Consider the following 72,089-nt stretch of genomic DNA (forward strand, 5'->3'; position numbering starts at 1 on the left):
CTAACATTTTGTATATAAGGGGAGAAATAAGATAAGAGTGATGAAAATGGAAAAGAGCTAAAATCGCATTTCACATAAAATTTGGAGGGCAATTTGCAGGATTGTCGGGGTGGTCTTTAAATTTTGTCCTTAAGACAAAATTTGCATGGGCTTGTAATTTTTTTTTTTTTGCTGGGGTTCGAACCCACAACCTGGGGTGTTAGGCGAAAGACAAAATTTAAGATCACCAATTTGAAGGGTAAAAATTAAAGACCACCCCAAATGAAGGACAATCCGCTTAAAAAAATAAAAAAACAAGAAATTTGAACACCTAAGAAAAGAAAACGTAAGCAAAGATATAAGTTTGAGAAATGAATAAAACAAGATGGGACTTCTAAAAGGACCAAGAGAGAGGGGAAACAAAAATAAAGAAAATAAAAGAAATTAAGGGAAGACGAAGAAGGAAAAAAAAGAAAAGCAAATAAGTAGTACCTTTTGGATTGTGATGTGTCAAGTAGGGGTGGGCATGATACGGTATAAGTATGGTATTTAAAATTACGGTATAGTAATTTTGGTTTTTTATTTCTAAAAATACTATATTATTACCGTACCAAATTAATTCGGTATGAGTCAGTATTTTAAACTTCAGTTTCGGTATTTTATGGTACGATAAATCGGTACTATAATTTGTCCGACTTCGACTTACATATACTCATATCGTGGAGAATTATGACCGCCACTACTTAAGAAACGTCTCAAATATTATGTACTAAACATCTTACACATGTAAAAATATTTAAAAGATTACACAAAAAAGACATTTAAATCAAGATAGAGTAGTCAAAATTTCAATGTTTAAACAAGTAGTTTTCTAATAATACTAGTTTATATATTTGTTAGTATTATAATATAGATATGTGAATTTTATATGTAAAATTATATACTTCGGTATGGTATTCGATATTTCGGTATTTTCTTTATGAATGCCGAATACCTTATAGAATACCAATTTTTAAAAAATGCATACCAAATATCGTATCAAATACTATAATGTCAAAACCTCGATATAAATTTTTTTAATTTCGGTATGATAATTGTTATCTACCGTACCATGCTCACTCCCAACGTGAAGGACAAAAAAAATTGTTGAAAAAAAAAGGACAAAAAAAATTTGATAAAAAAACAAAAAGAGAGAAGGACAAAAGAACTTTATGAGCTTTGGGATCAAGACAAACTCGAACCTGTCCTTCACGTGGAATCCTCGTGCTCAAACAATGAACCCGGAGTTACTTTGTCCCTTCTGATGCAACTATATTTATTTATCAACTTTATTCACAGATGCCTCACACAATTAATATCTTTTACGTGAGACACTAAAAAAATTAGTTTCAGCCGTGTGTTTGGGTCTTAATGCACCCTCTTGTATGCGGTAAAAATCGGATATGAGTCAAATCGGAAGAAAGAGGAACCGGAGGTAGAAGAAGGCGAGAGCATACACGAGGATTTTAGTTCCGTACCGAAGGTACGCTCGGACCGGGGCTAAGCAGAGGTGTTATTTGGTCCGGTTTCTTCGTTACCAGACCAGTCGAGGCCGTTAGTCCGATTATCCGTGGCAGTTGGTCCGGTAAAGCCGTTGCGCGTGAACCGTGCTTCGGTAACGTCCTGCTATGGTCAACCACCAACCATGCGTGTGTCAGATCGTACGGCCAACCTAATCCCACCAAATCTGCTCAGAGCTGTCCTTATTATTATTATTATTATTATTCTAATCATAAGTATGGGAAGAGGCCCATAGAGGCATCACTATAAATAGAGTTCATTCCCTTCCTTTACGGGGGTTGGCTCTTCTATTTTTCCAAGAACATTTGTAATAGAAAGACTCATATATATAATCCCTCTCTCTAAATATCTGATTCGGCCGAGATCATATGTTTCCATTGTTATCGTGTATCTTCTATCAAGTGTCCCACATTGCTTATAAACGTTTATATTCATAGATCATTGTCATTATTAGCCATTTTATCGAAGAACGCTCATACACATATTTTCTCTTCCAAAGACACGTCAAGATCCAAACACATATCCTATACCCACTCACAAATTAAATTGATTATCCGAATCCGGGGTAAACAGTTTGGCGCCCGCCGTGGGGCTAGGATAATAGTGGTCTTTGATCTTGATTTCTGTCATATTCATCAAAATCAAAAACATCCCCTGTCCGTCCCCACAAAAACGGACCAAATGGATGGCATCGAACAATCTGATCACGTCAACAACGCCGAGATTGTGGCGGAAAATGAAGGCAGTGAACCACGGGCATTGCCGAACCCCGCTGATTTGAACCCCGTTGATTCGAGGGAGGGCCTCAATCGGCAAAACACCGTGGATCAGGAGAATGCCGCCCTACCGGCCACTGACCCTCTAAATACTCACAATTCTGTTACTTTTTCCCGGAACCAGGGCCGGAAAGAACCGGATGCACCAGGTGACAATGTTAACTTACGTCTAATTTTTGAAATGCTGCAGGAACAAAGAGCGGCAATAGCCGAGCAAGGACTCGCGATCGTCCGGTTGCAAAGCGGAAAAGATAGAACAGAGCCGGAGAGGACAAAGGGTGCTGCCGAAACCAGAAGGGATGAGGCACTAGTGGTCGAGAGCAACGGCTCCGGAGCTGGTTCTTCCACTGAGGTTCTGAAGATGCTCGAGACTTTGGTAAAACGGGTAGACTCGACCGAAAAAAGGGTCGAGACATACAATTCCCGAGTGGACCAGATCCCGGGTGCTCCGCCATTGCTGAAGGGGCCGAACTCGAAAAGATACATCCAAAGGCCTTTTCCTCCGAGTGCGGTCCGAAACTTATCCCAAAGAGATTCAGAATGCCGGATATACAGAAATATGACGGCACAACGGACCCACACGAGCACGTGACCTCATATACTTGTGCCGTAAAAGGCAATGATATGGAGGAAGATGAAATTGAGTCAGTGTTGTTGAAGAAATTTGGGGAGACTCTGTCAAAGGGAGCATTGACATGGTACGATCATCTGCCCGAGCATTCGATCACTTCCTTCGAAATGCTCGCCGATGCCTTCGTAAAAGCTCATGCCGGTGCCAAAAAGGTGCAGACCCGCAAGGCCGATATCTTCCGAATAACCCAAAGGGACGATGAGTTACTGCGTGAGTTCGTCAACCGGTTCCAGAGGGAACGGATGGAACTCCCCCCGGTTCCAGAAGAATGGGTCGCGCAAGCTTTCACAAAGGGGCTCAATGTGCTAAGTTCAACTGCTTCGTTCAAATTGAAAGAAAATTTGTTGGAATACGAGGCTGTGACATGGGTCGATGTCCATAATCGGTATGAATCGAAGATTCGGGTGGAGAATGATCAGTTCGAGCTCCCCCCGGTCCCGGTAAAAATGGATAGAAATTTTGAAAAACCAAGGAAGGGTTATGAAGCAAAGGCTGAATCATCGAGGGAAAGGTTTCGGCCATACTCTCATTCGGAGAAACAAAATTTTAGGTCGGAAAAGTCAAGGGAGAGCCCGAGCCATTTCTCAGGTCGGGGCAGTAAGCGGGTCGAACGCCCGTCAAACAGCCGGGGGCTCTCGTTCAGGAGTGATGCCGGAAGTTCTGCCGGTAATAAGGGTCCACTAAAGATTTCGGAGTACAACTTCAACGTTAGTACTTCAGGCCTCGTCTCGGCCATCGGCCGAGTCCCGGATATAAGATGGCCGAAACCGCTAAGGTCAGATCCGGGCCAACGGGACCCGAACATGGTGTATGAGTATCACGGAACCCATGGTCATAGAACCGAGGATTGTCGCCAGTTGAGAGAAGAGGTAGCCCGGTTATTGAAAAACGGTCCTCTCCGAGATCTGTTGAGCGACCGAGCCAAAAATCATTACAAGGAGAGAGAAGCTCATCGAAGAGCCGAGCCGGTCGAACCCCAGCATACAATCAACATGATAGTTGGGGGTATTGACGCCCCTCGGGGGCCGATAATGAAACAGACAAAGGTTTCTATTGTTCGTGAAAAACGCATCCGAGATCACTCAACCGGGGGCTCTATTTTCTTCAATGACAAAGACGCAGAGGGCATCATTCAATCGCACAATGATGCATTGGTAATTTCTGTACTTATCTTTAAAACTAAGGTTAAACGTATTTTGGTTGACCCAGGTAGCTCGGCCAACATCATCCGATGGAGAGTGGTCGAACAGCTAGGACTGCTTGACCGGATCGTACCGGTGGCCCGGGTACTCAGCGGGTTCAATATGGCGAGTGAAACCACGAAGGGGGAGATCTCATTGCCCGTGAACGTGGATGGCACCATTCAACAAACGGTGTTCTATGTGATCGAAGGGGACATGAAATATAATGCACTATTTGGCAGACCCTGGATACATAGCATGAGGGCGGTACCCTCAACACTGCACCAGTTGCTGAAATTCCCCACCCCGGAGGGGTTAAAAACCATCCGAGGTGAACAGCCCGCTGCAAGGGAAATGTTCGCAGTAGAGGAAGTGGCACCTCGGCCCATAGAATCGGTTCAGAAGGAAAAGGATGTAACCGGAGGAAAGCGCGCCCAATAGCAATCAAAGTACACTGGGTCGGATCCAGTGCATGAGGAAGATGATTTTGAGCTACCCAGATCGTTCGTCATGCCGGATGACTCGGATGCAAGCAAGTCGACTGTAGAGGAGCTGGAGCAGATCATCACGTTCGAGTACCTACCGGACAGAAACGTATACCTAGGCACGGGGCTCACCCCGGAGCTCAGGAGAAAATTAATTGAATTTCTTCGAACTAACGCCGATTGCTTCGCATGGTCGCATATAGATATGACAGGTATATCACCAGAAGTGGCAACTTACAAGCTCAGCTTGGACGGGAGGTTCTCCTCGGTGAAGCAAAAGAGAAGGCCCACGGCAGAGGCAAAACACGCCTTCGTAAAAGACGAGGTAACAAAGCTTTTAAAAATAGGTTCTATCCGGGAGGTGAAATACCCGGATTGGCTTGCCAATGTGGTAGTGGTGCCCAAAAAAGGTAATAAATTTCGAATGTGTGTCGATTACAAGGATTTAAACAAAGCATGCCCGAAGGACTCGTTTTCGTTGCCTCACATCGATAGAATGATCGATGCGACGGCTGGACATGAAATGTTAAGTTTTCTCGATGCTTACTCCGGGTATAACCAAATTCGGATGCACCCGGGGGATCAAGAGAAAACGTCCTTCATCACCCGGTACGGGACCTACTGCTATAATGTGATGCCTTTTGGCCTAAAAAATGCCGGTGCAACTTACCAACGCCTAGTTAATAAGATGTTCGAAGAACAAATAGGAAAAACAATAGAAGTTTAAATTGACGACATGGTTGTCAAGTCCCTGGAAACAGAGGACCATTTTAAGCATTTGCAGGAAACTTTCGACGTGCTCCGTAAGTATAACATGAAGCTTAACCCGGAAAAGTGCGCTTTCGGTGTCCGGTCCGGTAAATTTTTGGGTTTCATGGGGAATTGAGATCAACCCGGACAAAATCAAGGCCATCGAAGATATCGAGGTAGTGAATAACGTCAAAGGAGTATAGAGGCTCACCGGAAGGATAGCGGCGTTGAGTCACTTCATATCGAGATCCTCGGACAAGAGCCATCGTTTCTTCTCCTTACTGAGGAAAAAGAACGACTTCGTTTGGACACCGGAGTGCCAAGGAGATCTACAGGAATTGAAGAGATACTTGTCTAGCCCCCCGTTGCTGCATACACCGAAGGCGGACGAGCCACTCTTTCTCTACCTTGCTGTCTCCGAAATAGCGGTAAGCGGCGTCTTGGTCCGGGAAGAATCAGGTACGCAATTCCCCATCTATTACGTCAGTAGAACTTTGGGGGATGCGGAGACCCGTTATCCCCATTTGGAAAAATTGGCATTAGCACTGGTAAGCGCTTCCAGAAAGCTCAAGCCTTATTTTCAGTGCCACCCAATATGTGTAGTAACTACTTACCCTCTTAAAAACATCATGCATAAGCCGGAATTATCGGGCAGACTAACAAAATGGGCCGTAGAAATTAGCGGCTATGATATCGAGTACAAACCTCGAATGGCCATCAAGTCCCAGATCTTGGCCGACTTCGTGGCGGATTTTGCCCCAGCCATGGTCCCCGAGGTCGAGAAAGAGCTTCTGCTGACCTCGGGAAAGGTCCCGGGCATTTGGTCTCTACACACGGATGGAGCCTCGAACCTTAAAGGTTCCGGGCTGGGGATCGTCCTTAGGACTCCAGCCGGGGATGTCATTCACAGTCCATTAGAATTGCTAAATTGACTAACAATGAAGCCGAGTATGAGGCTATGATTGCAGGTTTGGAGTTAGCTCGAAGTATGGGAGCCAAAATCATCGAAGCACAATGCGATTCGCTCTTGGTCGCAAACCAGGTGAAAGGCGTCTTCGAGGTCAAGGATGAACGGATGCAGAGGTACCTCGAGAAAACCCAAGTGGTACTTCATCAATTTAGAGAATGGACCATGCAGCACATACCAAGGGAGCAGAACAGCGAGGCCGATGCATTGGCAAATTTGGGATCCTCGGTCAACGGGAAGGAAATCAACCCCGGGGCAACGGTGCACCTGTCAAACACGGCCATAGAAAACGGACACGCCGAGATAAACACAATGGGTCTAACTTGGGATTGGCACAACAGGTACATTAACCACTTGCGTGATGGTAAGCTCCCAAACGACCCAAAGGAATCACGGTCACTAAGGACAAAGGCAGCCCGTTTTTGCTTGGTAGACAGTCAATTGTATCCACGATCTTTCCTCGGCCCCCTGGCTAAATGTTTGGGCCCCGGTGAAACGGAATATGTGATGAGAGAGGTACACGAAGGAGCTTGTGGCAACCACTCCGGTGCCGAGGCTCTGGTTCGAAAGATTATCAGGGCCGATTATTACTGGAACCGGATTGACGAGGATTCGAAAAATTTCGTCCAAAAATGTGACGGGTGTCAGAAACATGCCCCGATGATTCACTGGCCCGGAGAGCTACTGCATTTGGTGGTCTCACCCTGGCCTTTTATGAAATGGGGAATGTACATCGTGGGTCCATTACCATGGGCACCAGGTAAGGCCCGTTTCATTTTGTTTATGACTGATTATTTCTCTAAGTGGGTTGAAGCGCAGGCCTTTGAGAAAATCAGGGAAAAGGAAGTCATCGACTTCATATGGGATCACATCATCTGCCGTTTCGGCATCCCCGCTGAGATAACTTGTGATAATGGTCCTCAGTTCGTAGGTGGTAAGGTCAACGATTTTCTCGAGGGATTGAAGATCAAGAAAATTGTATCGACCCCGTATCACCCGTGTGCAAACGGACAGGTGGAATCTACGAACAAAACCATAATTCAAAATTTGAGGAAAAAACTTGAAGCATCGAAGCACCATTGGAGACAAATATTACCGGAGGTCCTGTGGGCTTACAGAACCACGGCCAAATCAAGCACGGGGGAGACCCCTTTCTCGTTGGTTTACGGGGCCGAAGCCCTTATCCCTGTGGAAGTTGGCGAACCAACTCTCCGGTTCAGATATACCACCGAGGAATCAAACGAGTAGGCCATGGCCGTAAAGCTCGACCTAACGGATGAACTACGCGAAAGCGCGTTAGTCCGTATCGCAGCCCAGAAACAAAGAATGGAAAGATACTACAACCGAAGAGCCAATTTTCGACACTTCCAAATCGGGGACTTGGTACTTCGAAAAGTTACCCTGCACACCAAGAATCCCAACGAGGGAAAGTTGGGTCCGAATTGGGAAGGCCCATATAGGGTAACCGGGATAATGGGCAAAGGGTCGTACCAGTTGGAGTCCATGGACGGGCAGCGGTTGCGCAATACCTGGAATGTGGCTCATCTGAAAAGATATTACTGCTAAGGTATGGACCCCCCATGTTCTCCTATTAACCTTTCTCTTTTGCAGGAAACCGAGAACGGGATAAAGTTAGAGTTTAGGCCTGAAAACACGTGTTGCACTCTTTTCCTTAGTACGGTTTTGTCCCAAAATGGGTTTTCCGACAAGGTTTTTAATGAGGCAACAAGTACAACGTGTTACTCGACAAAGATAAGGGACCAGCGCCCGGAAATTCGAGGCCACACTCTCCGATTGGGGACTTAATAGCACCCACCCGACCCCGCGGCTCGGATAAGTGCTAGGGGAATACATTACGGTACCCACAATCGAAGACCCCGGTCAGGGAAAATGGAGAAACTCAAAACTTGTTACGGCATAACAAAGGCCCGGCCACCGGCCATAGTCTTCAATGTAAGGGCTAAACGATCGTAATGAATCATGCCCCATTTAGCATTTGCTACGGCAAAACTAAGGCCCGGCCATCAGCCATAGCCTTCGATGTAAGGACCAAACGATCATAACGAATCGTGTCTCATTTTATATTTGCTACGGCAAAGGAAGAAGGAGTTGAAATTCTCATATGTACAAACATTTTGCAAACACAAAGTTATCAAAAGTTGGGATAACAGCTTTCTGTTAAATATACTTTGCCCCGGTGATAACCACCGTATTTCGACACTGCCTCATTCACATACCCTACGCCGGGTACCGTGGTCGAAATTCGACAAAGGAAACAAGGTCGTAACGAGCCGAGCAAAAATCATTAAAAGATTCGACTAAGGCAACGAGGTCACGATGATCCGAGCCAAAATTTGATAAGCTTCCCCAAACAGGGACTGCTATGCCAAAAAAATTTTAGCCAAGGCTGAAAGAGAACCGGCCCCAAAATATCGGATAAGACCTATGGGCACGATGAATTAACGACTACGAGTCGACTTGTCCTAGAACGGACCAACGATTATAGCAAAAATAGTAAACAAACATTCAAACGAAGAAGAAAGAAAGATGCACTTTTCATTTATACAACGGATGTTTTTTACATAAAAAGAAAAACAAAGTCCTACAAAGGCAAAAAATAAAGAGATAAAAGCCAAATACAGGCCCTAAACTACCCGGAATGGCTGGAGCCGGAATGTTCGGACACCGTCCGCTCAGAATCATCGGAGTCGGAACCGAGGGCATCCTTAGCCTCTCCCTCGATCCTCTTGGCCTCGGTAATAAGGGCCGGAAGATCAGAAAAGCCATGCTCGGCTTGCTCAAGAGTGATCCTCCGAGACATCCATTTCTCGTACTGAGCAACCATAGTAATCTGAGCCTCGGCGGCCCCCACACTCCTCAAAGCTTCATCCAATTCGGCCTCGGCCTGGGCTAGCCTCGCCTCAAGAGCATCCCGAGCCTCTCTAAAAACATTTTGCATTTGGACAGCCGACTCCAGCTCGGTCTTGAGAGCGTCGTTGGCATCGGCCGTCTCCTTAGGCTCATTTTTGAGGTCATCGTACATCCGGGCCCTCATCTCCGCTTTCTCTTCAAAGACCCTCGCAAGCTCCTTGTATCGGGCACTCTCCGATTTGAACACCCGATTCCTCTCGGCCAAGCTCGCAGCATCGGACTTCACCAGATCCAGCTCTCCTCGGAGTTGGGAAAATGTGGTTTCGAGCTCACCAAGCCTCGAGGATATTTGAGCATTGTCCCGGGTCAGGCTGAGCTTGTCAGCTTCGAGACTCCGATTATATTCAGTCATTGAGGCCAGCTCGCTTTTCAACTGGCTGTTTTCGGCCCTTGCCGCATCAAGCTCGGGTCGGAGGTTGGAAAGGGCGACCGCCCGGCTCAACTCCTCCTCCTTCTCCCGGAGAAGGTGCTGGTACTTCTCCGTTTCATGGCCTTGGGCATCCATTTGGCCCCTTAGATAACCCATCTCTTGCTGGCCATGGACGAAGGCCTCGTTTGCAAGCACTACACTCTCCAATTGAAACAAAGTTAAAAACTTGGATAAAACAAAGTGGAAACTCTCGATGAAGAGATGCAAAGACGGCTAAAGATCTTACCCGGTTGCCAGCATGCATACTCTCGTTCATAAGGCACTGGCAGGAGACCCCGGTCATTTTGCGCTTGTCCGAATCCGAGACAAGAGGCCTCAGATAGCTCGCCACGCCCACCGGGCGGGAAAGGAAGCTACAGTCTTCAGGAACGGTGACCGTAACCGATCTTGTTCTCCTCGGCTCCACACTCGGTGCTGGGAAAATACGCACCAAGCCGTCCCTAGTCCCAGAGTTGGAGGTCCGGCTGGCCGACCTCGTGGACCGAGGGATCATGAGATGCCCGAAGCCTGCAGCTTCACCGGTTGCAGGAGGAGTGCGCGCAAACATATCTTCAAAGTCATCCACCCTCGGAGCCGGAGTAGAGGAACTTGGAGCGGCCTCAGCATCTTCGGCAAAGGCCGAGGGCTCCGCAGTAGTAGCAGGCTCATGCTCGGGAGTCAGATGAACGCCTATGGAGGCTTCGTTCTCCGGTTCCTTCCCAGTCCTTCACTCTCCTTCAGCAGGGGTCGTCTCCCGGGGCCTCCTTGTCCTTTGCAGGGGAGTATCTTCCGAAGAAGTTTCACCTGAAATGTCGACAAAGTCAATCGACCGAAGAGGAGCCGGGGAAAGGATTTCTTCCGCACCTGTGTGAAGAGCCGGAACTAAAAGTCCTTCACCGGTGGAACGAAGAGGTGCAACAGCGACAGACCCCTCTGGGATCGGGGCCACGGAAGGTTCGGCATCGACTCTCCGAACTATAATGTCGGGCTCTGTTTCGTCCCGTAAGGTTCGAGTGACGCTTCTCGCCCTTCTCTTCTTCGATTGTTGCCCCTGATCCGAGGGCCTCTTTCTTTTAGCGGCAGTAGCAGCAGCAAGGGCACGAGATGCACCCGCTGTATCGAACTCGGATGCTGACGCTGTAGGTTCAGTGGTCGACTCCGATCTTGGGGCTACCAAGCCCTTAGGAAAACCTGAAAAGATAAGATGTTAGCAAAGGTCGAAGGATGGAACGAATAGAGAAGGATGCAGTAAACACGAATAGAAGTAGAAGGCTACCGTGATTCTGGGCGACCTATCGACCACGTGACAGGTGGGCCCATGTCCGGTTGTCATAAGGATGCTGGTCGAGGAGTACAGTGACCCAGTCACTCAGATTCCGAATGACCGGAGGAACGTACCCATTGGCTGATAAAAGTAAGGAAGAAACAGTGAGAAAGCGGAATCAAAATTTGACGAAGCATGCAAAAGCAATTATTCGAGGTTTCGGACTTACGCTTGTTATTCCACTTCTCCGGGAAAGGCATGTAATCGACTGGAATAATGTCCTCGGTCTTCATCCGGACATATCGCTCCAACCATCCCCGGTATCTGTCTTCATCCATTTTTTAGAAAAATGGATTCCGGCTGCGCTTGGCCAGTTTCATTACGCCACCCCGGAACAGCCTCGGGGAGTATAGGCGTATCAGGTGGGCCAGTGTGAACTCCTTCTCGGCATCGTTGGCCAACAACCGGAGACACGCTACGACCCTCCAAACAATTGGGCCGATCTGAGCCAACGTAACGCCGTAAGTCCGGCACATGTCGAGAATGACCGGATCCACCGGAGGGTCGAGTTTGAGAGTGAAAGGATATGTGTACACGTACAGAAACCCTTCACGATGGTCAGTAACAGATTCATCTGGTCCGGGGGCGAAAACCCAAACTGGATGGGTGTCCCACCCGCAGTCGGCCCGGACTATGTCAAGCCTCTCCTCGGTAATAGATGAGGGGTAGCGCCTCACATCATATCCCCTGTCGGACACCGAAGAGGGTTTATCAGCCTTGAGGTCCTTGTTGAAGTTGGGCTTGGCAGGTATAATATCCGAGGCAGTGGGCTCAAAGGCACTTTTTGTTTTTACCGGAGATGCAGGCTCGGTCCCCGAAGATGAAACCGATGGGACATCGTGGGAAGTGGTTTCAGACATTTTGGGAAAATAAGAAAGGAAGAGGATTCAGCAGAAAAGCTCAAGAAGATTTAGAGAACTGGCGGTTCAAGAAGTGACAAAGTGCAAAACAAACACTCAAGCAGGGACGATTAGCAAGAATGGTGAAAAAGTTGCCTCTTTTCACATAAGTATATGCAACAATTCAGCGGCGAATTGGCTGTAAAAGACAACTGAAAATGAAGATGAAGAGGAAATGTAGTGAAGAGTGAAAAATGAGGAAGAAATGGATCATGAAAGTGTTGAAGTGAAGGGGAAAAGAGCCTTATATAGGCGTTGGGCTAGAACGGTTACGATTCCCCAACCAACCGGGGGATGCCACGTGTCCCCCGTAATTAATGAGAAACGACTCGAAGCGACGTGCGTGCGGCGGTTGTCAGAACCGGCCATTCGGGATAAGACACGTGGCCGATAAAGGGGGAACGTGACGCAACCGTTCCCGCTAAAACGAGAAGATAACGACGAAGCCAATTGAGTCACCGGTTTCATGATTCATCCACTTCCCGTTACTCCGATAGATCGTTGGTCCGGAAAGTGTGGGGACTATCTGTATGCGGTAAAAATCGGATATGAGTCAAACCGGAGGAACGAGGAACCGGAGGTAGAAGAGGGCGAGAGCATACACGAGGATTTTAGTTCCGTACCGGAGGTACGCTCGGACCGGGGCTAAGCAGAGGTGTTATTTGGTCCGGTTTCTTCGTTAACAGACCAGTCGAGGCCGTTAGTCCGATTATCCGTGGCAGTTGGTCCGGTAAAGCCGTTGCGCGTGAACCGTGCTTCGGTAGCGTCCTGCCATGGTCAACCACCAACCATGCGTGTGTCAGATCGTACGGCCAAACTAATCCCACCAAATCTGCTTAGAGTTGTCATTATTATTATTCTAATCATAAGTATGGGAAGAGGCCCATAGAGACATCACTATAAATAGAGCTCATTCCCTTCCTTTACCGGGGTTGGCTCTTCTATTTTTCCAAGAACATTTGTAATAGAAAGACTCATATATATAATCCCTCTCTCTAAATATCTGATTCGGTCGAGATCATATGTTTCCATTGTTATCGTGTATCTTCTATCAAGTGTCCCACATTGCTTATAAACGTTTATATTCATAGATCATTGTCATTATTAGCCATTTTATCGAAGAACGCTCATACACATATTTTCTCTTCCAAATACACGTCAAGATCCAAGCACATATCCTATACCCACTCACAAATTTAATTGATTATCCGGATTCGGGGTAAACACCTCTCCGCTTTTATATGGATCCGCCCTAGAGTGGTATGTACGTACGAGCTCCTACTGTAAACTATTCATTACTCATTGGGTTTAATGTTTGCATATAAGATGAAGCCAAAACACAAGCTATTGAGAATTTAGAGTTTACAAAGAGAGTGTATTAATAACCTCTTAAGAAGAAGGAGAATACTTTATTTCACGGGAATAGGTAATTACTTGATAAGGAGTATTTAGTTTTCCTCAGCATGTTGAGTTGAGAATTTTGAATATCAGATGCTTAAAGTAAAAAAAAACGAATGATAAGATAAAAAGAAATATGACACGATTAGGTAGAATGACAGCTTAGCGTCTTCCGGGAAATTTGCACGATTGTCCTTATTCAAGGGTGGTCTTTAATTTTTGTCCCTCAAATTGTTAGTTCTTTAATTTTTGTTCTTCGCTTAAAATTTATGAGTTTCGGTTTCGAACTCCAGCCCAGTTAAAAAATTTTAAAAAAAATTCGCAAGGCAGAGCTTTAGATTCACAAAGCAGAGTTTGCTTACAACTATCCCTTAAGGCAGAGTTTGCTACTTTATAACTCAGAGTTTGCTACCTTAAGGCAGAGTCTGTCTTAAGGTAAAGTTTGGATCTAAAAGTCTCCCTTGAGATTTTTTTTTTAAAATTTTTGACTGAGCGAGAGTTTGAATCCGAAATTCATTAATTTTTAGGCGAAAGATAAAAATTAAAGATCACCAATTTAAGAAGAAAAAATTAAATACAAGTGCCTTTGAAGCCTTGAAGGGAATCGCGCAAAAAAAAAAAAAAAAGGTGTTTTCCTCCCCATTTAACTAGCAAACCTTGGTGCCATAGAGTAGACCTTTCTTCCTTAATTAACGCAGTTACTTCTTCCGTTCATTTTTATTTATCCACTATACTATAAAGGATAAAGGTATAAATATACCCTTCAATTTTGCGATTTAAAGTAGATATACCTCTCGTTAAAACAGTGGTGTATATATACCCCTACAGTTACAAAAATCGTGTAAATATACCCCTGTCGTTCCACAAATAGTGCAAATATAGACGACATTTTTTTAAAAATCATTAGCTTCTTTTTTTAATTAAAAAAATGCCACGTGCCTTTTAAAAAAAAAAAGTCTACCCATTTTTTTAGTAAAAATATTTTTTTAAAGCTACATGGTACTCCCTCTGACCCAAAAAAATTGTCCTCTTTTCCTTTTTAGTCTGTCCCAAAAAGATTGTCTCATTTCTATATTTAGAAACAATTTAACTTTATGAGATGATTTACAGCCACACAAATATCTAAGGCTTGTTTTGGATCACATATTTCAAAAAATTTCCTTTATTTCTTAAACTTTATGCCAAGTCAAAAAGAGGACAATCTTTTTGAGACGGAGGGAGTAATTTTTTTTTACAGGTGCGTGGAGCCTGGTTTGTTTAAAAAAATATTCTTGTGGCTTTAAAAAAATAAGTCTACCCATTCTTTTAAACGAATTAGACACTTCCCACCAGGAAAACAAATTACCATGTGACTTTAGAAAAATACGTGTACTATAAAAATAGTAGACTTTTTTTAAAGCCACGGGATATTTTTTTTAATTAAAAAAAAGCTAAATGATTTTTACAAAACATTCCGTCAGCAAAAAGGATATATTTGCAGCATTTTGTAACGACATAGGTATATATACACTACTTTTTTACTAGGGGTATATCTGCTCTAAATCACAAAGTTTAGGGGTATATTTGCACCTTTTCCCTACTGTAAATATATTTTCATTTTAACTTGTCCAGTTTGATAAACCAAGATAGAATTTATCACTTTGTTACTAATTTACCTTGATTTTTAACTATATTCATTTCCCAAAATATTGAATCTATTATAATTGAAGAGTGATATAGTAAACTTATCGTTGTATTAATTACTTCCTCCGGTTTAAAAAGAGTGTTCACTAAGTCATTTGCATGCTTCTTAAGAAAATAATAACTCATAGGGAAAAAAGATAATTTGACTAAACTATTCCTAATTAAATAGGTATTGAGATTTGGTCACTAACACTTAATAAGGACAAATTTTTAAAAATAAAATTAATTCTTTTTTTATTTAAAAGTGAACACTCTTTTTTAATTAAAAAAATAAAGGTTAAGTGGATAATTTTTTTTAACAGGTGGAAGTACTTATGGGGTATTAAGTAAGATATTTGTACCCAATAATTATGGTTGAAATGAAGTTTATGTACTTCAGATTTTTATGAGTCAGCTATGTATGAGCTATCCTTCTCAGAAGACGAGACAGGAACCAGGCATCTTAATTACCAATAAAAGAAATTAATGCTTGGATAATGATGTGAATCCCCACATTGATTAGTAAGTGACATGAAATTAATGGTTGAAGGGTGATGTGAACCCTCAAGTTGATTGGTGAGTGACATAAACAATGTGGAACCTCCCTTCCCTTTTTGATGGTTTTGACCCAGTTTTGCTCCTAAGATGTGCGCCCTTTTCCTTTCTTGAAAGAGACTTGTGCATAATTGATTACTCCCCCGAGGATAAAATTTACACTCTATAATGCTCTATCCTTTATTCATTTTCTATTTAATATTCTTTCCGTTTCAATTTATGTAAATCTATTTTTTTTAATTCGTATCAAAATGAATGATTTCTTTCCTAATTTGAAAATAAATTCACTTTATGAAATGATTTATAGCCACACAAATATTTAAGATTTATTTTGAACCACAAGTTTCAAAAGTCTTCACTCTTTTTTAAATATCGTGTTCAATCAAATATATTCATATAAATTGAAACGGAGGAAGTATTAATTAGGTGAGAAGTAAAGATAAGGAAACAAAAAAGTATGATGGAAGATGTCCATGCTGATGGCAACTGGCAACTTGAAACTTGAAGGGTCATTTGGGTGGAGAAATTTAATGGGTTATCTCAATAAAATTTGAGATTAATAGTTTGTTGAGTTAAACTTTTGGAAAATTAAAAATATTTAGTTTAAAGAGTTGAGGTGTTATTATTTTATTTTTTTGGTAAATTTATACCAGTAGACAGAGTGTCTAGCAATTTTTATTAAAAAATAAACAAATCATCTACAAGAATAAGTACAAGTAAGAGGTACTAGGCTTTATCTTATTAATTCAAATGAGGTAATGAAGATCTACTAACTAACAAGCATGAACAACATAAAAGCCTGAGGAAACTAGTTATTCTATGATCATCATAAAGTTTGTAATATACTCTATATGATATTACAAATGAGTATACTTAAGTAATGCAAAATATAAAAACTGAGAAGAAAGTTGAGTTATCGACCTCAAACTTCCTTTTACAAACGTAAGAATTAAAAAAGATAGATTGCCCGTCTAAAGTAACCTGAAATAGTTTCCTCGTCTTCTGCTTCAAATCTATCCAACATTACTTGATAGTTCATCACTTCTTCTTGAATTTAATGAATCTTGTTGAAGCTATTAATACTATCATATAATTCTGTTTTGTCAGTCACATCAGTAGGTGCCTTGAAAAAAAGTCTCAATCGTCTTACTATCCCAACTATTTTTTCTTCCATGATTTTTTTTGTTATTGCGTTGTTGCTTAGGCGGAATGTCTGCATACCTAACTACAATTGCAAAACAATAATTCAAAATATCATCTTCCTCACCTTTCTCAATGATGTCCTCATCTTGTGAGTTAGCAAACTTGTTCAGAGAGAGAGTAATATTACCATCAACTAGTATACGTACCCGCGCGATGTGCGGATTATCTCAAACGAAAAAAAAAAAAAAAGAGTGGAGGGCGATAGTTGTAACAATCTTATATTTGAGTTCTGGTCATTTTGAATAGTGCTAACAAAACATAATTGTACTCTTCTTAAACAATATATATTTACAACATAATTAATTGTAATATAAATGTGACTAAAGAACTTTATACAACAACAACGATATACCAGTGTAATCCCACAAATGGGTGGGGCCTAGGGAAACAAAAGAACTCTATTTTGAAGTATAATAGTTTTAACATGGGTGAATTACTTTTTAGCATCAAAATTTGATGTCAAAATAAATCATTTGATTAAGGAGAATGCACACAGACATGAGCATCATGGACTTACAACTGTAAACATTGTACTATTCAATCAAATTAATTTGTGATCCGACATCTTGCAGTGAAATCTTCTTTATAGCATTGTGCAAAGCGCTTCTCTCAACTATATCATTGTCCAAAGAAATTCAAATTCAGAAGTTCACACATCAGAGACATGAAAAATTTATGAATGTAAAAATAATTATATTCACAAAACAACTATACGAAGAAGATATTGGGAGTATACAACTTTCACCTTATTTCTTCTATGTTTGTATGTAACTACTATGTGAAATCGTTACAACAATCATCTTAGACTGAAATTTTAAATTTTAGAGAAACTTAAACTTCACAGACTTCTATTTCGCCCTGAAAATATCCTTGAGCTTCCAATGCATCCTTTATTGAAGTATTAAAACAGGTAGTCAAAGATCTTTGCATAAAAGAAGATGATGATTTGCTTGATGAATTGTTCCAGTGATCATTATCTTCATTCTAATAATTGTAAGCGTAACAATCCCCATGTAAGACAACGCCAAAACCAAATATTATTGAAAAGGCTATATAGAAGCCAACATTTAGCACCAATAATGCCTAAGAAATAATGTCTAACAGCTCTTATTACCCGTTTGCTGGTACTGTATGAAAAACATCAGCAAGAGGAACATCTCCATTTACTTCTCCATATTGTGATGTTAGAAAATCATAAAAATCTCAGGCTATTGGATTAGACTAGTAGTGCTAAAAATTACGCATGACTTCATATACATTCTTATCACTAAACATTAATTAATTACATATTTTTTTTAATTTATAATATAATCATGGTAAATTATCACTACCAAAAAAAGGGTAATTTGCGGGGGTTGAAAGTTGCAATTCGCGAGGGTTTTAGCCTCCACTAATTACTTAAGGAGGCTAAAACCCCACGAATTGCAACTTTCAACCTCCACAAATTACCAATTTTTTTTTGTAGTGTATGATTTAGGTTTTCTCAGTAAGTGCTTTACGTATGGTCCAAACAATGTTATGTATTATCGTGATTCCAAATTTGTTCAATGTATAAATAGAGAAGTTTTTATTATTATTTTATCATAAAATCTATTAATATTTTTAATAATTGTTAGTTTTGTATTATATGCAATAAGCATTTATTTATATTTTCTATTTGAGAAATTTAATTATATTTTATAATTTTATTTTGTAGCTTGGCATTTGTTTTGTTTTTCCATCTTTTATTTTAGTTACATGATCTTATTCATAGTATAACTTTTCTCGTGCCAGGTCAAAATACTTCCTCAATTCAAATTCAATTAAGTATTATCTACTAAAACATATTTTTGTATCTTTTTCTCTTTACCTAATTAAACATGTGAACATGATATATTCAGAGCTGCGGTAAATTGAAAAGGATGAATATTTCTTTACCTAATTAGAGAGGGAAAGACATGTTTGGGTTATCATGTTATGGAACATGTGATAATCGCACCACAAAACCTATTACATTCCATTACATATAGGTTTAAATTATCTCATTAAAGAAATAAATCTTTGAGTGACAAAAGCTCCCATTCATTGGAAGGCAATACACAACTTAAATCATTTTATTACATGTATCCATTACAATATACGAAACTTTGGAAGGTGAAATTGCTACTTCAATTGGGCACCCAATCACATGATACATATTCGTCGAGCACAGAATTATCTACTTTTAACTTTGCACCGCATATGATGATAAGGCATAACATGTGAACATGATATATTCAGAGCTGCAATAAGTTGAAAAGGATGAATATTCCTTTTTTCCTCTTGTTCTAAAAAAAGAATTATTAGAGTTCATAGAAGTAAAAATAAATGAGCTAAAGTCTATATAAACAGAGAAATAATGGATTTCTCCTCCGTAAATAGTCTGAACAAAGTAAAAAATCTATTAGGAATAATTGCAAGGCAACATCAATTTAAGCTAAATTAGAGAAAAATCAAATAACTTTATCTTTCATTTCAAATTCATCTTTTTTTTAATCTCAATTACAAAGAACTCCTATTAGGTTTATCTAACATCTTCAAATTTCAAATTAAAAATTAACCACATCTAGTTCAAAGAGTTTATATTTTCATTCAAAATTTAAAATTAATCATATTAAATTCAAAAGATTCACACAAAAATTTGGCTATGTGTTGTGTGTTCATTGCTGCATAAAGAAAGTTTTTTACTAATCTCGATTTTTATGAGTTAACGTCCATTTTTATTTGCTTAATGGCTCAAAAGTTACATGTTATGATAATATGACTTAATTTCATTAAAACTCTTCTGAACAATTCTCTTAGAAGAAGACAAAAGAGAATACGGATAAATACAATTTAAATTTGTCTTCAGCTTTTTAAACTTTTGGCAGTTCTTCATACAAAAATTTTGCCTGCCAAATTTAAAACAAAATTTAATAGAATTTCCAAACCTCTATTTGATTTTTTAGTCATAAGTTTCCAAATCTATTACTATTAATTAACTTCAGCATATAAAAAGGGAGAAAAAAACTACTAATGTCCAATAGAAGAGGAAATCGAGTGATTAGAGGTGCTGAAAATGCTTACTCCCATGCATGCCAAGGCACAAGTATAAAAGACATTTACGTACTCTTAAGTGGGCAGTAGCAAAAAATGGAAGTCATGTGAATATGAAAGAAAATAAATTCAAAAAGAAGAATGAACAAAGGATAACACTATATGAATTACCCAGAAACCATATGCTGGAGGAGCCTTTAGTGCAGACTTCTCAGCCATTGCAACGCTGATCTTATAATTAACCTCTGAAGTCGTAATCCGGTGAACATATTCATGGTTAGCAGTTAAGACATATAGTGCATAAAGGAAATCATTCTACTATAGGTTCTTACTATTTAAAAAGCCCCTAGCAGAGTGCTGCAGAAGGATCTTCATATGACAAAACAGCATTCCCTATGTTATATCCTTTTTCATCTGTATAACTTTATGCTTCATGGCCACGGGTCCTTATATCCTCACCACCTACATATTAATGGAAAAGGAGCTAAGCATCATTCAAAGGCATGGACTAACAGCTAGTCACAAAAGTCAACAACTTCATTGTGATGATAAAAAGTCAAGGCAATATTTCTATGATAAACATCAAAATACCAAGTATGCAGACATGTTATCTTCTTGCTCCGAGTACTAATACCACAGAACAACATGGAATTGTGAAGTAAAAAAAAAAAGTTAATTTACTACTATCGGAAAAAAAAAATCTGAAACGTATAGCTAAAAGTACTTTCATATTATTTGTCCGATGCTTCCAAAAAGTTCTTAAAAGAAAATGAATTACAAATTTTTAAAACTTAAACTTGATCTGGCAGAAACGTGGTCTTCAGTTTTTTTCCTCATGGTAAAGAAATGGGTAGCACTATAACCAATACTTATAAAAAATATAGCTATTTAATTATTTTTAAATTCAAACAATAACTAATAATTAATTAACTACTTTTTGTCCTAAAACTACCCTCTTTTTAATAATATATAGATTTGTGGTTGTTTTTTAGTGTTAATAGGTGTAAGAGATATTAACTATTCAACATTAGGACTCATCAATGCATCAAGAAGCACCCTGTCTGTACTATTAATTGTCTGAACATTAGAACTCCCAATTGTAGAGTTGAGGTATTTGATCAAGATTTTAGAGGGAAAATAAGTTTTTGTGAGTTGCATGCGAAGCTGTTTTTTCAAAAGCTAAAAGAATAGATTTTCCGAATAAGCATTTTTGGAATCTAGTTAAGCACAAATTACTGAGCTAATATTGACAAAAAAAGTTATAGAAGGAAGTCAAAATCAAACTATTATTCTACAAAAGTATTTTATTTTGAAAAGTACTTCTTACAATAAAATGTATTTTTCTAAATAAGGAGATTTGGTAACTGCAGTCATTTTTGCATTTAAGACTCACATGACTAAAGTGCATGAAATGTTTTGCATGCACTTAAGACGTCCCTTAAGTGTTTCTCTTTTTTACCTAAAAATAAAAGTTTATTTTTCGAATTTCAATAATTCAACGCCTAAATCTACTCTAAATGAGTTCAAATTTGAAACATAAGTTTCAATTATCATAATGAACAAACCTCAGTCATTAATTAATTTATCAACACAACAACAAATCTAATAAATTCATTTTGTAATAATGGTGTGCTGCACTTAAGAAAAACATAACTAAAGTGCACCCAATTTTTCGATACGCTTTAGACGTGTGAGTCTGATGTGTAGATGTTCAGTTGAATATTTTTTAGCCCAAAAATAAAAGTATGTATTTTTTAATTTTAACAATTCAACACACGATTTGACGTCTAAATTTACTTAGAATGAGTTCAAACTTGAAACATTAATTTCAAATATCATAATGAACAAACTTCAATCCTCAATTTCTTAAAACTACGTCAAATGTAACAAACTCATTTTGCAACAATAGTGATTTGCCAATATTTTCAAAATTCTCCCACAGCAGCTATTTGAATTAAAACTCACTTTTCATATTCAAAATTCATTATTTCAAAGCATTATATTTTAATTGTTGTAAACATAAAAATACTACTAATGTACAATTACTAAGAAGAGAAGGAGGAGGAAAAGCAGAAAAAAGGAAAGAAGTTTGTCTAAAATTATATGTACTTTAGGAACCAATTAAACTACGGGAAAAAAAGGTACCAATTAAACTTTCTTTAGGCCATCTCCAACCTTGCACCATTTTTTACATCAAATTCTATTTTGGTGTAATATTTGGTATTTTGAAGCTCCAACCTTGCACCATTTCTTACACTATTTTGGTGTGTGAATAGTATTGCACCAAATTTGGTGATACACTATTCATCAACACCATTACTATTCATCAATATTTTTTAATTATTTTTTTATTATGTAACACTTTTAAATTAACATATTATAAATTTTAATTTTTTCATTTAGGTCCCTAATATACCTAATTATTTTGTATGTAATATCTTTATGATATTAATTTTACATCTTACCATTAGAGTGTAATTTTTATAAATTAATTTTCGTATATATTATTTTTATATAAAATAGTAAGTTAATTTTACTATAAGTTATAATTGCATAAAAAAATACAGCAAATATAAAATATAATATGTTGTTAATAAATAACACAATGTTCAATAACATAATAATTTAGAATTGAAAATACATTAAAATTATAACACAATATTCAATAATATAATACATTAAAATTATAACACTTGCTCAATAACACAATGTCCAATAACATAGTAATGTTCAATACATTAAAATTGAAAATACATTAAATAACATAATAATTTAGAAAATTATAACAATAATTTAGTACTTTGGTAGGTCGTTTCCAGATCCACCGATATCATTAAAATATTGAGTATATGGGGTAGAGGATTGTTCTGGTTGTGGCTGTTGAAACTGTTGACATCTTTTATCCATTATTCGTTTTTGTTCTTGTCGAATAAATTCACGAATATTTGGATCATCAATAAAATCTAAATTCGACAATAAAATTTTATTTTCTTCTTTAAATTCTTTTAGTTTCAAAGCTCTATCTTGTCGAATATTTTATTTTCTTTTTTAAGAACAAAGATGCTTATTTTTGCACTTCGTAATGCGTTAATAGAGCATTTATGGGAGCAACATACTAATCATGGATGTTGAATATTTATGTAGAAATTAAAATAAATTTCACCATAATGTAATATTTATTTAATTATATTTTATCAATGATTTCGTTTTTATTTGAATTATTCATCAATATGTATAACGTATAATATTTGCTTACAATTTATATTATTTAAAAATTTATAGTATAAAATAATTTTATATTAAATGGTTATATAACAAAGGAATATGAATTACATGGAATGAATATGTAAAAAAAACAAAAAAAGAAAGGATTTGTTTTATGAAATAAAAAATAAAATTTAAATAAAAGAAAATAAAATAATATAGAAGAGAGAGAAGAATATAAAAGGAATATATATATTTTTTTTGGTGTAAAAATAGTATAATGGATTCGCATTAATTTTCACAATTTTGATGTTTACACCATTTTGATGTAAAAAGTGGTGTGCAAGATTGGAGATGCTCTTAGAAAATGAATAATGGTCACGTAAAATTGTTACCTAAAAAACTGAAAGAGTTGAACTGGCCACTTTTTCTTGTGAGAACAGATAAACTCATCATCATGTGGCCCAAAAATGATGCATGCAGTGGGCTCTACACCTTCACAAAATTAGAAATTTCATTGTAAGTCCTTTTTGTGGTGGGTCGGCCTTTAAATTTTATTCTTAATTTTTAAAAGAAAATATGCATGGTGAGCTACTCTAAGAGATATTCATGGATAATAACTATTCTTTATTTTATTTACTTTTTGTAGCTATAGTCTTTTTTTAATTTATACCTCGTAACTAGTTATACCTATCGAAACATTCGCTATGTATGTCAATAGTCTTCGTTTTCAATCGATTTTTCCTCACCTCCCAGATCTCTCTTCTCCCTCGCCTCTCTCTCTGTTGCCTCTCTCTTCTCCCTTGGCTCTCACCCCTCTCTCTCTCTCTCTGTTCCCTCTCTCTCTCTCTTCTCTCTTGGTAACACCTGCTCGTCACCGAATCTGAACAGAGATACCACCAGATCATCCAAATGGCAGCGGCGAAGACGGAAAAGCCGGAAACAGTGGTGGTGGAGGTGGAATGTTCTATTGATGGCAGAAACGGTGACAGCTGCGGTGGCGCACCGATTTTATTCCACCGCGGTGCCCTCCATCACATATGGTCGTCACAAATAAACAATAGAAGTTCAACAAGAAGAAAAAATGTTAACCAAAAGTAAAGAAGAATTAGTTTTGCTCAGCCAAAAACGTAGAAAGTGCATATGTTCATAATGTAATTGCATACGTTGCACCAATCGAGCGTAAAAATCAAAACTATGCTTCTCCAGATTTCTATACAATTTTTTCGAGTAAATACAGTGTATTCTTAAATGAATTGCGTGTATTCTCCATTTTTTTTAGTGTAAATACAGTGTATTTTGTATTTAGCCGGAGATCCGACCAGATTTGATTGTATTTAAATCTGAGTGTATTTGAGTGTATTCGTCATTTTTTTTAGTATAAATATGAGTTATATGTATTTGATTGATTGTATTTTTGGGCAAAACAAGATCCATTTGACTGTATGTGTTGTTTGAATGTTCTATATACATATGTTTATATATGATTTTTCCAAGTAAATACAGTGTATCTGAAAAATTTGTATCTGAATTTTTGTTGTTTGTATGCAGATTTACCCCTGTCATTTTTTGATACAGCCGATTTATGTTTTTGAATACACCCGAATACAAGATATAGCAGTGAAATACTAGCCGACGACAACACAAATACATTCAAATATAGTCAAATACATTCAACCTTGCGACATCCGGCGGCGACCTTGCTGATCGGAGCTCGAATACATTCAAATATAACCAAAACAAAAAGGATAGATCAATATATAACTACACTGTAATACACAACTTTGTCATGTACTTGAATGCACTGGAATACAATCATCTTGAATACACATGTATTCAAAGAAATTAAAGGTTGCATGTATTCAAGCACATTCAAATACACGTGATATCAAATAGTGTATTCAAATACACTCAAATACACGTGAATCGCCTAAAACTGGCTACAAACAATAATTATGTAAAAACTAGCATCAATTCATTCGAATCTGATAATTTGTAGTCATTTGTTTAAGTTACTCAATTTTAAACTTTTGTACATATAGATTCTAAATTCTAATCTTAATTTTTAAAATGTAGATTCCACGGTAGATTATTGATTTTATTTCCATGCTTTTTTTCCTCATATAAAGTTCACAAATGTCACTTTTCAGCTTTATAATTGAGAAATAATCATGGTTGTGGTGTTTAAAAAATTCACAGATAAATTTTTTAAGACATTGCGTGAGATTTCGACTGTGAAATTTAATATTTTATGACAATAATTATTTTTATTACAGAGATGAAAAATACCCCGCCCGTGCTATTACTGCCTTTCTCTCCTTCTCCCTCCTCCTCATGCTCTTTTGTGTTTTGTGTGTGTGTGTGTGTGTGTGTTTTTTTTTTTTAAATCTATCATGTTGGATCCTGGTGGTAATGTATTCATTCATGTAAAGGGAACACAAAAGTATGAGGGGGACTAAACCAAAACCCCATGTATACATGAGAGATTGCAATGCAATCAGCTAGAAAATGTTTACACAAATTGCAAATCATTCCTCCTAGAATACATGTTATACATTTAGCTAACAAAAAAATTGATCTTGTCATATTTAATCCTAATGTTAGGGATCTGCCTCTTATCCAGCAAAAAGGACCCTTTAGCACCAATAGGCAACTGGTCAAAAGTGTTATAGATTCTTTGCTCCCTCAATGTTGTGGCTAATTTATCCAGATAATCAGCCACTCTATTGGCTTCTCTATAGCAATGTGAGAATATAGCATCAGCATTGTTATTCAAGTCTGCAATATCCTCTACAATGCTCTTCAAGTTAAGATTTTGAGATGTCTTGTTCTTCATCATATCTACAATAAGACAATCTATTTCAATGATGTAGTGTTGGTACCCATTGTTCTTGCACCATTGCATAGCAAAAAAGGAAGACAAAGCTTTAGCTACATTATGGTCTCTACATTGAACTGGAGTAGCTAAAGCAAATAACAGATTTCCAGAATTGTCCCTAGCTATTCAACCAATGCCTACTTTCCCATTTTCTTTCAAAAAACTTCCATCAGTGTTGATTTTAGTCCAGTCATTATAAGGCATATTACATGTCACAACCTTTGCAATTGTTTTGTGCCTCACTCTTTCAACTGTCTCACACAATTGTGCCCACTGTAGATTCATCTTGTGCATAGGCAAGGCCTTGTCCATATAAGCTTTAATAAGCCATTGACACTGCTGCTCCATCCTTCTTGTGTAAAATCTTGTTTGCACTCCATATCTACAAGAGCATCTTGTGATCCAAAGAATCCAGTATGATTTTGAGCATCATTTTATGAATAACATTCTTCCCAGTTGCTTGCCACCAATCTTGTAAGAAGCTTCTCACTGTTTTGCTTTGATAACTGATCCTTATAGGCTGACCAAAGAATTTCCACAAACTTTGAGCAGGCTCACTGTCTATGAAAAGATCCTTGATGGTTTCAGGTTGAGGGTCTGCACAGCATAAGCTATCTATTGGGATTCTGTTCCAAGACCTGCAAATAACATCATTAAAAGGTAATTTAAATTTTATTAGGTTCCACATTAAAAAGGAAAGCTTAAAAGGAATACTGTTGTGCCAAATTTTCTTGAGCAAAGGGTCAGTCACTCTAGAATCTCTAACGGATTCCCAAGTTGTCACGTTGGTGAAAAAAACCATCAGAAGAAGCATTCCAGAACAGCACATCAAGTCTATTGTTGGAACCAATATTCATGTTAATAATATTGTCCACAAGCCATTCTGGTAGAACATTTTGCAGTTTCTGAATATCCTATGTTTGATTGTTGAAGAAATTGTACACAGTAGTGTTGACAGATGCCTCTGGTCAGGGCAATAAGTAGCTAATGCACCATACCTGTCCAATTGTCCAATCAAAAACTACTATTCCCATTATAAATCCTCCATATCATATTATGCTCTGTTTTTGCTCTAGCTTGTGTAAGAGTCTTCCAAATATGGGAATTACCAGGTGCCTATACTTAGGAAACAGGATGAGCCCTGATGCAATACTGATGCAAATAATCATGTCCTCTAAACCTCCACCACTTCTTGATATTGAGTAGATCACAAACATTTATCATACTTCTCATTTCTAGTCCCCCACCCCCCTCTCGTTACATCTCGGATTTTTTGCGTCATTCGTATCGTAAGTAAACTAACGTAAGCTCAAAGAGGTCGTGAAATCCCTGTAAGGTCAAGGAAGGTCTGGAACAAATGTTAAGTATATGCCATAAATGTTGGAGGTTAATCGAATCGAAGGAACCAAGTTTCGACAAAGTTTGATATGTCGGGGAGATGTTCTGCGTCACAGAACCTGATATGCCACCCATTCAGGGGAGTATATGGAGGGCATCTGATGCCAAATTTTTGCCTAGAAAATGCGAAGGGAAGTGAGGCCGCATTTGGTGAAACGCATCGCATATCCCGGCACATTTTCGAGGCGGTGGCCGACTTTTTTTGTTTTAAGTTCATTGGAGGGTTCATTTTAAGTCATTTTCACCCCAAATTTCCTCCATATACTCTCCTAAACTTTTCCTACTAGATTTTAAAGGTTCAAGGGTGAAACCTAACATTTTCATCCTAGATCAATATAAAAGATTAGCTAAGACAAGGAGAAGTACTTCTATGAGATTGTTGTGATGTTAAGGATCATTGTAATCTAACAAGAGCTTGGAATTCATGTTGTGGCTGCTGTATAAGGTAAGTATTTCATGTTCTTGCTTGTTCTTAAGGTTATTTTGGTGTTGGTTGAAGTAAATGGTTAAAAAGAGCATAAACTAGCACCTAGAAATGCTAGTGTGGTTGTTGAAGTTGTTTGGACGGTTTTATAGTTATTTGTGTATGATATAATGCTGGAACTTTTGATGAAAATACTTATTATCATTCTGTGAGCAATGTTGAGTTAGAGTAAGAGGTTCATGAGGTGATATAGGTTCCAATCCGAGCATGTCGCTCGTCGTGAAATGCTAATGGCATGTGGTTACTATATATGGTGTCTTGTTATTAGTGTTTATCCTTGCTGGATTGCTATGCTTGCTATTGTTGGTATATGAAATTGGAGGAAGTCCTTGTTATAGAGGAGATGTTGCCCAAATTTATTTAGAGAGCTACTAGCTTAAGCTATGAATGAAATCTCTAATTAGTATTAATCATAAGCCTCATTGTGGTAGGGATCTAGTAGCTCAGTTGGTTGGCTACCTAAACTCTCACCTTGTTGGCGAGGGTTTGAATCCCCTCATTATAATCCCTTTCCCTATTTCCCTTCCCCTACCCCCTATGTAATAATTTTTTATTTTTTTTTTTAAAATGAGCCTCATTGCGCTATTGTAGATTGAATTATTTTGTGGGATGCTTGAGAGTTCTTAAGGATGCAAGGAGATTGAGGTATGTAAGGCTAACCCTTTTTCTTTTGGCATGATCCTTATGAAATGAAACGTAACTGAAACGCTATGTCATAACGATTCCGCTCTTAGTAGCTAGAAATGTCCCTGTTGGTTCATGTTTTAATAGTGTTATTCTTAGCAACTCTATTCATATGATTTAAATTTTTCATGGAGTCATGTAATGACAATGATGTTAGTATCATAACATTATTCAGAGGTGCAAAGAGCATGCGTCGTTCTGACCAATCCAAAATGTGCTCCTATCATACTTATACATATAAGATACTATGATAATGATGCCAACAGAGGCCGATGGCATTATATACGCATATATATATATATATATATATATATATATATATATATATATATATATATATATATATATATATATATATATATATATATATATATATATATATGTTCGGCGGCATTATATACTCACTACTGATCAGTTGGTGATGATGATGATGGCCATAGAGGCTTGATGGCATTATATACGCATATATATGTATGAATGGCGTTATATACACATATATACAGTACTTATCCATATCATAGCCCTCAGAGGCATTTCAGATGTACAGGTTAATTCTTTTTATCTCATATTATTGTCATGTCTCTCCTAGCTACTTTCCTGCCTGACATACTCGGTACTTTATTAGTACTGACGTCCTTTTACCTGGGGATGGTTGTGTTTCATGCCCGCAGGTCCTGATAGATAGGTTGACGGTACTGGTGTTGGTGCACTCTATTTGCTCTGGAGTTGTCCTTGTGAGTCATCCTACCTATGTACACGTGTTATGGGTATAGCAGGGCCCTATCCCGACCTTATGATGTTTAGGTACTCTTTAGAGGCTTGTAGACATATGTCATGTATGTAGATATTTGTATAGCCTTGCTGGCCTATAGTTTGAAATATAGATGATCATGTCGGCTTTATAGGCCCATATATCCTATGTATATTGTTTCGGGGTCGTCCCTTGTTGATTACTCCCTATGTTTTATTCAGATTGTCTCATGACGAACCCTCTTGTCCTACTTAGGTATGTTGATATGATCATCAATTTATGTTAGAGTGGTGCTCGTCAAGCAAGGCCAGGGTTCCCGTTGTGGCCTTCCGGTTTGAGTCGTGACAAACTTAGTATCAGAGCAGGTCTATCCTAGGGATGTGTACAAGCCGTCTCTGGTAAAGTCCTTTTTATGGGTGCGTTGCGCGCCAAACTTATAAATAGGAGGTTGCAGGGCATTTAGGATTGTTATCCTTCTTTCTTGTCCTAGATCGTGCTATAAAGCCGAGTCATAGGAAATGAAATTCTTAACCCTGACCTTTGTTTGTTTTATAGGTAAGAGATGACTTCTACGAAAAAGACTACAGATGATCCGAGTCCGTCTAAGGTTATGTCTTTTATTGAGACGGACCCATCTTAGATGATGTCTTCTATCGAGATACATCCGTCTAAGATGCGGGATGAGTCATCATGACGGGAGATTTCGACCCTGATGGTATTAGAGGTGTTAGGCCAAGAAAGAGCTCCGGTATCACCAGTTTCCCGTGTGGACCCAGTTAAGCGAGAAGTAAGGAGGGCAATACAAGTGTTGACTAGATCGGTTAATCCCCGGACTCTGTATTGTAATAGGGCTGCAGAGTGTGTGGGGTCTTCTGAGGAATTGAGAAGTATATGATCTTGGGAGTCAGTTAACTAGGGCTTTCTAGGATCTACGGAACAAGAACCAGATGAGGGTAATGGTCAGATTTTGAGATCAAAATAGTGGGTACTTTCGTAGGATTCCTGGGCGGCGATAGACAGCAAGTGGAAGGACAATAGGTTGGAGGACTTTCGCATCCTATGCTAGATCAGTTTGTGCCAGATCAGGGCTCTAGGGTAGGGCCATGGCAAGATTCACATGCACCGGGATCTCAGGATTAGGGTGACTTATGATGGAAGGATCTTCTTGGCTTTATAATTTTTCTCCACTGCCTTCCTGTCAGCATCATTGTATTCTTTCCTTGTTTTATCAGTGGTTTTTACACCATCTTCACTTGTGTGTATTAGAATATAGAGGCCATCACAGATGATATCCTATGGCTTTGGGTCTTCAGCCATGATGATGTCGTGCATTCTAGTCTTCCACCACCCATAGTATTTTCCGTTAAGTCTGGGTGGCTTGGTGAAAGATTGACCTTTTTTCATATTAGGTGGAGCAATAATTTTACAGATTCTTTTTAGGTGTTAGCATTTTAGAAAGCAGTTGCTCTGATACAAATTGTTACAGGCTTTGCGTCCACCAAATAATGTATGAGAGACCTAGTTGTGTACCAGTTCCCTTATGCAATACAGTAAGTAAAGAAGACACTATTTTTATCGTGGAAAACTCATTGCTCAAGGGATTAAAAACCACGACCTACCCCAGTAGGATTTCAACTCCACTACACGAGCAACTTCAGATTACAACCTATCTTAAGCTAGGAACTAACTCTCATAATCCCTCAACCCTTATAATCGTGGCAACCTAGGAACTAACTCCCATAGTCCCTCAACCTTTGCAATACACCGATTGCAAATACCTCCACTTCACTAATTCTAGCCAAGGAAACTAAGGTTGACTACCTCTAGCCAAACCCAACTAATACACCTAAGCTGGCTTTAGCTAAGGATACCACTTAATAAATTGAAAGTTAAACTACCTAACAACAACTTTCTTTTTGGGAAGAGTAGGTTTACAATTTTAGCACAACAGAACAAAAGACTTACAACAACATAAAGAACTTAGACTAAATCTGTATCTGGATCGGGTTCTTTAGTTTTGCAAGTGACTTGATCTTGTGATCACTTGAAATCTTGTGACGACAACTTTTGCCCAATTTAGATTAGGTTTTTCGAGTGATACACACTATGTTGCAATATGTTGTATATATAGTAGGAAGCATGTGGGATGAATAGAGACTATCTCATTCAATATTTGACCTAAAGCATGGGCAAGCTCAACTGTTAAACTTGTGTGCAGTGAGTAGCTCGGCTTTACAACTGTTACGCCCTATTTTGAACGGGTCCAAGATAGTTTGCAACTTCCCGGTTCTTCTAACTGGTCTAAAAGGGTTAGAGTCGCCACCTTATTTTTTAGGAAACTCAGGAAACCTATATGTATTTGTGTGTCTACTCCATTTTAGTCCATGAAACCTATGAGATTCTAGATAAGGGTTTTATTTACCCCGAGGGGAAGGTATTAAGCATCCCTCAGAGCCTGCCCGAAGACAGTCCTTAGACTTAGTTTAACTGAACACTAGAGGGGGATTATCTATCTGTTTATCATTATTATTACCTGTTTTCAAAATGTTATGACTTCATGAAAAGCTACACTAAGTGATAGTATACTAATTATATACAGTGTATAAAATGTATTTATATCAAGTATCAGGTATTCATAAAGAATGTATAGTAAAAAAGAATATATAAAAGAGTATAAAGAGAATGTACCTTGTAAGTATAAAAGTATATATGTTAGTACAAAGAGTGTATATATATGTTAGTGTAAAGCATGTGTAACTATATTAAGAATATATATAAAAAAAATGTAAGACTATGTAAAAAAAAAAATATATCAAGGATATAAAGAATGTGCGTCTATGTAAGAATGTATGGATATTAAATAAACAAAGAATGTATTTTCAAGAATAAAAGAGTGCATATCAAACCTAATATGTATGAAGAATTGTATAACTAGGTATATTAGTGCATAAAGAATGTAAAAAATATTTTACGAATATTCATTGGTGTAAAGATTTTATATAACGAAATTATTCAGAAAAGTGAAGTTTATTTGACTTGTTTCTACCGTTTAATTAAAAAGAGTGTTTGTTTAATGAACACCCTATCAAAAGAATAAGGAACAAAAGAATTGTAAAAAGTATTGGTAAAAAATAAGTATAAGGAATTGTGGATAAAAAATGAGTGAAAAGACAAAATTCCTTTGAAGAATAAAAGATTTGTAAATGGGCGACCTAGTATTTACCTAACATCGAAATGTGGATTTGACTTAACTAAGTATGTATCGGCGTAAACGGAACAATATAAAATGTACGTTGCATTAAAAGTGTATAAAGAATATAAAATAAAGAATGAACTAGTATTTTTGCCTAAACGCCAAAAGTGTGAATTTAATTAATAAAGTATTTATACCAAATCAATTTAATCTATTTATGAAAATATCGGTGGCCTAAGTCTTGCCTAAAACGAATGGAAAATTTTAATTAAACGGATAACGCAACAAATAAATAAATATATCACCCGTCATTCAAAAAATAAAATTTCTACAATTCTATGAATTTATGTTTCGTACAGTTATAAAGAGCGCGAAAAATTAATACAAACAGTGATTCCAGTTCCTTCCGAGTATTGTCTTCGAGATGAATTTTTGGGTACCTGTATAAGCACTCCGTAAAAATGTTAGTAACAGAATTAATAACTATTTAATAAATTTAAACAATGATAAGTAAACTTAAAATAAAAACCCGTCTTTTGTGCAGGGGAGGCCTTGGAAATCGACGAAAATTTCTTCATCGGCCATTTGGGGTAGTATTTGCCCAAATCGGTTTAGTAAAATAATAAAACAAAAGGGGTGAAAGTGTCAATAACAGTTTCATAGCCGAGAAAGGTTTAAACACAATACCAATGCCTACCCGCCGGAGTAGCATTTCTCAAACATAAAATCAATATTATTTAGTAAACAAGATGTAAAAATCAGTCCAAAGAGCATTAAAGGGGTAATATGTAAAAAACAGTACAAAAACGTCAATAGGTGCAACAAACAATTAACCAAAACAGAGCAGAGCAGTAGCTACTATCGCCGAAGTAGCCTGTTCGAGATAAGCAAAATGGCGCCAAAAAAACAGTCCGAAAACAACGATAACCAGCAGGTCAAGCACTGTACAAGAACACATATAACAATGGCATCAAAATAGTGAAATGGGGGTAAAAAAAAAATGAACAGCCAAACGACAATAGTCAAACAATGAAGGTCGTTGGTTTGTGTTCAACGGCATTGAACCTTTTCCGACCAGATCTGTTTTTTTTTTAGGGGTGTTTTCGTGATGGGATAACAGTGGGGGGAAGGGGCGTTGGTATTGTCGTTGTGGCGGTGGAGCACGGTGGTGGCTGGTGGAGATGGAGAACAGAGAAGGATGGTTTCGGGGTGGAGGCTAGTGGCGCGTGGACTGTACAGTGGTACTGGGTAGGTGAGGACGGAGGAAAAGGGTTGTTTTTGTGGTGGTGGGCAGCGGTGGTGTGGTGGTTTGCGGTGGCGTGGGTGAGAGAGAGAGAGAGGGAGACGAAGTGATGGGGCAATTGTGGTTGATGGAGGTGTTGTCGTGGTGGTGTGGTTGGGAGACGAAGAAGGAGGTGTGGGGGTGGTTTGGGTGCGTCGCCGGAGCTCCGAGCTCCGGCGTGGTGGTGGCGGTGGCGGCTAGAAAAGAGGAGTGAGGGGAGAGAAAAAAAGTGTTTAGGCAAAGTGGTGGAGCAATGGGGTTCACGGCTGTTTGGTTGTGGAGATATGGTTGTTCGCCGGGGTGGTGGTCGGCAGCGGTAAGGGTGGTGGTTGGCGACTATGGGTGAAGAGGAGGAAGGGAAGAGAATGTATAGGGTTTTAGGAGAGAAAATCTGATAAATGCAAGTGTTGTGTGTGTAGAAGATAATTAAATTTAAACAATGATAAGTAAACTTAAAATAAAAACCCGTCTTTTGTGCAGGGGAGGCCTTGGAAATCGACGAAAATTTCTTCATCGGCCATTTGGGGTAGTATTTGCCCAAATCGGTTTAGTAAAATAATAAAAAAGGGGTGAAAGTGTCAATAACAGTTTCATAGCCGAGAAAGGTTTAAACACAATACCAATGCCTACCCGCCGGAGTAGCATTTCTCAAACATAAAATCAATATTATTTAGTAAACAAGATGTAAAAATCAGTCCACAGAGCATTAAAGGGGCAATATGTAAAAAACAGTACAAAAACGTCAATAGGTGCAACAAACAATTAACCAAAACAGAGCAGAGCAGTAGCTACTATCGCCGAAGTAGCCTGTTCGAGATAAGCAAAATGGCGCCAAAAAAACAGTCCGAAAACAACGATAACCAGCAGGTCAAGCACTGTACAAGAACACATATAACAATGGCATCAAAATAGTGAAATGGGGGTAAAAAAAAAATGAACAGCCAAACGACAATAGTCAAACAATGAAGGTCGTTGGTTTGTGTTCAACGGCATTCAACCTTTTCCGACCAGATCTGTTTTTTTTTTAGGGGTGTTTTCGTGATGGGATAACAGTGGGGAGAAGGGGCGTTGGTATTGTCGTTGTGGCAGTGGAGCACGGTGGTGGCTGGTGGAGATGGAGAACAGAGAAGGATGGTTTTGGGGTGGAAGCTAGTGGCGCGTGGACTGTACAGTGGTACTGGGTAGGTGAGGACGGAGGAAAAGGGTTGTTTTTGTGGTGGTGGGCAGCGGTGGTGTGGTGGTTTGCGGTGGCGTGGGTGAGAGAGAGAGAGAGAGAGAGACGAAGTGATGGGGCAATTGTGGTTGATGGAGGTGTTGTCGTGGTGGTGTGGTTGGGAGACGAAGAAGGAGGTGTGGGGGTGGTTTGGGTGCGTCGCCAGAGCTCCGAGCTCCGGCGTGGTGGTGGCGGCGGCGGCTGGAAGAGAGGAGTGAGGGGAGAGAAAAAAAGTGTTTAGGCAAAGTGGTGGAGCAATGGGGTTCACGGCTGTTTGGTTGTGGAGATATGGTTGTTCGCCGGGGTGGTGGTCGGCGACTATGGGTGAAGAGGAGGAAGGGAAGAGAATGTATAGGGTTTTAGGAGAGAAAATCTGATAAATTCAAGTGTTGTGTGTGTAGAAGATAATTAAATCAACACCCCCCCCCCCCCCCCCCTCCTTTCTTATAATGTAAACAAACACCTCCTTTTGTCCAAAAAATAATTATCTTCCCCCTCTTGTCCCCTTTGCCCCTTTTAACCCTTATGTAAAAATACAATAATCAATGGATCAAGAACCCAACTCATCACCTTAAATGTCAACTTTTAAAAAGGTGACGAGACCTTGACTTGATCGAATTTTTGTTCTGCGTTTAAAAATTAATTGCTCCGATTTTCTCTGCACTGACGGACTGTACTAAAATATAGTTAATTAATACATGTGTAAGTATAAAAATATAATTATTAATGTATATGATATAAAAATGTACTGCTATGAAATAAAGAAACAATTATTAATTGCACAAAATGGTAGTATTACGCTTTACATGTGCAAAAATAATGATTCTTAAAAATGACAATAAATTGATAAAATTCCTAAAATAAGGATAATTATAAATAAATTGTCAAAAAATGCAAAAATGTGTAAAAAATGGTATTTCATTCTTTTTAACGAATCAAGGCCCCAAAACGTTAATTTTAAGCACGGCGAGCCAAAATTAAGTGTCAACAACAGCTATCTCTACTTACCGTGCAAGACGCACAGAGAACATACTTTGACAATCATCAAAACACGAATGCACTTAAGCTTATCAAGAACTAATAGGCCAGCAAGAATATATAACCCTCTATGTATATATGAGCCCCAATGAATTGTTTTAAGGAAAAAGGGTTAACCCATAGATCAATTGTAAGCTACTAAGAATATGAACCTACGAAAGGCGGAGAGGCGAGTAGGATTTTAAGCGTGAGGCATTGAACCATTATCCTGCGGGGGGGGGGGGGGGGGGGGGGGGGGTGAGATGAGATGATAAAGAGATATCCATCGTGCCTCATCAATAATGAAAAGATGGAAGGACGGTGATAGAAGGGATTAGAAGTAACGTTAAAGTAAGACATGGGTACAAACGATAAGGACGAATTGACAACAAGCACGGTAAAGCACTCTACACACAGAAACGACAAGAACGATGAGTTAAAGTTGGGAAATATGAATCCAGTGGGAAATCGCGTGAGATTGAAAGATCAAGGCAAAATGGCGGATCAATCCATATGTAACTGGGGAAGGATCTCTGATAGATTGTACGTGAAGTCAAAGACGGACCACAGAAATATCCAAATAGTATAGTCGTTCCAACTTAGTCTTACCACAATGAACTTGCAACTTTGAGGAATAGCCGAGATGGCAGCAATGGCAAAGGAATAAGTATAATACTTAAGGAAAGCTTAAAGAAGAAAACTATAAAGTCGATAATGGGGATAAGACTTTGGATGAATAATAAGAGAAGGACAGAGGTAGAAGAAGATTAAGTTGATACGCAACGATGGTTCTTCTATAACCTGGAATACCCTATGGTGGAATACAATGAACATGCATGGGTTACGAAGGTGGAAGTCAAGAAATGAATATCCAAAATTTCATATATAAGGAATCCAGATTGTGAGAGGACTGGAGTTGAGCTTCAAGCAGAAGGTAATAAAATGAAGTTAGATAGGCGACTGGTGGTGACAGATAGTACTAAGAAAAAATAAGGAGAAGTATCCCTTCACATAGTATAACTTGTTACACTAAGACGGAAAAGACAGAGTTAATCGCATAGCGAATGCATGTAATCGTTAAGCCCCGAGTAGTTTGGTAAAGGAGTAAACTCAGGGGAGAATAAGGAATTAACCACAGGTCTACACCTATTAGAGGGTATGGGAACCATCCTGGAGGACTCAGATGACGAGGGTATAATAGCCTGAGATATGATGAAGACGAAGACACCCTTACAGCTGAGGAAGAATGGATGTTGACGCAAAAGTATCTGGTTGAAACAAGTATTTGGCAAAGGAAATTACAACCTCTGAAGTTGATTAGGAAGGGTCTCATGGAAACAAGGTCAGTTGCATGTTCAAATACGACAGGAAAATAAGGACAAGGATCTATTGATCATATTATTCTACGACGAATGGAACTCAACGGGTTGACGCAGAGCCTGGCTTAGTTTTCCAAGTGTTGTGTAGCCAAGATAGAACTTTAGGAACTCAATGGGTTGACGCAGAATCTAGGGATTTCGACATGGTAATGAAGCAACATTAATATGAAACTCATTACACGTCCGGAAGTATGACTTTACATGAACGACAAGGAAGTAGGTTGGATATAACAAACTGGGATGTACAGGCAGCTTATAAAACAGCCTTACAGATGGATGGTTAAATCAAACGAATAGACCAAACGATCGACAGGAATCCCAAATTTTACAAAGAAATTAAAAAAACCATGTATCATTTATCGAGTTAACACATTATGGTGATATCTACACGTACATGGGGATTATGAGGATCACATGATACGAAGAGAAATATAGATCCTACACTGATATCCGAAAAGATGGGACTACTCTACCAGATTTAGTGTAGCAAGTCATGGAAAAGTTAGCACATAAAGGCGAGACTCAAATTTTTTTTGAGATAGGATTCAAGGGATAGCATTTCTCGTGAAAATAGCATTATGCACGAGGTGAGTCTTCAGTAATGCACTTATATTTATGATTACTAAGACGAAATGTTATATGGCCTTGTAAGGCAAAAATTGGAACTTTTACTGCTTATTAACAGGACTTTCGTCTAGTCATAATTATAGGGAAAACTCGGTTGAAATTCTCCTTAGACTCGCTGAGAGCGGTTATGCCCTATACATTCTAACATTCAAGGATGAATGTTCTGAAGGGGACAAGGATGTTACACCTCAAATTTTTCATGTCATTTGTATCGTAAGTAAACTAATGTAAGCCCGAAGAGGTTGTGAAAACCCTATAAGATCAAGGAAGGTCTGGAAGAAGTGTTAAGTATATGTCATAAAGGTTGGAGGTTAATCGAATTGAAGGAATCAAGTTTCGACAAAGTCCGATATGTTGGGGAGGTGTTCTAAGTCGCAGAACCTGATATTCCACGCATTCAGGGGTGCAGATGGAGGGCATCTGATGCCAAGTTTTTGCCTAGGAAATGCGAAGGGAAGTGCGGCCGCATTTGGAGAAATGCGTAGCATATCCTAGCACATTTCTGAGGCGGTGGCCAACTTTCTTTGTTTTAAATTCATTGAAGGGTTAATTTTAAGTCATTTTCACCCCAAATTTCCTCCATATACTCCCCTAAGGTCTCTTTACCATATTTTAAAGGTTCAAGGGTGAAACCTAACATTTTCATCCTAGATCAACACAAAAAATTAGCTAAGACAAGGAGAAGTACTTCTATGAGATTGTTGTGATGTTAAGGATCATTGTAATCTAACAAGAGCTTGGAATTCATGTTGTGGCTGCTGTATAAGGTAAGTTTTTCATGTTCTTGCTTGTTCTTAAGGTTATTTTGGTGTTGGTTGAAGTAAATGGTTAAAAAGAGCATAAACTAGCACCTAGAAATGCTAGTGTAGTTGTTGAAGTTGTTTGGACTGTTTTATAGTTATTTGTGTATGATATAAGGCTGGAACTTTTGATGAAAATACTTATTACCATGTTGTGAATAATTTTGAGTTAGAGTAAGAATTTTATAAGGGGATATGAGTTATATGGGTTCCAATCCTTGCTTGTCACTCATCGTGAAATACTAATGACTTGTGGTTACTATATATTGTTTCTTATTATTGGTATTTAGACTTGCTGGATTTCTCTGGTCGTTGTTGTTGGTATATGGAATTGGAGGAAGTCCTTGTTATAAGGGAGATGCTTCCCAAATTTATTTAGACGAGTTACTAGCTTAAGCTACGAACGAAATGTCTACTTAATATTAATCATGAGCCTCGTTGTGCTATTGTAGATTGAATTGTTTTATGGGATGCTTGAGAGATGGTAAGGATGCAACGAGATTGAGGTATGTAAGGCTAACCCTTCTTCTTTTGGCACGATCCTTATGAAACATAACATAACTGAAACGCTATGTCATAACAATTCCACTCTTATTAGCTAGAAATATCCCTGTTGGTTCATGTTTAAATAGTGTTATTCTTAACGAGTCTATTCATATGATTTGTACGTTTCATGGAGTCATTACATGACAATGATGTTAGCCTCATAATATTGTTCGGAAGTGCAAAGTCCTTATGTCACTCCGACCAACCCAAATTGTACTTCTATCATACTTATGTATTTATACATATATGATACTATGATATTGATGCCCACAGATATATATATATATACACGACGACTTTATATACGCACCATTGACCAATTGGTCATAATGATGATGCCCATAGATGTTTGATGGCGTTATATAAGCATATATGTTACCCCCCGGAAAAAATTTCGTTCGCGCACAGTGAATCGTCGGGCGAAGGACGATTACGAGTATCGAACTAGTGATATCTTAATGATATTTAGGAGAAGAATTATAATGCCCCTTATGTTGGTAATTAAGTGCCCAGTAAGTTCCAAGGAGGACTCATAAGCCAAATATGGGCATAAGCCATCCAAAAGGGCGAGTTAAGGAAACATTTTCGGAGGATCTGGTTTGGAGGGGCCAAAACGCCATTGTAAAGTTGGAATTTGGGAAAACACCAAAGGATGGAAGTTGTATATAACTGAAAGATCTTTCTAACCATAGGTCGTGGGCCCTCACAGCATATCGGGATCAAAAGTTATGGCCACTCTACGACAGACCGTTTCAAGAAAAATAATATCACCTTTCTGGCACACTCCGCGACACCACCTGCGGCTCGCGGACACGACCCGCGACCACGCCGTTTCATCGCAGATTGTGCCAGTGAGGGTCGGTCGTCTGGCGAGCTCCGCGACACAACCTGCGACTCGCGGAGCATGTCCGCGACTCGCGAAGTGTGTTGCATGTCGTGCCAGTCCAGAAAATTCTGGACCCCTTTTAAATGTACCCAACTCGTCCAAAAAATCATTTTTTCCATCTTGTTGGCTAAGGAAAGCTCTAGAACTCTCTCCAACATCCATCTATAAGAGATATCAAAAGAAAACCAAGATCAACAACATCAATTACATGAAATCAAGTGTGTAGATTCAAGAAAAGCTTATCTTCTTCAAGGAAATTCAAGAAAGAGTGAAGTAGGGTTTTGGTGCTAAAGAGGTATTCTCTTTCAAGGCTTGTTCAACCATCATCCAAGGTGAGTTTTATGATCATCCCATGTTGTTTAAGGTATTAGAAAGCTTAGATGCTTGAAATGTAGAAGAACATAGAAAATGGGGTATTTTGAGTGAATAGTGACACAATTGGATGATAGTGGGATTGAATCACGGATGTTGGAATGTGGTGACTATGAACATGTTGTGAATGATGTTTAGGCTATGCAATGATTTTTATGAATGCGGAAAATACGATAACAAGCTATAACCCTAAACGTGAGTTAATTGGAAGAAAATGGTGGATTTTGCTAAGTGCATATGAATGACGAGAGTTGATTGTGATATTGTGAGTAATATTGCGAATGTTGGGAGTTGATCTAGAACATGGGAGAAGTAGTATAAACAAAGGAAGTGCTGCCCAATTTTTCCTAGAAACTAACGACGCGTTCTCATGGTTATTTAGCTAATGTACCTCACATTCTTTAATGAAGGTGACGACGTGACATCGGAGGTGAACGAGTGACCGATAGCTTAGCTAAACGACAAAGGTATGTGAGGATAGTCCTTCCTTCTAATGGCATGAATCTCTTAGCTTAAATCCCTATTCCTTTCATGAGCTCTCACCTTCTAAGAAGTTAAAAGTTTATGCCTATGAATGTCTATATGAGATAAGATATACGATATGAGGATGTTATTCCTTGCCTACACTCACCTTATGTACTAGTCCTTTCAAGGTGAGGCAGAATGTCCATAATGGTTCCATAATGTAACCGGGGGATTACGACCTTACGTCACCCCGATAGAATAAAGTTGATCTTGAGCCTTATATACATATCATGATAAGATGAGTATTTTATGATGACCATATTATTATGAGCATTTTACACCGTGCCTAGTTGGCCGGGCAGTCACCGCCAAGGCGGGCAGCTATACGGAGACACCATGACCTTCGGGCATAGGCAGACACCACTAGTGAGCGGCATGAGATGATACCCCGGACGCGGGAGGCCTGGACGCGGGCTACTATTATTGATTATCATACCGTTCCGATATGAACGGGCAGCTTGTGTATGATGCATATATGCCATGATGATGAGTATGAGTAAGACAGCATGCATTACTTCTTTTATGATCAGTAGTCAGATCCAGATGTTATGTTGATGCTTCTCTATATTATAGATGTATTCTTTCACTGTTTATGCCTCTCATACTCAGTACAATGTTCGTACTGACGTCCTTTTTCTTTGGACGCTGTGTTCATGCCCACAGGTAGACAGGGAGGAGACATTGCTCCAGATTCTTAGAGTTGCCAGTTGATTGAAAGCCCTCCATTGCTCCGGAGGTGCCTATGATGATATTTTGTGTATAATTGTATATGTCGTTCCATAGAGGCTCGTAGATACTCGATGTGGGTTGTATGGTCTCATGGAAGGGTCATTTTGTATGTATGTACATATATGTATTATTTTGCTAGCCTATAGGGCTCAAGTATATACAATGCTTCTGTTTCCAAATGAAAATGGTTTTCTTATAAATTAAGTATGAAGTGGATAATCGATTAATAAAGAGGCTGAGGAGTAGTCACACGAGTGGTGCTCGGTGGTTAGCACGGGTACTCGTCGCGGCCCCTAGCCGGGTCGTGACAAAAGTGGTATCAGAGCAGGTCGGTCTTAGGAAGTGTCTACGAGCCGTGTCTAGTAGAGTCTTGTTTATGGTGTGTTGCGCGCCACACCAATAAACAAGAGGCTACAGGGCATTTAGGAAAAATGACCATCTTTCTTTTACGAGATCGTGCGATAGGACCGTAATGTAAGATTTCTTTTATTCTAATTGTGTGTTATGGTTTCAGCGATGCCGCCAAAGAAGAAGCAAATCCGCGCAATATTAAATGCCGCCGGTGAAGGCACCAGTCGAGAACCTCCAGTTGAGTTGGGACATAGCGAGGCTCAGGGTGACACTTCCTCGCATGCCATTCCCACTTCTTCTTCTACCTTGCCCAATGTGAAAGAGCAAGCAGGAGCCCCAGCTCCAATTTCTCCGCCGGTTGCTTCGGGCCAACAATTGACCGAGGCTATTCAGTTATTGACCCAGTTGGTGGCTGCACAAGCACAACGACAGAATGTGGGTTCAAGTGACCGAGCAGCAAGTACAAAGGCCCGTGATTTTATGAGTCTAAATCCTCCAGAGTTCTTCGGGTCAAAGCCGGAGGAAGACCCACAAGGTTTTATCGATGATATATTGAGGCCATTGAGGGTTGTCCATGCCTCCGAAACTGAATCCGTGGAGTTGGCTTCCTATAGACTCCGGGATTTTGTGGTATTATGGTACAACAATTGGGTATTATCAAGAGGGGAGAATGCGCCTCCTCCGGTTTGGCAAGAGTTTGTAGATGCTTTTACTCGCCATTATTTGCCACCCGAGGTCCGCCGAGCTAGAGCGGATCGGTTTCTGAACTTGAGGCAAGGGAATATGAGTGCCCGAGAGTATAGCATGCAGTTCAACTCCTTGGCTAGATATGCTCCGGCTATGGTGGCCGACATGGGAGATCGGGTACATAGATTTATGAGTGGTTTGGGACCACATTTATTTAGAGAATGTTTGACAGCCTCTTTGCAAGACGGGATGGATATTTCCCGGATACAGGCTCATGCTCAGAATTTGGAGGGGCGACAACCACAACAGAGGGGTGATCGCGACAGTGATAGGAGGCCAAGCAAAAGAGCTAGATCTATGGGAGAGAGCAGTGAGTATAGAGGGGGACAAAGGCAGCCGCATTCTAGGCACTCAGGTCATTCAGCAACCAGTGCACCTCCCAGATTCCCAGACAGGAGGTCCGATCGTTCTTTTCAGCCAGGTCAGGGACAGAGTTCGAGAGCCTCAGATTTTCAGTCCAGGAGAGATCAGGGTCAGAGGAGACCCCCAGTACCGCGGTGTAATCAGTGCGGTATGCTGCATTCGGGACAGTGTCGCCTAGGTTCGGATGCTTGCTATACCTGCGGGCAAGTCGGTCACATGATGAGGGACTGCCCCTCAGCGAGAGATAGGGCTGGGACTCAGCCCACAGGATCAGCAGTGGGTTTTTCGTCAGCGCGCCAGACAACACAGACTCCCCAGATGACAACAGGTAGAGGCAGAGGTAGAGGGGGAGCATCCACTTCAGGTGCTGTTCAGCCTCGTGTATATGCTCTAGTTGGACGACAGGATCTGGAGTCTTCCCCAGATGTTGTCACAGGTATATTGTCTATATTCTCCCGTGATGTGTATGCGTTGATAGATCCAGGTTCTACATTTTCCTGTATTACTCCATACGTTGCCGGTTGTGCTGGGGTGAAACCCGAGCTCATTAAACCCTTTGAGGTACTTACTCCGGTTGGTGAACCCGTGATAGCAAGTCGGGTATACAGAAATTGTATTATTGTGATATGTGATCGTCAGACCCAAGCTGATTTGATTGAGCTAGAAATGGTTGACTTCGATATAATCATGGGTATGGATTGGTTGGCATCGTGTTATGCAAATGTTGATTGCCGGACAAAAGTGGTTCGATTCCAATTTCCGGGAGAGCCCGTGCTTGAATGGAAGGGTAATGCAGCATCGCCAAAGGGTAGGTTTATTTCCTACCTCAAGGCGAGGAACATGATAGCGAAGGGCTATATTTATCATTTAGTTCGGGTTCACGACACCGCGGCAGAACCGCCAACTTTTCAGTCAGTTCCGGTGGTGAACGAATTTCCAGATGTATTTCCGGATGAACTTCCAGGACTTGCACCAGAAAGAGAAATTGAGTTCGCTATTGATGTGTTGCCAGACACAAAGCCTATTTCTATTCCTCCTTATCGGATGGCTCCGGCAGAATTGAAAGAACTAAAGGCACAGTTGAAGGACTTGCTCGAGAAGGGATTCATTAGACCCAGTTCATCACCGTGGGGAGCACCGGTCTTGTTTGTGAGAAAGAAAGACGGCTCGCTACGAATGTGTATTGAATATAGGGAATTGAACAAGGTGACGATAAAGAACAGATATCCTCTCCCAAGGATTGATGATTTGTTCGATCAATTGCAAGGTGCCAAGTGGTTTTCCAAGATAGATTTGAGGTCGGGCTACCATCAGGTGAGAGTTAGAGAAGCGGATATTCCTAAAACAGCCTTCAGAACGAGATATGGCCACTATGAATTTCGAGTGATGTCATTTGGGTTGACTAATGCTCCGGCTGTATTTATGAATTTGATGAACAACATATTCAGGCCTCTCTTGGACCTATTTGTGATCGTATTTATCGATGATATTCTGGTGTACTCTCGCACGGAATCGGAACATGCAGATCATTTGAGAATTGTTCTTGGCATTCTTCGAGCCCGGGAATTATATGCGAAATTTTCAAAGTGCGAGTTCTGGCTGAATTCGGTAACATTTCTGGGCCACGTTATTTCAGGTGACGGCGTCCGAGTCGACACTCAGAAAATCGAAGCTGTGAAGACTTGGCCAAGGCCTACGACGCCCACAGAAGTTCGTAGTTTCCTGGGTTTGGCAGGCTATTATAGGAGGTTTGTAGAGGGATTTTCATCTATCTCGGCCCCATTGACGAAACTAACCCAGAAGGCGGCTAAATTCCAATGGAACGACGCTTGTGAGCGTAGTTTCCAAGAGTTGAAAGACAGGTTAACCTCAGCTCCAGTTTTAACACTTCCAGAAGGATCAGATGGTTACGTGGTGTATTGCGATGCTTCGGGTGTCGGATTAGGATGTGTATTGATGCAGCATGGTAAGGTTATTGCATACGCTTCGAGACAATTCCGGAATCATGAAAAGAATTACCCCACGCATGATCTCGAATTGGCTGCAGTCATTCATGCCTTAAAGATGTGGAGACATTACTTGTACGGTGTGCACGTGGATATCTATACGGATCACAAGAGCCTCCAGTACATTTTCAAGCAGAAGGAATTGAATCTGCGACAGAGGCGGTGGTTAGAACTATTAAAAGATTATGATGTTGACATTTTGTACCACCCCGGGAAAGACAATGTGGTAGCCGATGCACTTAGCCGCCGATCAATGGGCAGTTTATGTGAAGTCCCCCCGGAAAGGAGAGAGATGGTTCTATAAATCCATCGGTTGGCTAATCTTGGAGTACGTGTGCTTGATGCGGGTGAGGCAGGTACTAGTATCAAAGATTCTGCAGTTTCGTCCTTGGTTATAGAAGTGAAAGAACGGCAATGCGAAGATCCTCAGTTATGTCATTATAGAGACGTATCTCATGGAAAAGAAAACTCTTCGTTTGAAGTTTCTAGTGATGGGGTTCTCAGATACCGAGGAAGATTATGCGTGCCGAATGTGGCGGATCTGCGCCGACGAATCTTAGAGGAAGCTCATTGTTCCCGGTACTCTATCCACCCGGGTGCGACTAAAATGTACCATGATCTCAAGATGATGTATTGGTGGAGTGGTATGAAGAGGGACATAGCACAATTTGTGACACAGTGTCCAAGTTGCCAACAAGTAAAAGTTGAGCATCAGAAGCCGGGAAGCTTATTGCAGGCTATAGAAATACCTACTTGGAAATGGGAGGTGATCAACATGGATTTCATTGTGGGATTACCTCGCTCTCGGGGTAAGTATGATTCGATATGGGTGATCGTGGATAGATTGATGAAAGCAACCCATTTTCTCCCAGTCAAAACGACGAACGCAGCAGAGGACTATGCAAGGCTATATCTCAAGGAAATCGTGCGGCTCCATGGCGTACCATTGTCTATTATCACAAACAGGGGAGCACAGTTTACAGTTAAGTTCTGGAAGTCTTTTCAAGAAGGTTTGGGCACGCAAGTGAAATTTAGCACAGCATTTCATCCACAGACTGATGGGCAAACCGAGCGTACCATTCAAACCTTAGAAGATATGCTACGGGCGTGTGTGTTAGATTTTGGTGGTAGCTGGGATGATCATTTACCTCTCATTGAATTTTCATATAACAACAGCTATCATTCTAGTAGACAAATGGCTCCATACGAAGCGTTATACGGAAAGAAATGTAGATCTCCAATCGGATGGTTCGAAGTAGGAGAAGCACAATTAGTGGGCCCTGAATTGGTCCAGCAAACCATAGAAAAGGTCAAAGTGATTCGAGATCGGTTGTTGACAGCCCAAAGTCGCCAAAAGTCCTACGCGGACAACCGCCGACGAGATCTGGAGTTTCAGATTCATGATTGGGTGTTCTTGAAAGTGTCGCCAATGAAGGGGGTGATGAGATTTGGAAAGAAAGGAAAGCTGAGTCTGGGGTATATCGGACCCTACAAAATCATCCGCAAGGTGGGACAGGTAGCCTATGAATTAGAGTTGCCTTCAGAGCTTGAATCAATCCATTCAGTCTTTCATGTTTCGATGCTCCGCAAGTGTGTTGGAGATCCCACAAAGATTGTCCCGATAGATGATGTGCAAATAGCGGAAAAGTTAACTTATGAAGAAGTGCCTATTTCCATCTTAGATAGGCAAGTGCGAAAGCTTCGAAACAAAGAGGTAGCTTCAGTTAAGGTCCTGTGGCGGAACAACAATCGGGAAGAAATGACTTGGGAAGCGGAAGAGAGTATGAAGTCAAAGTATCCGCACTTATTCCAACCCCTAGGAGAAATCCAGAGCGAAACGCCAACGAGATAAGGTACGTGTACATTAATTTTTATGATTTTGGTCGTGTGTGGCCACAAATATGTTGCTATTGTGATGTAGCCCTGTGAGGCGATGATATTATGGGTTGTTGTGACAGGTTAGTAGTGCCATAGTACAGGGGAAACTCTGGCAAAATTTTCGTAGAATCCCGAATAGTTTAACATTCCAGGACGAATGTTCCCAAAGGGGGGAGAATGTTACACCCCGGAAAAATTTTCGTTCGCGCACAGTGAATCGACGGGCGAAGGACGATTACGAGTATCGAACTAGTGATGTCTTAATGATATTTAGGAGAAGAATTATAATGCCCCTTATGTTGGTAATTAAGTGCCCAGTAAGTTCCAAGAAGGACCCATAAGCCAAATATGGGCATAAGCCATCCAAAAGGGCGAGTTAAGGAAACATTTTCGGAGGATCTGGTTTGGAGGGGCCAAAACGCCATTGTAAAGTTGGAATTTGGGAAACACACCACAGGATGGAGGTTGTAGATAACTGAAAGATCTTTCTAACCATAGGTCGTGGGCCCTCACAACATATCGGGATCAAAAGTTATGGCCACTCTACGACAGACCGTTTTGGGGTAAAATAATATCACCTTTCTGGCACACTCCGCGACACCACCTGCGGCTCGCGGACACGACCCGCGACCACACCGTTTCATCACAGATTGTGCCAATGAGGGTCGGTCGTCTGGCGAGCTCCGCGACACAACCTGCGACTCGCGGAGCATGTCCGCGACTCGCGAAGTGTGTCGCATGTCGTGCCAGTCCAGAAAATTCTGGACCCCTTTTAAATGTACCCAACTCGTCCAAAAAATCATTTTTTTCATCTTGTTGGCTAAGGAAATCTCTAGAACTCTCTCCAACATCCATCTATAAGAGATATCAAAAGAAAACCAAGATAAACAACATCAATTACATGAAATCAAGTGTGTAGATTCAAGAAAAGCTTATCTTCTTCAAGGAAATTCAAGAAAGAGTGATGTAGGGTTTTGGAGCTAAAGAGGTATTCTCTTTCAAGGCTTGTTCAACCATCATCCAAGGTGAGTTTTATGATCATCCCATGTTGTTTAAGGTATTAGAAAGCTTAGATGCTTGAAATGTAGAAGAACATAGAAAATGGGGTATTTTGAGTGAATAGTGACACAATTGGATGATAGTGGGATTGAATCACGGATGTTGGAATGTGGTGACTATGAACATGTTGTGAATGATGTTTAGGCTATGCAATGAGTTTTATGAATGCGAAAAATACGATAATAAGCTATAACCCTAAATGTGAGTTAATTGGAACAAAATGGTGGATTTTGCTAAGTGCATATGAATGACGAGTGTTGATTGTGATATTGTGAGTAATATTGCGAATGTTGGGAGTTGATGTAGAATATGGGAGAAGTAGTATAAACAAAGGAAGTGCTGCCCAATTTTTCCTAGAAACTAACGACGCGTTCTCATGGTTATTTAGCTAATGTACCTCACATTCTTTAATGAAGGTGACGAGGTGACATCGGAGGTGAACGAGTGACCGATAGCTTAGCTAAACGACAAAGGTATGTGAGGCTAGTCCTTCCTTCTAATGGCATGAATCTCTTAGCTTAAATCCCTATTCCTTTCATGAGCTCTCACCTTCTAAGAAGTTAAAAGCTTATGCCTATGAATGTCTATATGAGATAAGATATACGATATGAGGATGTTATTCCTTGCCTACACTCACCTTATGTACTAGTCCTTTCAAGGTGAGGCAGAATGTCCATAATGGTTTCATAATGTAACCGGGGGATTACGACCTTAGTCACCCCGATAGAATAAAGTTGATCTTGAGCTTTATATACATATCATGATAAAATGAGTATTTTATGATGACCATATTATTATGAGCATTTTACACCGTGCCTAGTTGGTCGGGCAGTCACCGCCAAGGCGGGCAGCTATACGGAGACACCATGACCTTCGGGCATGGGCAGACACCACTAGTGGACGACATGAGATGGTACCCCGGACGCTGGAGGCCTGGACGCGGGCTACTATTATTGATTATCATACCGTTCCGATATGAACGGGCAGCTTGTGTATGATGCATATATGCCATGATGATGAGTATGAGTAAGACAGCATGCATTACTTCTTTTATGATCAGTAGTCAGATCCAGATGTTATGTTGATGCTTCTCTATATTATAGATGTATTCTTTCACTGTTTATGCCTCTCATACTCAGTACAATGTTCGTACTGACGTCCTTTTTCTTTGGACGCTGTGTTCATGCCCACAGGTAGACAGGGAGGAGACATTGCTCCAGATTCTTAGAGTTGCCAGTTGATTGAAAGCCCTCCATTGCTCCGGAGGTGCCTATGATGATATTTTGTGTATAATTGTATATGTCGTTCCATAGAGGCTCGTAGATACTCGATGTGGGTTGTATGGTCTCATGGAAGGGTCATTTTGTATGTATGTACATATATGTATTATTTTGCTAGCCTATAGGGCTCAAGTATATACAATGCTTCTGTTTCCAAATGAAAATGGTTTTCTTATAAATTAAGTATGAAGTGGATAATCGATTGATAAAGAGGCTGAGGAGTAGTCACACGAGTGGTGCTCGGTGGTTAGCACGGGTACCCGTCGCGGCCCCTAGCCGGGTCGTGACAATATATACACTACTTATTCATATCATAGCCCTCAGAGGAATTTCATATGTACAGGTTGATTCCTTTTATCTCATATTACTGTCATATCTCTCCTATGCTACTTTCCTGTCTTATATACTTGATACATTATTCACACTGACGTCCCTTTGCCTAGGGACATTGTGTTTCATGCCTGCAAGTCCCGATAGATAGGTTGATGATACTCCCAGTAGGTTGCCAGCTCAACAGAAGGTGTTGTTACACTCCATTTGCTCTGGAGTTTCCCTTGTGAGTCAACCTACTTATGTACACATATTATGCGTATGGTAGGGCCCTGTCCCGACCTTATGATGTTTAGGTACTCTTTAGAGGCTTGTAGACATATGTCATGTATATAGATGCTTGTATGGCTTTGATGGCCTATAGTTTGAAATACAGATGTTCATGTCGGCATTATAGGCCCATATACCTCATGCATATCGTGTTGGGGTCATCCCTTGTTCAGTACTCTCTATGTTTTATTCAGATTGTCTCGTAACGTACCTTTTAGCTCACCTATGTATGTTGATATGACCATTGATGTATGTTAGACTAGTGCTCTGCAAGTAAGGCTCGGGTGCCCGTTGCGACCTTCCGGTTTGAGTCGTGACCCCCCTCTCATTTCTAGGATAACAAATGTGCTTCCATGATCTCCAATGGTATTTATCTTTGTCAATATTAGAACCCTAAAAAAATCTAGCAAAATGTCTCTCCATCAACTTGATAATGCCTTTGGGAGGAGTTAGAGCTGTCAATGTATATATAGGCAACTGAAGCACATGTTTGATCAAGATATATTTGAATCCATATTATAATATGTTGCTTTGCCAACCATTTAATCTTTTGATGACCTTAGACAACAACTTCTCAAAGTATTCACTTCTCTTCCTTCCTATATATATAGGACATCCCAAATAATCAAATGGGAATTCTTTACTGAGAAATCCTATAGCACTTCTAATGTAATTAATTCTGTCGAGACATTTCCTGGAGCTATAAGAAAAAAACACTTATTGTTGTTCATTTTTTGGCCATAGATTTTGCCATACCACTGAATTTTTTTCATGATCATTGTTATAGACTTAATGTTACCACTTGTGAAGATCATAATGTCATCTGCATAAGAAAGATGGTTAATAATAGCCCCCCTAGCAGACATGAAAAAAGGCATGAAATGCTCACTAGTGATTAGACTGTTAAGAAGTCTAGTCAATACCTCAACACCAATGATAAAGAGAGAAGGAGAAAGAGGATCACCTTAATTGAGACCTTGTGATGATGTAAAGTAATCATTTCTAGTACCATTAATGATGATTGAATACCAAACATTGATAATAGTACCCATAAACAGCTTGATAACATCTTTAGAGAATCCAAATTTAAGTAAAACCACAATGATAAAATGCCATGACATTCTATCATAAGCTTTAGCCATATCTAATTTAATAACCACGTTACCCCCTAAATTCTTATTTTTAATATCTTGAACAATCTCTTGAGTTAGTAAAATACACTCAGTATTAAGTCTACCTTTCAAGAAACCAACTTTGATTTTCAGTTATCATATTAGGAAGTAAAGGATTAAGCCTTTTAGAGAGAATTTTAGTGATAATTTTACTGCAAAAATTGCTAAAACCGATAGGCCTTAAATCAGAGAAAGTAGCAGGAGAATCAACCTTTGGGATTAATGCTAAGAGAGTATGTGAAAATAACTTAGTCAGTTTTCCTGTCAGGATGAAAAACTGAACAAATTACCTCTTTCTTAATAATATCCCAACATGAGTGAAAAATTTACCTGAGAATCCGTCAGGCCCTGCAGCACTTTCAACACTCATTTTAAACATAGCATCTTTGATTTCTTCTTCTTAAGGGCACTTGGAAATATGTACATTATTCTCACGTGTAATACAATTTTGGATGCAGTACAATATGTTTGGGTCCACAGGTCTAGGATGAGGAGTAAAGACGTGCTCATAGTGTTTAATTGCAGCTTTTGCAATCTTGTCATTACCAGTAATTCAATTACCTCTTTTGTTCTTGATAGTATTGATACCCAACCTTCTTCTTCTATCTCTAATAACAGCATGGAAATGCTTGCTATTTGTTTCTCCTTCTTCAAACCACTTCTACTATTTTCAGGTCTGTTAATAAAGTCTTTCATCTTCCAAATGTTGCATCTTAGCTTCCCATATTTCCACCTGATCATTGACATCATCTATCTCTTTTCTGGACCATCTAGCTAATCTTTTATCCACCCTTTTTAACTTTTGTTGGAGAATCCACATTGGATTACCAATAATGTACTGATTCCAGTCTTCCTTGACAATCTCCCGAAAATCATCTTGAGTACACTAGAAATCCAAAAAATGAAAGAACTTGTGACCTTTAGTTTATATGTTGTCACATTTAAACAAAAGTGGTATGTAGTCAAACCATGTCCTTGCCAGATGTTTGATAGTATTTTCAAGGTATTTCTGAACCCATTTATCATTGATAAACACTCTATATAGTCTCATCCAAATTTTTTTGTTGGGCCTCCAATTGTTGCACCAAGTGAATCTTGAACCACGATAACCAATATCAATCATACCGCAAGAATCCATGCATTCATTAAAGTCAAAACTCTTGGCATTTCTGTGAGGTAGTCCACCTAACTTTTCATCAGGATGAAGAATATCGTTTGAAGTCTTCCCATATACTTCATGGTCCCTTGATGATTTTGTTTAGATCTTCCAGGCTTTCCCATAGCTCTTTTTTTTCTGTGCACTTGGCATACACAGCAGTGACATATAATTTCTTAGTTTCTTGATTATTTTTTTATACTCAAGGTAATATGTTGCTCATGATTCTGGATAATGGATATAATACAGTTGTCTCTCCAAAAACACCAAAGCTTACCATTGTTATTAGTAGTGTAAGTATTAAAGCCTGAATACCTCTTGTAGCCTTCAACTTTGTTCATATTTACCATGGGTTCTGACATAGCAACCATGTCAACTTTGTTTTTGTTAACCAATCTTTTGAGTGTCTGAATAGCTTTTTTAGATCTAACTCCTCTTATGTTCCATATGATTACACTGATCATAAAAACATATAGAGGTTATTAGTTTTGTGTCTATCTCTCCTCATTGGAGATGTAGAATTATTCTTGCCGGTTCTATTGTTCATGCTGGTCTTTTTTATTTTTCCTGCTTTTACCTCTTCTGCTTGCAGAATTTGTTTCTTGTCATTCTCATATGTGGTTTGCTGTTGTTCCTCACTTTTTTTAGTAGCAAGTTCGTCCTCCAAATTTTCTTCATAATTGTTGCCAAATTCCTCATGTGTTTTAAAAGGAGGTGTAGAAAAATTTCTAATTGAGTTATCTCTATCATTCTTCATTTGTCAGGTCCTACCCCTTCGAATAGGAGATACTCCCTCTGTCTCAAAAAGAGTGTCCTCATTTTCTTTTTAGTCTATCCTAAAAAGATTATTCTCTTTCTATATTTATAAATAATTTAACTTTATGAGATGATTTACAGCCACACAAATATCTAAGGCTTATTTTGGACCACACATTTCAAAAGTCTTCCTTTATTTCTTAAACTTTATGTCAAATCAAAAGAGGAAAATCTTTTTGGGACGAAGGGAGTATGTTATTTCTCCCACAAACTTTTTTCATATGTCATTGAGCATCATTCTCCTCCTCCATTCTTTCAAATGTTCCAAGTTTTTCTATCGTGTCAGCATTATTCACCTCTGGTCCTCCTCATCTGTGTCACCTATTCCATCCTGTGAAATAGTGTTCCAACAAGTTTTTATTTAGATCCATAAAAAAGTTGATACCAGGCATATTTTTCACACATGTTGGTAAGCTTGATGACTCATCAATTCACCATGTTCTGATCCCTTCTACCCTCTTCATGGAAACCCATATTTGGTTCATTTTCAGCCTCTTTCCTTATGTCCTGAACCTTATTCTGTTCATTTATGTCATCATCTATCTCATTAGACTTTCCTTCACTGCATTTTTTTTCCACCACCATATCTGCACTATTGTTCATGACCTGCTCAATATTTTCCCCAATGATGTGATCTCTATCTTTATCATTTCCCATCTTGATTCTGACTTTGGCTCTCTTCTTTGCAACTTGTTTCTTTCTTCTTTTTTGATCTTATTTAGTCTTTCTTTCAGAACTGACTCTTCTTTTTCTGTTAACACAGCCTTCTTGCTCCTGCCTTTTTTTTTTCTTGAACTTTTCCATCCTTGTTTTTGTTTGGATTCATCTCTTGTTGCCCAGTATCCTTAGTCCCCTTGTTACTGCCTTCTTCATTCACCACTTGTTTACTATTATTATCTCTAGTCCCTCCTCCTTTGTCTTTATTAGCCACCTCCTTTCCGTTGTTTCTATCTGCAGATTTGTCCTTCTGCTTATTATTGCTTTGCTTCTCATTTTCCTTGTAGTTCTCTTGTGTTCCACTAGATTCAGCAATCTCATTTTGACTCGTTCTCCAAGACAGCTTTCTCTTCCGCCTTTTTTGCTCTACTTTTCGACATGGAACTATTGAGTGTCCTAATATCTTGCAAAGCCTAAAATACTTTGGAACACTCTCATATTTAATTTTCTGGTAGAAACCTTTAATGGGACTTGAATCAGCCTCCGATCCAATATATATAGATTTATAAAGTCTAAATTAGTTAAAAGTTTTGCTAGTGAGGTGTCTGCAGAAAAGAAAAACGCTAGAAGCAATTTATGGCATTAAAGACAAACGAATTGTTCTTGTGGATAACGATATATAAATAGGTATTCAGAAGGTATATAAACTATATACAATCCTGTTATACTATTATATTTTATAATAATTATAATTGAACAATACTAGTGAAATATATTAATCGGGTAAAAGTTATGAATAATTTACCAAGTAAATAAATTTAGTGTTGTAGCAAAATTTGTGAATATTTAATACCACGAGCAAGATTTGGCAACAATAACATACTCTGTGTGATCTCACAAGTGGGGTCTGAGAAGGTTGAGATGTACGCAAATGTTATCTCTATCTTTGTGGAGTAGAGAGGTTATTTCTGATAAACTCTCAGCTCAAGAAAACCGTTTTATAAAATGGATTGAAAAACATATAAGAATAAATAAGTTGACACTACTAAAAAAACTGGTTTTCCCGACCTCAAAAAACCGACCTCATGAGGTCGGTAAAGTCGTAATATTTATTTTTTAATTTTTTTAAAAATAAACCGACCTCACTAGGTCGGGAATTTATTTCATGATAACTATTATAACTTTATTTTTAATTTAAAATAAACTTATTAAATATACCGACCTCATGAGGTCGGTATAATTGGACAAATAAATTAAATTAAAACAGACTCAAACTAACCCTTCTCTCTCTCTCCCTATCACGTTTTCAAATTAATATCACACATCACTCAAATTTTTCCCCATTTCTCAATTTACACTCTCTCTCCCCTCAAACTCACTCTCTCTCTCTCTCTCTCTCCCATCAACGTTTTCTCGCTCTCCCTACTCATCAGCCGTCGCCCATCTCCGGTGACTGTCCTTCGCCCATCGTCAGTCGTCCCTATCGCCGTCTCCGCCGTCACCACTCACCAAAAAAACTCCTTTGTTCTGTCAAATCTATTACCTGAATTAGGGTTTAAACATCTTCTCCTATTTGCACCGGTAAGTATCCCTCTAATTAATTATATGATTTCTTATTTGCAATTTTGCTCGAAGAAAAAGTTTTATTGTTAATTTTTTAGCTCTATTTTCTAATTGATGGTTGTGTGTTATGTTGGGTTTTCATTTCTCGAGTGCATTTGTTCAATAAATACAAATGTTAATTAACTGACAGTATAATGCCTTTTTTTTCGTCTTACTGCATAAGTTTACTTGATTTTGGCCAATTCATTTGATACTTTAGATGAGCTTGGAGGAGTCACTTAAAATGACTTACTTTTGATGAGCTTGGGGGAGTTGCTTAAAAATACTCACTTTGGATCCTTCTTGGTTTGAATGATTGCACCCATTGTTTGTGGTTTGGTTCTCTTGTTATTTATCTTTGATGCAGCATTCATCTACTTCGATCTGTGACTTGATTGACATTCTTGGGATCTCTATTTCTAGTGTCTTAAAGTGTTTAACACACCTTCTATGGGTTCTCAATCTCATTTTGTTCCCCTTCTACATTTTATTATGTCTTTAGTTTGAATAGAAGTTCATATTTGAGTAGTCTGTTTTGGTTCCTATGTGTATTTGTTATTCTTCAGAATTCTATTGTCATTCTAACGAGCCATTATAAATTTAGAAATATTCAGAATTTATTGAAACCTGCATATGTTGTATAAGTTGACATTACAAATCACTTTTTATTGTATAACGATTGACATTACCCATCACTAGTTTGGATAAATGTAAGAAGCGCAAAGGGCAAAATTTGCCCTTAAACTATGCGAAATGGTCTAACTTTTCCCTCCGTTAAAAGTTAGGTCATCCATGTTGTTGCAGTTGCAATTTCGGCTCGAAAACTAGACTTCTAACCATAAGGGCAAATTTGGATTCTATATTATATATTAATTAGGCTCTAATTAATATAGATTAGCACAAAAACTTGCCACGTTGCTACTGTCAACTTCACAACAACCCAAAAAAATTACAAACACTTAGTATTTTGAAGTAAAGTTTCTCGAAATATAAATTTGAAGGGAATTAATTTGTCGCCGTTCCGGGTAGTCTATTTGGTTTTGCTCTATTCGCTTATGCTGTGAGATTGTCTCAACAGCATTTACTGTCACAATCTGTGGGATACACATCTCATGGGATTATGTTAGTAATACACATTTCATGGGATTATTTCTGGTTATGGTAGTTGTAGTATAGGGTTAAATTAAATATACCGACCTCATGAGGCACGACATGGTTCAAGATGCTTATGGGATGCATTCCGATTTTGAATCCGGTAACCATGGTGAAGAAGCTAGTCGTTTTTTTTGAACAGTTGAAAAAGGCTAGTAAGCCTTTACATGACGGGAGTCCCCACTCTCAATTGTCTATTGTTGTTAGATTATTAAGCATCAAAGCAGATTGGAATGTTCCTCAAGGTGCAATGGATGCTGTGATTGGCCTTATACATGGAAACCTGGTTCTGAGTGGTGGTCTATTGGTCTAATAGCAATCATTTATTTTATCGGTTACAAAATGTAACTTAATAAGTAGAGAAATAAATAGGAACTGTTTTCTAGAAGATCCCAGCTTTGGCACTTTGGTGGTTCTCCTTTTCTTTTCTCGATTTTGTATACTTTCCAGGTAAAGCGGTGTAATAGCCCCTAACTTATTCTGTTTTACTGTTTCTCCTTGTAGTCTTTCAAAACAGACTGCTGCCTTACAAACAGTGATGCACATGTGGCTGGCGGCTCGGAAGATGGCTATATTTACTTCTGGGATCTGGTTGATGCGTCAGTTGTGTCCAGCTTCCGAGCGCGTGATTTAGTGGTAAAGTATTTATGCATCTAGCAGACTAGCTACACAATATGATCAATAACCTGGAGGATCCCCAATAGCTATTTAATCCCAAACCTGATTAGTTAGGAAATACCAATTTAATCTCCTGATTTGGGTTTATTATATTCTTTTGCGCTATTTACTTCTGTTACACCAGATAGCCTTCTATCTCACCTTCATCGTAATCATGCACTTCTAGTAAAATTTGTAGAGCCCATTAGAAGATTACTGTTTCTTTAGATAATTCAAATCACAGTATAATATTGCCTGAGATTAGCTTAAATGGAAATATATGATCGGTGAGGATTCATAACCAGTCCAAACTTGAGTTTGGGGTTGAGGCATAGTTGTAGTTGTTGTTGTAATTGTTCAAACCACCAAAGCACCTTCCAATAACATCCCAGTTGTTTCAAAATATAAACTTTGTCACTAGCTAAAGAGAAGAGGAAGTCATTTGTTGTTTTTTCTTATTTTTTGTAATGGATTTAGGAGTTCAAAAGTTTAAAATAATTGAGTGAGGCAATTATTAAAATTTTGACAAGAGCCTATTTAGCCTGCTTCAGTAAGATATTGTTGACGATTTAGATATTTCTACTCAAGCTATTCTTACTGAAACAGGTAAAAGTGTTCAACATTCTAAGGTAGACCACCCACTAAGAAAAGAATAGAGAAGGGTCAAATTTAAAACAAGGAAAAAGGCTTTAGAGATAGAAGATTTTACTTTTTGTTTGTTTCCAATGTTCTTTATCCAATATGTGCTTGCAGATAGGCCTCTAGATCTGTTTGCCCCTACATATAGCCCTCAGTTAGCTCCATTTCAAACTGTTAGCATTCTTATGAAACAGTATTCAGTTGCAGCACGCTGTGTATCATGGACTGACTGTATTATGGATTGTGTTAGCCTCTTCTTACTTTCCTTTGGAATTGTTTTCTGGTTGACAAGTAAATAAGTTGTTATAGTCTAAAAATGGTACAAACCCACATACTGAAGCAAAAAGAAAATCCCTTCTGGCCAAAGACGAAATATAATCATGCATTACTGCTCTCTTAACCTTCTCACTGGTCTAGTATATTCAAGTTCAGTCTGATGATTTATTGATCCCATGGTAGAAGCTTTCTGACCTAAAGAAGAAAAATTAATGGTAACTTTGTGCATAATATTTTCAGGTGTTACATGTTCACTCATCTATCAAGTGCTCCAACATGCATAGGAATGATACAAAACTTAACAAATAGGGGATAATTTTAATGTATGAAGAGATCAAATAGTTGTTTCTCCCTTGCAGGTAACTAGCGTAAGTTATCACCCGAAAGGAAGCTGCATGATAACTTCTTCTGTAGATAGCACAGTCCGAGTTTGGAAAGCATGAGATAGGGAATCAAAAGGCATCTGATCTTTTCCTGATAAGCATACATGAAGGTTGTGTGCTCGAATCAAACCAACAGTCTACGAGAGAATACCACTCACTTAGTCGAGCATGAGAATCATGGCAAAGCTAATACCTCAATGTTTTGTGGATGTTTACCAATGTTGAAGTAGTTTAATGTTGTTTTGATGTTTGCGAAGGTTGAAGTAGCTTAATTAATGTCTCTTGTGAATGTTTGATTGACGTTTTTATTCAACTTTGAAGTAGTTTCGAATTGAATTTGATGGTTTGGTGGTTGTAATATATGTGTTGTAATAGTAGCTTATTGTTTTATGTATTTATAGTAGTTTGGTGTATTGTTGGCAGCTATTTGGGCTCGTTTTAGTTGAAAGTAAAATTATTTTCATCTTGACAGGGAGGCAGCTGGAATAACAGGTAGTTGCTACAAAATTTTTTTGCAGAATACCGACCTCATGAAGTCGGTAATGGGCAAAATTTACCCAGAAACTGCTAATTACCCACCTCATGAGGTCGGTTTTCTGGAAAATTTTCCCAGAAATTGCAAATTACTGACCTCATGAGGTCGGTTTTCTGCAAAATTATTCAACATATGGCTAATTACCGACCTTATGAGGTCTGTTTTCTGCAAAATATTTCCAGAAATTGAAAATTACCGACCTCATGAGGTCGGTAAAGTTTTTAGCCGGGTATTAATTAAATAAATTACCGACCTCATGAGGTCGGTTTTATGCAAAATATATCATATATTCATATAAACTCATATGATTATATAATTAATATAATTTACCGACCTAATGAGGTCGGTATTTTATTTAATTAATACCCGGCAAAAAAACATTATCGACCTCATGAGGTCGGTTTTTTGCGACCTCATGAGGTCGGTAATAATTCCGAACCACTATTTTCCCACCTGATTTTGAGGTCGGTTTTGAGGTCAGTTTTTGGCCAAAACCGACCTCATAAGGTCAGAAATAGCCATTTTTTTAGGTCGGTAAAACCTGTTTTTTTTAGTAGTGTGAGGTGAAAATATCAAAGAAAAGAAAAATATTGATGGCAGAAATCATAAAAGTAACTACAGTAGTACTACTGTTGAAGAAATAAGATAACGGTAGAGTACCAATACTATTATTTGTAAGGAGAAGAGATAATAGATAAAGTGTTCTAAACTACCTCTTCCCAATTCTTCTTCTCGGTCTACCTCAATCACTCCGTAGGCCTAATAATATCAACCTCTCACACCTCCTCACTAGAGATCTGCGCTCCTTCCCTTCATGATAAGCTATGATATGTTGTAGTTTTGATGATTTGACAAACACACCAAGGACCAGGTTCTTGATCAAGTCCCCTAGGCATTATACGAAACATGACAGCTGGTAAAGTTGTTGCATTGTTCTAGCAGAGCTGCAGCAGCACAACTGTATGTGTGCTACGAACTAATAGCTCTTGGAAAGTTATCATCCATGATCACATGTTTCTCACATGCTCTCTACCTTGGTCTCATATATACACAACATGTTGGGATTTTTTTGACCTAACACTTGCAAATCTAAAAATTATATTTTTCTCAAGTGCAGCCAGCACCCCTCTCAAGGTGCTCTCAAGAACAAAGCTCCAACAATCAGAAGGACCAGTTCCCCCACTGAAGATCGATGGTTTAGGTCCTTAGGTTGTTGAGAGTCTTTGTCTTTTGTTCCATAAATTGTAACCTACTCTTCTCTTTTATTAAGTTGTTTATAGGTGCTTAAGTTTTAAGAGGGTTGCTTGTAAGAAGTTTATCTTTGCAAGCTTTCGAGTGGTACACTAGGCCAGAGTTAGTCTGGGTGTATTAGTTTGAATTCTCAGAAATTGTTTGTGGGTTGTTCACCTACTTAACTTTTGAGTGGTACACTTTTCTAGGGATAGGCAAGGTGTATTAGTTTGCTTGGCTAGTGGTAGTTGAGAGTTGCTTACAATAGGGACATTATATGGGAGAGGAATTAATAGTTTAATTCCTAGGTTGCAATAGGTTGTAATCTGAACATTGCTCTGTTTAGTGAAGTTGGAAATCCTACTGGGGTAGGTCGTGGTTTTTAATCTCTTGAGCAAGGAGTTTTTCACGTAAATATCTTGTCTTGTTTACTTTCCATCATTATCTGTAAAAACAGCTTAGGGAACAAGTCCCTTATACTGTTTTGGTGAACTTTTAGGTGGTGAGCTCAGAAAGGGTGAACTCATAGGTTCTATCACTTCACATGTCCGAACTATCTTAGCCTTGTTTCCTGCATCTTATCATCCACGGGGCCATGCCCACCTTGCCTCGTATATCCTCGTTCTTAACCTTGTCTCATCTAATATGCCTACACAGTCATCTAAGCATCCTCATTTCAGTTATTTTCATCTGGTGGATGTCTGAGTTCTTGACTCACCAACACTCTACTGCCCGTACAACATAGTTGGTCTAACAAGCACTATAGGCAGGAGTTGTCGGTTTGATAAAATTTGTGAACAACTTAATAACATAGATTGAATGAAAATAGTACCAAGTGTTGCCAATCCAACAAACTTTGTGAATAATTGAATAGCACATGCAAGATTTGTGAACAATTTAACAAAATAGACACAATGAAGATATTACTAAAATTATGCTCTATCCAATATAATTTGTGAACAAGATAAAATTTGCCCATCCGGTATAACTTGTCAACAAAAAAAATTATCAATCTCAAAAGACTTATGAATAATTTAACAATATATGTTAAATGAATAAAGTACCAAAGTTATGGCCAGCCTAGCATAACTTTGAACAATTCAACAAGCGTTTATAAAACTTTCTTAAATAGGAACGTAATACCAATAGAGGTGTCAAATCATCTCATTTGTGCAAATCTTCCTTGCTAAAATTTTCTTTTCGTGACATAAAACCAGTGTTTTCTTTTTCCTTCAATCAAATGAGTGTTTCTTACTGGAACACGCTATCCATAAAATGGCCAAGTTAAGTGGGGCAAAGACCCACGTGGGTCAAAGACCAAAAATCTGAGTCCGCGACTTAAATAGCACAAAAAAAAAAATTAAACCAAACTAGTATAAAAAAAAAAAAACATAAGTAGTATTCACGCACGAAATTCGTGCGTGAAAGGACCAAACTGCAAAAACACAGTTTTGGCCTTTCACGCACGAATTTCGTGCGTGAATGGGGTCACCAAAAAAAAAAAGAGAACATTAGTAATCATGCACTAATTTTGTGCGTTAATGTTGGAGCTTTTTTTTTTTTTGCATTACCTTTCCAATCACGTTTTTTTTCAAACTTTAGGCAAAGATTAGTCATGTTTTAAAATCCCAAAATATCAATATTTTATATAAAACTTAATATTTTTTTTTTTGCGTACAATAATGTCGGCTCATTACATGAAGTCCACCTAAACGTTTGGATCGTCGTTTTAGGGGTTCTAAAGTGCCCCAAAGCAAGTTTTGAAACTTGTAATATTTATAGGGTTTTGATTTAAGTGTTTTATTATATTTGAATCAATTGTATTGTAATTAAATGGAATGAATTATTTTTTAATTAGTATAGACCTCTCGTATTGGATGAATTATTATTAAATCAAATATTTAAATTTGTACATTCAAATATAATAAAACACTTAAATCAAAACCCTATAAATATTACAAGTTTCAAAACTTGCTTTGGGGCACTTTAGAACCCCTAAAACGATGATCCAAACGTTTAGGTGGACTTCATGTAATGAGTCGACATTATTGTACGCAAAAAAAAAATATTAAGTTTTATATAAAATATTGATATTTTGGGATTTTAAAACATGACTAATCTTTGCCCAAAGTATGGAAAAAAAACGTGATTGGAAAGGTAACGCAAAAAAAAAAAAAAAAAAAAAAAAGTTCCAACATTAACGCACAAAATTAGTGCATGATTACTAATGTTCTCTTTTTTTTTTTTTGGTGACCCCATTCACGCACGAAATTCGTGCGTGAAAGGCCAAAACTGTGTTTTTGCAGTTTGGTCCTTTCACGCACGAATTTCGTGCGTGAATACTACTTATATTCTTTTTTTTTTGTGCTATTTAAGTCGCGGATTTCCAAAAATCCCCAAGGAAGACATTATTGATAACGCCATGTCATTGTCTACTTATCAATGCTTTAACAAGATTTACAATTTAGTAAAATCGAAATGATTTAAGATTTTTGTACAAATTTAAAAGAAAAAATCAATGCCTTTGCTTCTGTTCCTTTTTCTTCAAAAATGTGTGTGAGCCTGTTTGGATGGGCTTATGCTTATAAGCTGCAAACAGCTTATAAGTTAAAAAAAAAAAATTGGGGTAATTTAATTTATTTTTTTTGACTTATTATAAATTGCTTTAGATAAGATAATTCAAATTGGCCCAATTATTTTTTTGAGCTTATTTTAAGCACAAAATGACTTTAAGTTGGCCAGTCAAACACTCAAAAAAATTGAAAACAGCTTATAAGCAACTTATAAGCCAATCCAAACGGGCTCATAATCAATTCAAGATTTGTTCTACGCAGTTTTCTTTTGCAGTTCAAAATTTTCTTGCTACAATTCATGAAAAATTATTCCCTTAAATGTTGTGTACAAAGTCAAAATCGAGCTATTCTTTCGTCTATTATTCTATTCTACTTTATATTCTTTCCTTCATCCTTAATTTTTGGCTATTGACTTAGGGTGATTTTACTATTAAAAAAATACATATCTATATTACAATTTAATTTATCAACCTATTTTTCTGTACATGTATATCTTTTTGGATCATATATTTATCTTTTTCTTCATTGTAATGGACCTGGTTAATCTGCTGTTATGTTGTTTGCTTTTTTATTTTTCTCCTTAAGTGCTTTGATTGCAATCTGGTGTTTTTTATGTTATAAGTTTTTATTTGGTAGAAACACCGGAGTTCTTTGAATTGTAAATATATCTTAAACAACCAACTTTTACTCTTAGTACCAGCGGCTAGGTTGAGTATTGGTCCTTAAGAAGGTAAAATTTCTTATCACATATCTACATGGATTATGTGATGACTGCCTGTTATTCTTGACATGGATACGATTGAATTGAATTCTAGGTGAAGATGTGAGAGCCAATTACTATAAACTTGATCTGCTTTACTTTAATTATAGTTTTTCAATGACATTAATCTTAATAGTGTCTTTTATTTTCTTCTAGAACATTATTGGTTTTGTCTTTACATTTTAAATGTTGGTTTGCAGAATGAACTCTTACTCTAAATATATAACGGACTCTTTTGGGAACGAAATATTCACCTCCAAGTGCGTGCGCCCAAGAGATGTAAGAAGGTTGAAAGGGTGAGAGATGGGCTATTCAATTGTGGGGCTTGAGAAAGAGAAAATATGCATTTGCATTATTATTCACCTCGTCTTAATTGCGTGAAGTTATTTGATTAGGCATGAAATTTAAAAATAAAAAAAAACTTTAGAATTAATGTCTAAAATAAGTTATATTTTTGTCGTTATAAAATATCTGATGAAGAATAAAATGATAAGCTTAGACTTAAAAATATTATTCTCCTCGGTCCATTTTACTTGTCGTCCTTATTAAAAATAAGTGATCCAAAAAAGTTTTCTTTTTAGAAAATTAAGATATAATTAAGTACTTTTGGCCCTTACTCAATAAATGTTGGAGAAAATTAATGTGGTAAAAAAAAAGGTAGCATTAAATTAATTAAATTATCTTTTTAATTAATATTTTCTTAAAAAATGTTAAAAAAACATGACATGACAAGTAAAATTAACCATAGAGACTAAATATTAAAAAAGTCATTTCTTTTGATACTGATTAACAAAACAAAAAATGTGACGTTGGACAGAGGGAGTATTATTTTAATTTTAATTCAATGGCCCCTCGCATTCCTTTCAATTTCAATGAAAAGGACAAAACTTAGATCACCATTAAAACTCCCCAGATTCACTTTATTACCAGAGTGAGGCTCATAGAATATCAAGTACATAAACTAAAGTTGTTCAAAAGAACTTCTTCATTTCTTTCCTAAAAGTTCACCCTAAAAAGAGCAAATAGAACAAGGCCCCTAGTCTATCTTGTAGTTGAACTTATCCATTACCCATTAATCATTAGGGGATATTGAACTCTTTTTTCACTGGATTATTAGCACTTTGAGGATGGAGCATATATAGTTCTAGTCTTTGAGGCAGCCTTTTATTTTTTGCAAAATTGTTGTCACCCTGTTCTTCTTTTTGCACTCTTTAGCTTATCCATATTCTATTAAAGTCCTCATTTTTTTTTTGCTTCTGAGAAAGTTGTTACTAATGTATTAGTGATGTTGAGGAACAATTCAAGAAGAGCAGTGAGCAGCAAACAAAGTCACATGGCTGAAAACAAATCCTTTCCTTCTCATATCAAAAACAATACAAACAACAACCCCATTTCACAATTCTTAGCTTCTCCAAGATTTTTCAATGGCCTTTTGACTGGAAGCCTATCTGATGTTGACTCTGAAATTAGCCCAAAGTCCATTCTTGATGCCAAGCAAATGTTCAATCTTGGTAACCCTTTTGGGTATGACAGAAGCAGCACAAATTCAGCCACTTATATGGACAAAAAGCATAAGTTGGAATCAGAAGGTATTAAACTTGTTTTGGTGGACCCTATTGAGAATCAAGAAAGCACTAACACTCCTTGTTCAAAGGCAAATTGCAAAATGGTTCTGTTTGGAACAGAGCTTAAAGTTCAAAATACTTATGTTGAGTCTCCAAATTCCCCAACAGATTTTGGTATCAAGACTAGGGATTCTCAACTTTTAGCATTTGGAACTGTAAAAGAAGAAAAAGATTCATCAAGGGGTATTGCAGAAGGACTGAGTTTGAAGGAAATGGAGAGTTCTGAGGAGTATACATGTGTGATCACTCATGGTCCTAATCCAAAAACAACTCATATATTTGATAATTGTGTTGTTGACTGCTATTGTGCTAATCTGCTTAATAATTGATGTTGCAGAGGCCAAAGACATCTCTACATGTACAGGCAAAATTGAAGTAAAACCAAAGAAACAATCTCTCTTCTTCCTCTCCTCTTTCTTTTTCCCTTCTACTTTTTTGTTTAACTGGTTGTGTATAATTATTTTAGGTTTATTGCAATTTAATATGTTCAGTAATTACCTCAGAGCTGTGTTATTTTAGTGCTTCAATTATATTAATATAGATGTAATGATCAAGTTAAGGAGAAATGTATGACTTTGGACTAGTGAGATTTTTCGGTATTTACCTTTAGCTTCTTTAAGGGAGAGGATATGATGAAAGAGCAGCTGGTCTTTTCTAACTTTTATTATGATCATGAACGAAATGGTGACTCTTTATTGTTTTGATTCTAATACTGCTCTCTCTTCTCTTCCCCCTACCCCCCCCCCCCCCAACCCCTCGCTCCCCCCCCCCCGTTATTTTTTAGGGAAAAAGGTCAAAAATATTCTTCTACTTTCATTTACATAGTTTGTTCTCTGATATAAGTTGGACTATTTATGCCCCTGCCATTACGAAAGTAAACAACAGTACCCTCAAATCGATGTCGTTATGCATCCGGTCCTTCAATGAATTGATTTTCCTTTATGAGCCTAATGCTGCATATGAGTTCAAAGTTATGATCTTAAAATTACCATAACATTTATCTCTATAAAAATGACTAAAAATGAAATATCGTCATATAAATTGAATCAGAGCGAGTATTTACTATTTTCTTCTTCCCGATTTATGTGACATTTCTTTTTTAGTCAATCTTTTTATATTTAGTAATAATAATTTAATTGTATACTTATTATTTTTCCCTTGGTGAGACTTGTAAGATGATTTGTAGCCATAGAAATTTCAATAGCTTGTTTTAGATTAGAGATCAAAATTTTTATTTTCTTTTAAATTTTGTACTCAATCAAACATCCTCATATAAATAGGAACAGAAGAGCAGGGGCGAATCCAGGTATAAAAAATGGATCACGTAAACATATGGTCACCCGACTAAACTCAATATATTACGTATATAATCCGTAAAATATATCTAATATTAACTAAAGGAACACATGCTCAAACTAGACTAAATGGAGCACTGGCTAACTGCTATCTTTAATCCCTTAAGGTTGTGGGATCGAATCCTACTAAATATACTTTTGTGTCTTTTAAAAAAAAAATCTAAGGTAAACTCGTCCTTTTGAAATCCTGAATTCACCACCTAAGTATTAAAGAAATGGTATTGGTAGGTATAAGGTGTGACAAAATCATTTTGGATTTTTCTACTTATAGCGTGTCGACCGATCATTAACCAATCTTCCATTTTCTTTGTTTTCCGTCTCATATCATGCAGCTTATTCATTCATAAGTTATTCAAGGGAAAAGGATCAAATATGGACAAAATTGCAGCAAGCCTCTTCTTGCTAGGCCTCAATGTGGGAGCATGACCACCACCATAATATGTTCTGAACCTACTGAAAAACAAAGAACCATGGCTAAGACCAAGTAAGAGAACGCGCCACACGCGCCAACACAAATTCCCTCCTCTCTTCTCTTCCCAAAAAGTAAATCTCTCCGACCACTAACATCGATGTCGGCAGCAACAATAAATCAGATGTTTCCCAAAGAACAACAACCTTCATTAATTTCCAACCCCACTTCCTTACAATCTTCAAATATTTCTTTATTCCCCTCCACACCCACTTTTGTTAATGGTCCCCCCATTAAAGATCCTTGGCCCCCCCTTGCTTCCACTTATGGATTCCAAAAATCCCATAATTCTCCACTTGGCACAGGGAAACCTCACCCCCACGCTCCAAAACCCCCCTTCTCAAAACCCCTAGATCCAGATCCAAATCTTCTCCCAAAAAACTCGCCAAAACCGACCCACCCACCCTCAGTTCTTCAACCGTAATCTTCTCTGACTTACCCGCCTCACCCCACCAATGGTCAGAACAACTCATCAAAACCGAACCAGTCTCTCTCATCTCTTCAACCGTCATCTTCGCTGACTCCTCCGACCCATCCTACCGCTGTTCAGAGCAACTCTTATAAAGGCGCCCTTGACTCTAGGGAACCCACCTCGATCCCGAGTAGAGTCAGACTCCTCCCTCGCCCATTTGAAATGCTCCAAGGGAAACCAGTTGTCATCTTCACAGAGGAGGAAAATGATCTACTAGCTGAAACGTGCAAATGGACCATTGTTGGTAGATTCACAAAGACTAGACCCGCCGTTGATGTGATAAGAGAGGAATTTACTAAACTCATCCAAAGCAAGGGGAAGATTAGGATTGGCGCCTTTGACCTCTTTCATGTGTTTATTGATTTTGACTTTGAGGAAGATCACTTAAAGGTCTCTGGCAGGAACTTCATTCAATTTGGGAACCATGTCATGAAATTCCAAAAATGGTCCCCCGATTTCAAACCGGAAGTTAAATCCTCTTTGGCTCCTGTGTGGGTCAACTTGCCAGATTTACCTTGGCATTATTTTGAATGGGCTGCTATATGTAGAATTATTGAACCTGTTGGAACTCCTCTGTCCATGGACAAAGCTACTCTGTCCAAAACTAGACCAACAACAGCTAAAATCAGAGTCGAAATTGATTTAGCCAAACCTTTGATTAGTGAAATTCTACTGGAGATTAGAAAGAAAAATGGCTCTTTAGTCAATATCACTCAAGGTGTCGAATATGAAGTTATTCCACCCTATTGTTTCCATTGTAAGAAGAAGGGGCATGAAGACTACAAGTGCAGAATTCAACACCCTGAGCTCAAAAGGGGGGGTTTGAACACATGGGGAGCAATGTTCCCTGGGGTTAATACCATCCCAAAGAGAAAGCCTCCTGTGAACAAAGCCAATGAAAATCAGAACGCCATGAGTGTCATTAATACTCCAGTTGTTACTCTTGAGGCCCCGGTCTATTCCATCCCACCTTTAGACTAGGTTATGGTGGAAGCTATTACTAACGGGCAAGACAATGAGGGATGGCAGGATGTGAAGAGGAAAAAAGGTAAGGGGATAGGCAACCTTGCCAAATATGTTCCAAACGCCCCGAAACAAGACCATCCAAGTAAGCAGTGGATGCCTTTAGTTCAGCCTGGAGGAGGGAACTCTCATAACATGACGACTAGAGGGCAAAATTTGGCTATTGTCTCTCACGCTGAGCAGGGGGATAAGATTAATACGGAAGTTGAAGTCCTATCGAGCTTAGGGACTAGAGTGCAAAACCTTTCACGCCAACAGGTGGGCCTTAGTAAAGGGGGAACACAAGACAGAAAGAAGAACTTGGAGAAGAAGGCTAAGAAGTCTAGAGTACTGAAAGGTACCAAAACAGCTACTAAGGTGAAACAGGGAAAGGTTACTGATTTTCCAGAGGTTGTGGATCATCCAGATATCTGGGAGAGTACTTTAAGTCAAGTCCAGTCTACAGTGAAAGTATCTCTTTTGAATGCTGCCCCTAAAAGAAAGAAATTCACCTCTACGTGAATGTTCCACCTGAGCTCATTATAGGGAAAGGGAATACCCCTCCCACTGGTAATCTCCCCCCTCCCCGTCATTTTGGTTTGGACCCGGATCTGGAGAACATCATTGCTATCAGGAAAAGTATTGAGAAAGGAGAAGAAGGTAAACTTTGCCTATTGAATTCTCAGACTTGGGAAGATATCCCTGCCTTCTCTGATATAGCCTTGATAGACCCAGGAGGACTTGATCTTGCCCCTATTAGTACTGAGATAGGGCCCACGAGACCTCTCAACTTGGTTAATTCGGATGTACTCATGGAAGACGATTCTGATGAGTTTGAATCTTCTAAATCTGATGATTATCATGACTTTGGAGGATTTGAACCTTCTGATAGTGTGTTACAGGAGAATTCTACTAACAAAGTCCAATATAATGTGGCATTCTTTAACAACTTATCACCCAGGGGTCTGTCCAGCTCCGGAGATGTGATGCAAAAAGCTTTGAAAAAAGGCTCAAAAACTTTCTCCTCGAATGTTTCCCGTGATTGATACAATTTCATGGAATGTGAGGGGCATTGGGTCCCAAGGAGCAACTGAAAGAATCAAACTCCTAAAGAAACAACACAAGCTTTCCTTACTAATCCTCCAAGAACCTATGGCTGGAGCAGAAAAGATATATAGATTCAAAAGGGCACTTGACTTCCCTTTTGCATTTTCTAATTGTTCAAATAAAATTTGGGTTCTATGGAATCCGGACTTCACCATTGACATTCTTGAGGACAAAGACCAACAAGTTCTACTGAAACTACTTCACTTGAACAATCCGAACCCTTTTTACATCACTGTTGTCTATGGAAAGTGTGATGAAGCTCTTAGAATGGAACTGTGGGATGACCTAAGAAACACTGCTGAAAGAATCCAAGGCCCCTGGGGGGTAGTTGGTGACTTTAATGTGATTACATGTTGTGAAGAGAAACAAGGGGGGAGACCTTTTAGAATTGAAGACTGTGTTAAATTTCTCTCTTGTCTAGCTGATTGTGGTCTGCAGGATGCAGGATTCTTTGGTTCTAATTTCACTTGGTGCGACAACAGGGATCCTCCTAACACCATTTGGGAGAGGCTCGATAGGCTGGTTTACAACTCTGAATGGTTTGATACGTTTGGCTCAACTTTGGTTACCCACTTGTCTAGGACAGGATCTGATCATGCCCCCCTTCTTATTCATGCTGGCACTGAGGAGATGAATTTTATCAAGTATTTCAAGTTTTTAAATATCTGGACTGAACATGAAGATTATTTATCTATTGTCAAAGAGGCTTGGGAGATCAATGCAACTGGGAATCCCCTTCAGGCCCTCCATCAGAAGATTAAAAATGTTTGCTCCAGGTTAAGTGCGTGGTCGAGGATAGCATTTGGGGACATCTATGAAGAGCCCAAGAGACTTGAAATCTTGATTAGAAGTTTAGAGGAGGCCATGATCTTGGATGCCTCTTCTGAAAGTAGAATGCAACTTTCTAGGGCCAGAGCTGAATTTTCCAGGTTTCTGATTCTCCAAGACTCTATACTAAGGCAAAAGGCAAGAGTTAGGTGGCTTTCTAAAGGAAATACCAACTCGGAATTCTTTCATGGGACAATCAAAGGGCGGAGGAAGAGGTTAAACATCCAAAAGATTAGAGATGAAGATGATAATCTATTTGAAGGAACTGCTGCTATTGCAGAAGCAGCAGTGGTTTTTTTTTTCAGAAGCTCTTCTCACCTGAACCAACCACTGATGAACCCACCTCTTTGAATGTTATCCAAAGTGTAGTTTCTGATGAAGATAATAGATTTTTGAATGCCATTCCCTCCAGAGAAGAGATTAAGGAGATTGTTTTCCAACTTGATCCAGATAGTGCCCCTGGTCCGGATGGACTAAGTGGCAAGTTCTACCAGAGTTCATGGCCTGTTATTGCTGAAGATGTTTTTCTTGCAGTTAAAGCCTTTTTTGAAGGATCTACTCTTCCTAAGTTTTTCACCCATACTTGCTTAGTCATGGTTCCTAAAGTGGAATTCCCCCAACACTTTACTGACATAAGGCCTATTAGTCTTTGCAATGTGTCCTCCAAAATCATTTCTAAACTCCTTACTGCTAGACTAAGTGGTTTGCTTCCTAGGATTATCTCTCCTAATCAAAGTGGTTTTGTGAAAGAGAGAGAAATTACTGAAAACACTATCCTTGCCCAGGAAATTGTTAATGATATTGGGAAACCAGTGGATGGGGAAAATATTCTGATGAAACTTGACATGGCTAAGGCCTATGATAGGGTGTCCTGGTCCTTCCTCTGTAACATGCTAAGGAAAATGGGCTTTGATGAAAGATGGGTGGATATTGTGTTCAGATTCATTTCAAACAATTGGTACTCTGTGATTGTAAATGGTGGAAGACATGGTTTTTTCCAATCAGGAAGAGGTTTAAGGCAAGGGGATCCCCTCTCCCCTTCCCTTTTTGTTTTAACATCAGAGTTACTTTCTCAATCCCTTAACCAGTTGAACAGCAACAGGAGATTTATTGGCTTCACCATGAGCAATCAGGGACCACAAATTAACCACCTTGCATTTGCAGATGATATCATTTTGTTTTGCAATGGTGGTAGAACTTCTATAAGACTGATGCTTAAAACCTTGGCAAAGTATGAGGCTATATCAGGGCAAAAGATCAACAAGGCAAAATGTAGCTTCTCTGTTGCTATCAAGACTGATCTGGAAACCATCAGTAGGCTGAAGACTCTCACAGGAATGAAGTATGAGTCACTGCCCATTAAATACCTTGGTTGCCCATTGTACTCAGGGAGAAAAAAGAATGAGTATTTCTCTGCCATGGTCTCCAAAGTCATCAATAGGGTCAGAGGTTGGCACTTGAAGTTTCTATCAACTGGGGGGAAAGCGGTTCTCATCAGACATGTCCTTCTGGCCTTGAACATTCATACTTTATCTGTTGTTCATCCCACTAAAGGAGCCATTGAAAGATACCTAGCTAGGTTCTTCTGGTTTGGGCAAGACAACAAT

The 72,089-nt window shown here is 38.6% G+C and overlaps 2 protein-coding genes and 1 long non-coding RNA gene across 5 annotated transcripts; 2 read left to right on the top strand and 1 right to left on the bottom strand.

The window, feature by feature from the left end:
- Positions 1-5,335: 5,335 nt before the first annotated feature.
- LOC132611816 (uncharacterized) lies at positions 5,336-11,853 on the bottom strand. The gene is made up of 4 exons (XM_060326183.1): positions 11,547-11,853; positions 10,534-10,860; positions 9,164-9,824; positions 5,336-5,363 (listed from the first exon to the last, which is right to left on the bottom strand). Exons 1-4 carry the CDS (start codon positions 11,851-11,853, stop codon positions 5,336-5,338), a joined length of 1,323 nt encoding a protein of 440 aa, XP_060182166.1.
- A 13,262-nt stretch (positions 11,854-25,115) lies between these two features.
- Positions 25,116-58,862, top strand: LOC132611157 (uncharacterized). 3 transcript variants are annotated; one of them, XR_009571488.1, is made up of 6 exons: positions 25,116-26,320; positions 26,399-27,689; positions 28,320-28,373; positions 39,127-39,180; positions 57,076-57,207; positions 58,503-58,862. It is a non-coding gene; the product is annotated as an uncharacterized LOC132611157 (long non-coding RNA). The 3 variants fall into 3 exon arrangements; XR_009571487.1 differs by having other exon boundaries at positions 26,399-26,506; XR_009571486.1 differs by lacking the exons at positions 25,116-26,320; positions 26,399-27,689; positions 28,320-28,373; positions 39,127-39,180 and adding an exon at positions 55,227-55,398.
- Positions 58,863-64,542: 5,680 nt separating this feature from the next.
- Positions 64,543-65,832, top strand: LOC132610910 (FCS-Like Zinc finger 8-like). Its single transcript, XM_060325321.1, has one exon. The coding sequence runs from the start codon at positions 64,910-64,912 to the stop codon at positions 65,576-65,578; it is 669 nt and encodes a 222-aa protein (XP_060181304.1). The 5' UTR covers positions 64,543-64,909; the 3' UTR covers positions 65,579-65,832.
- The last annotated feature ends 6,257 nt before the right edge of the window (positions 65,833-72,089 follow it).

The sequence above is a fragment of the Lycium barbarum genome, chromosome 9, assembly GCF_019175385.1.
Source record: "Lycium barbarum isolate Lr01 chromosome 9, ASM1917538v2, whole genome shotgun sequence".
NCBI lineage: Eukaryota > Viridiplantae > Streptophyta > Magnoliopsida > Solanales > Solanaceae > Lycium > Lycium barbarum.

What these genes read in the sequence shown, in the direction of transcription:
- LOC132610910 (XM_060325321.1), top strand. Translation starts at nt 64,910, where the DNA reads ATGTTGAGGAACAATTCAAGAAGAGCAGTGAGCAGCAAACAAAGTCAC.
- LOC132611816 (XM_060326183.1), bottom strand. Translation starts at nt 11,853, where the DNA reads ATGTCTGAAACCACTTCCCACGATGTCCCATCGGTTTCATCTTCGGGG. An exon ending in TGAATCTGTTACTGACCATC is followed by an intron (nt 10,861 to 11,546) that starts GTGAAGGGTTTC and finishes TTATCTTTTCAG; the next exon opens with GTTTTCCTAAGGGCTTGGTA. An exon ending in CAGATTACTATGGTTGCTCA is followed by an intron (nt 5,364 to 9,163) that starts GTACGAGAAATG and finishes CTCTGTTTCCAG; the next exon opens with GGACTTGACAACCATGTCGT.